Source organism: Diplotaxodon limnothrissa, linkage group LG22, assembly GCF_057381915.1.
Source record: "Diplotaxodon limnothrissa isolate DT_005_m linkage group LG22, D_limnothrissa_male_GT1.1, whole genome shotgun sequence".
Lineage (NCBI taxonomy): Eukaryota > Metazoa > Chordata > Actinopteri > Cichliformes > Cichlidae > Diplotaxodon > Diplotaxodon limnothrissa.
The window spans coordinates 29481192-29553280 of record NC_140616.1 but is presented as its reverse complement, the minus strand read 5'-3'; the positions used below and the strand labels follow the sequence as shown (position 1 = coordinate 29553280).

General features: G+C 42.9%; 1 protein-coding gene across 1 annotated transcript; it reads left to right on the top strand.

The window, feature by feature from the left end:
* The first annotated feature begins 33159 nt into the window (after positions 1-33159).
* LOC146610122 (CMP-N-acetylneuraminate-beta-galactosamide-alpha-2,3-sialyltransferase 1-like) lies at positions 33160-54558 on the top strand. The gene is made up of 6 exons (XM_085346234.1): positions 33160-33411; positions 34558-34757; positions 40057-40224; positions 40571-40616; positions 41062-41181; positions 54391-54558. Exons 1-6 carry the CDS (start codon positions 33160-33162, stop codon positions 54556-54558), a joined length of 954 nt encoding a protein of 317 aa, XP_085202360.1.
* Positions 54559-72089: the final 17531 nt, after the last annotated feature.

Below are 72089 nucleotides of genomic sequence, written 5' to 3'. Positions count from 1 at the left end.
TCTCACTACCAAACTGTACCACCTTCAGATCTCCCCTGCCACCTGCTCCTGGATCAAAGACTTCCTCACCAATTTGGACTGTCAATAAATACTATGTTACTGCATGTGAGAAGCTGTCACGGTTCGGGGCAGCGGCCGTGTGAAGAGTGGAAGGAGGACTCAAATGCAGCACTTATTCAGACGTGAAGGGTGATTTATTAACAATACCAGACATAAAGTGGAGATGGCAAACAGAACTAAGGACGAACTAAACTGGGATAAACTACACAAAGGAGTGGCAAACCTGAACATGAAGGGTGAACAGCAGGGAGAGCACGCAGGGGATTTCACAAGGTATGAATACAGACGACGCGACGAGGAGCAGAGGAAAACACACACTATAAGTACACAAAGAGACACTGGGAAATCACACACAGGTGGGAGACACAGCTGGACCTGATTAACCTGACGAGACAGGGGAACACTAACACCAGGGACCAATAGAGGGAGCACAAACCCAAAACCCAGTATCTAAAATCCCAAAACACAAACCATCCCAAAACAGCCCAAGAATAATAAAGAGAATAATAACAATAAGGAACACAAACACAAAGTCACTGAGTCATGGCCGCAGGACCATGACAGTACCCCCCCCTCAAGGGCTGGCCCCTGACAGCCACAGAAACACACCACCAGACCCGGGCGGGCGGCAGGGGGCCCAGGACGGAGGGACCGGGCCATGACCAAAACGAAGACCCCAGAGTCCCAAACAAACGTTCACAAAACTCACAGGGGAGCAGAGTCCAAAGCACAGTTCAGGCGGCCGGCCACGAAGAAGGCCGTGGCGGCGCGTAAAGAGTTCGGGAGGCCGTCCACGAAGAAGGCCGTGACGGCGCGCAAAAAGTTCAGGGGGCCGACCGTGCGGAAGGCAACGGCGGCCGCTCAGGCGAAGAGGGTCCGGGGGCCGGCCGTGCGGAAGGCAACGGCGGCCGCTCAGGCGATGGCGGTCCGGGGGCCGGCCGTGCGGAAGGCAACGGCGGCCGCTCAGGCGATGGCGGTCCGGGGGCCGGCCGTGCGGAAGGCAACGGCGGCCAGTCAGGCGACGGCGCCCGGCCAGTAGCCTAGCCAGCGGTCTAGAAAACGGCCGTTTAGCTCCAGACCCAAACGAGGCTGGGCCAGGTGAGGCTGAAGGCATGGAAGCCGGGGCCGCAGCGGGCGAAGATGCTGAAGACGCTGCTGCAGGCGATGATGCGGATGCTGAAGACGCTGCTGCAGGCGATGGTGCGGATGCTGCAGACACGAAGGCTGGACCAGACGAAGATGCAGACACGAAGGCTGGACCAGACGAAGATGCAGACACGAAGGCTGGACCAGGCGATGCTGAAGCAGAAGCTGAAGCCGGACCAGGTGAGGCTGAAGCTGGAGATGAAACCGGGCCAGGCGTGGATGAAACCGGGCCAGGCGTGGATGAAACCGGGCCAGGCGTGGATGAAACCGGGCCAGGCGAGGATGAAGCCGGACCAGGCGATGAAGAAGCTGTAGCTGAAGCCGGGCCGGGCGAGGACGAAGCTGTAGCTGAAGCTGGGCCAGGTGAAGCTGACGCTGTAGCTGAAGCTGGGCCAGGTGAGGATGAAGCTGGACCAGAATCAGGCGAGGATGAAGCCGGGCCAGGCGATGATGAAGCTGTAGCTGAAGCTGGGCCAGGTGAGGATGAAGCTGGACCAGAATCAGGCGAGGCTGAAGCCGAGGATGAAGCCGGACCAGGCGTGGATGAAACCGGGCCAGGCGTGGATGAAACCGGACCAGACGAGGCTGAAGCTGAAGCTCAAGCTGAAGCTGGGCCAGGTGAGGATGAAGCTGGACCAGAACCAGGCGAGGCTGAAGCTTCAGGCTGAGGCGTGGCAGTAGCAGGTGGTAGCGCTGCAGGTGATGGTACTGCAGGAGGCGGCGCTGCAGCCACAGGTGGAGAAGCAGCCACAGGTGGAGAAGCAGCCACAGGTGGCGAAGCAGCCACAGGTGGAGAAGCAGCCACAGGTGGCCGGACGGGATCCTTGGGCCCCCCAGCTAGCGAAGCAGGAGGCTGGACGGGCTCCTCGGGCCCCCCAGCAGGCGAAGCAGGAGGCTGGACGGGCTCCTCGGGCCCCCCAGCTAGCGAAGCAGGAGGCTGGACGGGCCCCTCGGGCCCCCCAGCAGGCGAAACAGGAGGCTGGACGGGCTCCTCGGGCCCCCCAGCGAAAACAGCCGCAGAACCAGTGGGCACTGGGGCCCCCGGCACACATGAAACAAAACCAGTAGGCACGTGGGCCTCTGGCACACATGAAACAAAACCAGTAGGCACGTGGGCCTCCGGCACATATAAGGAGGGCTGCAGCTGCGCAGAGCACTGACCCTGCTCAGGCAGTGACAGCCCGGTGCAGTTCACAGCTGGCATCTTGGCCTCCAGGGGTCCAGAGTAAGCCGAGGGCAGTAACCCAGCCTCTGGGGAAGCCCCGGAGTGAGCAATAGTCTCTATTGTTGCCAGCTTTTGAGGAACAGGTCCGTTGTAAAACAGTTCATCTCCCTGCTTAGAAACAGCGGTGGAAAAATAGTGTGAATGTTGTGACTCAGCCATTAACTGAACTATGGGTTGTAGCGATGCTAGCGGTGGTGGTGGCTGAGTGGCTAACTGGAGCGCCGGCAGAACAGGTAATTGTGTCCGTAGGGAGGCTAACGGTTGAGCTGCAGACCTGAAAGCTTGTGGCTGGACACAGAACTGAGCTGGAGAATGGCGATACAGTCCTGGCTCGGAGGGAGCGGCAGAGACAAAGTCTGTCGGTTTTCCAGAGGGTTTGTACACGCCCACTTGCGAAGGATCTGTTACCACGAAGGTAGGTAAGCAACCCGTACAGTCTCCCATCCCGCTCTGAATAGCCCCAGAAAACAAAGTCCCGGAAACTGGGGAAGCCCATGCATCCCGCTCACTCACCGCCTCGGGCTGCTCGGAAGTAAATGCAGACGGGGGGTGAAGTCCAAGGTCCAAAAGGAGAAACTCCCGCTCCCACGAACAGAGCAAGTCCAGAAGCCATGGGAGACCGGTCACCAGACGCTGTAGCCGCCTCTCTATAGCGCGCTGGGACGTGCCACCCGGGCTTTCCAGCCACAGGTCGATCAGCTCCTGTGTGGCATCGATGAGCGTCTCCCGTAGCTCCCTGGACGGATTAAGCGCTGCTGGGTCCATCTTGTGGTCGCGTCGTACTGTCACGGTTCGGGGCAGCGGCCGTGTGAAGAGTGGAAGGAGGACTCAAATGCAGCACTTATTCAGACGTGAAGGGTGATTTATTAACAATACCAGACATAAAGTGGAGATGGCAAACAGAACTAAGGACGAACTAAACTGGGATAAACTACACAAAGGAGTGGCAAACCTGAACATGAAGGGTGAACAGCAGGGAGAGCACGCAGGGGATTTCACAAGGTATGAATACAGACGACGCGACGAGGAGCAGAGGAAAACACACACTATAAGTACACAAAGAGACACTGGGAAATCACACACAGGTGGGAGACACAGCTGGACCTGATTAACCTGACGAGACAGGGGAACACTAACACCAGGGACCAATAGAGGGAGCACAAACCCAAAACCCAGTATCTAAAATCCCAAAACACAAACCATCCCAAAACAGCCCAAGAATAATAAAGAGAATAATAACAATAAGGAACACAAACACAAAGTCACTGAGTCATGGCCGCAGGACCATGACAGAAGCAGTAAGTTGGAACAGTGTCCTGACCCTGGTTCATATGTACAATCTGTACTAATATTTATCAACATGATGATATAGTTTTGTTGTGATTGACAAACACTCACTCTTCTAGAGAAACCTTACAGTAAATGAAAGCATGGCAGTGCCTGCCTGCCTGACAGATGAATTGTTTCAGGAGAAAGACAAGACAAAGCTCAGAAAGGTAAAATTACTTTTAATAGAGAAGCAAGATAATCAAAAATAAGATAATCAAAGCAAACAAAAATACAAAAAAAACGATTTACTATTCCGATTGTAAAAAATATTATAAACTTAAGTGAAACCAGCAACACTAGGAAGTAAAACAGGGTATAGCACAGTATGACAAGACAAATAACTGAGGGGAGAATGAGGCGTTAAATACACAAACAGTAACAGGAGAGAAAACTAAACAGCTGAGACAATGACGCACAATATCAGGCTCAGGGAATATGGCACCCAAGACTCAAGTTCAGGCTTTAGCTGCTTGGCACCTAAATGCTCCTTTTGTGCCTCTCTGGTTGCGCTTGTTGCTGGAACTGAACAGAATTAGCTAGCCAGTTTAGGTTAGTTGGAATGGCCCAGGATAGTTGAAAGCAGGAGCAGAAAACACAGGAACAGAAAACTCACCGGGATAGCCAGCTCTGATTGTTCTGGTGAGAAACCAGTCAGAGCAATAGTGTCGTAGTGGGCTGTCACAGGAGACACAATGAGTTCAGGCAAAGCAGTGGAGGGTCTGGAGGGTTCTGGTCCTGGGTGCAGGGACACGGTGGAGTCTAGCGCCCTTTCTCCTTGGGATTGGGGCAGGCTGGGACCTAGCTACCTTTACCCTTCCTCTTGTGTTAGTTTTCTGTTATCATCGCTCATGTTAACGGGTTGGTTTTGACCTGTTTATTAAATCAGCTATAAAATACACTAAAAACAACAAGCTATCATCCAATTTGTTTCTCATCTCTTGGTTACCTTCTTAGGTTTCCTTATCCATGAAAATGTTGGTTTCAATACTTTTGGTGTGGTGGGGCCTTTTTTTCTCAGAATACCCCTCATTTTCAATTACAAAAAAAAATGGTAAAATGAACCTCAAGAGAATCATATTAGTACATAAAAGGTTGTCACCTGTTACCTGATTAATACTGAGGGGTATAGAAAAGATCTCTTAAATAAAGGTTTTGTATTTATTTATTTTAATATTAACAACTAAAGTGACATCTATGGTTTTATGGGTCAATTTTGGACCCATAGATATTTACATGAAGAAAGGGCAAAAAAGTCTTTTTTTCCAGCAATAGAACTTTAATATAAACTGAAAAAAAGAAAAGAAAAGCAGAACAGGTGACAAGTGATACTTTTTGTGTGTTCTTTGCAGAGATATTTTTTGTAGTTGAAACACAATAAATTTGTCTTTCTGTCCTTACTGCTTGGGCAGACCTGACACCTCTTTCTTTTTGAATCAGGTGGCCTGACTGGGGTTGGGGCTGTTTCGGTCGGTGTTGAGGCAGGGCTGGCTGAGGAGGATGCTGATGCAGATTCTCTCTGTGTTGCTGATGGTGTGGATGGAGTGCTGGGTGAGCTCTGCAGCTGTCTGACAAAGAATGCAGTGTCTGGGTCATCCAGTAATCCACAAGATACATGTTGGGAAAAATTAACTACTTAATCTGACAGACTTCTTTCTATTTGGTGAAATCAGGGTACCATTGTCCTCAGAGCCTGATTACTCACAGCAAAAACTCCTTAAAAGGCAGGGGAAGTTAAACTAGTCACAAGACACATGAAACAACTTGCCAATAAAACAAAACAGGAAATGAATTACAACCAAACCTGATGTACTAAACATGCTGGTAATTTCAGCAAATACAAACTGCTTAGATTTGATCAAATGTTGGATGGCTGCAAATGCCCTCCAACTCAATGAGGGGAAAACTGAAGTCCTTATATGTGCTCCTGACAGATCTTTATCCCATAGTGAAAGCCCTTGGTCCTCTCTCAGTATATGTTAAATCCTCTGTCAGGAATTTAAGTGTCACTTTTGACTCGACTCTCACACTGGACCATCCATCTTCATCCGCTTTGTCCGGGGCCGGGTCGCGGGGGCAGCAGCCTAAGCAAAGAGGCCCAGACCTCCCTCTCCCCAGCCACCTCCTCCAGCTTGTCCGGGGGAATACCAAGGCGTTCCCAGGCCAGCCGAGAGATATAATCTCTCCAGCGTGTCCTGGGTCTGCCCCGGGGCCTCCTCCCGGTGGGACAGGCCTGGAACACCTCACCCAGGAGGCGCACAGGGGGCATCCTTGTCAGATGCCCGAACCACCTCAGCTGGCTCCTTTCGATGTGGAGCAGCAGCTGCTCTACTCTGAGCCCCTCCCGGATGGCCGAACTTCTCACCCTATCTCTAAGGGAGAGGCCAGCCACCCTTCGGAGGAAGCTCATTTCTGCCGCTTGTATCCGCGATCTCGTTCTTTCGGTCACTACCCACAGCTCGTGGCCATAGGTGAGGGTAGGGACTGGACACTGGACGGTCATGCTAAATCTCTGGTTCAGTCTTGTTTTTATCACTTAAGAAATGTAGCTAAGTTAAGCCCTATTTTATCTCGCTCTGAACTGGAAACTGGATTGCTATACATGCATTTATTTCCTCACACTTGGACTATTGTAACTCACTGTTTATGTGTCTAAGCAAAGGTGATCTGCATCGTCTGCAGGTTGTGCAAAACGCTGCAGCTAGGCTTTTGACAAAGTCCATTTTAAGATCCTGGTCTTGACTTTTAAAGCTTTGCACAGATTGCACCAGCCTACATCTCTGATCTGCTACAGCCTTAAGTCCCTAGCAGGTCCCTGAGGTCATCTGATCAGGGCTTACTTGCTATAAAAAACTAAGATGAGAACTAAGGGTGATAGTAGTGATGTGACATTCTGTATCGAGGCTTCGAAGCTTGTGTCGAGTAACGCAATGCGCGTATCGAGGCTTGCTTCATTTATGGGAGGAGCTGAAAATGATGACATCCGAAGCCTCGCTGCCCGGCTGTACCACGTGACTGGTTCACGAAGTGGTTCGAACTTTGCCGCGAGCTATGACAGATATAAACCCCTCAGACTTATTCAAAATGTGGGTGTTTGATGGAGAGCTGCGGTTAGTGAGAGTTTGTAGACAGTTTGGAGGTTTATGAGAGTGAGGAGAGAAAGTCAGGAGAGAATGGAGCCAGCTAAGAAGAGGAGGCTGTCCTCCCCTGTGTGGGAACATTTTGGTTTTATTCCTCCCAACAAGGTATGTAAATTTCAACAGAAAATGTATTTTCATAATACTGATGGTGCAATACAATTTATGTTAAGCTGTCTTTACTTTTGTACAAGGTGAAGTGTTTGCTATGTGCCAGGGAGCTGGGATATAACAACAACACCTCATCCATGCTTAGGCACTACAGAGCTTTGCATGAGAATAGGGGGAACACCGATTGTGGAGCAAGATCAGGTGAGCCATCAAATGCCATGATAATATAGCATGCATTAATGTTACTAAATGATATAACAATATTATACAGCTGTTATAAGTTAAGTGTGTGATATTTATATTTGTGCTTTGTCTTTATTGTCTTTCCTCAGGAGAACAATCTCAAATAGATGAAGACCTGGTTAGCATGGTGATCGAGGACTCCCAGCCATTTAGCATTGTGGAGGACAAAGGATTTAAAAGATTTGTTAAATCGTTAAATCCTAGCTATGTTCTCCCCACTAAAAAGGCCATAAAAGCAGTGGAAATTTAGTTTTTACAGAATAAAATGTGGGCAGGACTGAGGCTCAAAGCCTCAGTGTGTAGCTGTCTATACCTCAACGTTACAAAAGCACATCCACTGTCCACACCCCAACCACACCTCACCTCACAGTAAATGATCATTTCCATTTTAAGCATTTCCAAATGATCATTTTCCATACTGCCAGTATAAATATACACAGTATACAGCCATATATACTACAATATACATGTTTTACACACTCCTTTTGTTGTTGACATTTACAGGCTGTGTGCAAAAGGCCACACTCTTCAAATTCATGCCAACTAATATTTTTACGTCCAGTAGGTGTCCTACTAGAGCAAATGAAGCTTCAAGAAGCTTTGCGCTGGGGTGAACCAATTGGATGAAAAGCTTCAGTGCTTCATGAAGCTTCATCTGCCCATCACTAGGTGATAAAGCTTTTGCCATTGTGGCCCCTAGACTGTGGAACTCTCTCCCTCAAACTCTGGACTCTTTTGCTTTTGCTTAATTCTAGCCTTTTTTATATTGTCTGTTTTTGTCAGGGCTCTGCGTGCGGGCAGGTGGAAATGTGGATCCAAATGCAGGACTCCGAGATGAAATGTAACTGAAAACCACAGCTTTTATTGCTGGCATGAAACCAAAACAGAAACCAACCCATTAAACCAAGCAGGAACACACAGGCAGGATCTGAGGGTACGACGCAACACTGGGTTGAGGAAAACACGGGGCCAATATACACAGGGTGGTAATCAGGGAATGGGTAACAGGAGGGAGACACAGCTGGGAGAAATTGGGGCTAACGAGACAGGAGGAGCAAAGCTGGACACACTGATACTGGGTCAAATACTGGGTCAAAACTGACCCAGAACCATGACAGTTTTATCTTTTTATAACTTGTTATCTTATGTGCAGCACTTTGTGATTCTGTCGAGAAAGGTGCTATATAAGTAAAATTTTAATTAATAATTTTTCCAGCTATATTCTCCCTAAAAATAAATGCATACCATTAGACCATTACAGCCCAACAGAAGAATTTTGCCCAGGAACCCCATATCCAGTTAATTGGGCTATAGTTAACAGTAATGATAATTACTCACTACTGATAATTATACTGCTAATTGGGGATAACATCGATAAACATAACATCAATTAACATAATCTTGATCATGTGACATTTATAAGGAAAAGAGTCATAATCGGGGAAAATCATAATCGGGGTGTGTCCACATTAATAAGTGACAGAGAGCGGAACTAATATGCCAAGATCTTTATCGGACAGAAAGATGAATATATGTGGATTGTGGACGTGTTTTTATAGTTAACAGTATTTGTTCGTTTGTCGCGAGGTGCAACCCTCTTGTTGTTCAATAAAAAAAATTATTGAAATATAGCTCGTCCGGTGGTTACTCACACTTTATGGGGACAAAAGCAGCCACAGAGAAAAGGGATTTTCTTCATTTGTGTAATCTGTAATCTGTGATGCAATAAACAAGATACAGCTTTGTCCTGGTGTGACTAACTATCTAACTATCCTTTATAAAATGGGTGAAGCGGTTTCCAAACCTGAACAAAGGTACATAAGGAAATCCTCACAAACCACACCTCTCCACATTTTTGTCAGAGATGAAGGTATCATGTTCTCGGTTAGCAAATGAGTATAGATATGACGCTTGTTACCTGAGTCTTTCTGTAATGTATTCCATGAAGACATCACAGCACAGAATTTACATCAAATGCAAAAATAGAATGCCAGTGCATGAATTCAACATGTACACAGTTTAAAAGGATTTGGATAATGGATGTAGTTTCAGGTGAAATAAGATGAATTTCTGTATCAAACCATTACTCTGATCCTTCTCCATGTTCAAGACGGACCATGCCTTTTTTAGCTTTGTTTTTGTTAAACACCTACTTCATATTTTTCAAAGTCATGCTGTTTCCAACAGGTCATATATGCCAGTGAAATCAAAGATCAAAACTAACAAGGATTTGGTGAGTAGCGTCAATGGCAAAGCTTCCTGGTGGCAATGGTAATATTTAAAAATAAAAGCTGTTTAAAGGTTCATTCTAATTTCTAACAGGTCATGGTGGTAAATCCAGCTTTTATGAAATATGTACATGAGGTTTGGCTTGGAAATAAGGGACGTTATCCATCCACTGGCTTTATGGCTTTGATTCTTGCACTTCACATTTGTGATGAGGTAAGTACAAAGTTTTCAGTCTCCGAAGTGCCAGAAGTACGAAGTAAAATATGATTTTTATAGTGCTGTCATCGTTAATCTCACACCCCGTGCGTGGGGCTGAATCGCGCTAACATGTCGACACCATGCAGCCCCATGCACTGGGCGATCCGCGCTAAGTCGCTAACGGAGATTTGCCGTGTTAATGTGGTTATGGCATTAACGTCATTTTAACGAGATTAACACTGACAGCACTAGTTTTTTATTGTCATACAAGCTGGTCGATTTGAGTCTTTGTTAATTTGTTCATCATTTTTTTTGTATTGCCCTTTTAAATAGATATGCATTTCAAAAGTTATTCAAAAGTTCAAAACGTCTTTGGTGAAGATCAGAACGGGTTTAAACACCAGTATCACTTGATTAAAGAATTCTGGTTAAATCTGTGAATCGTTAAATTTCAATTCACATGCCCTATGAAAGTGAAAGCTTCTGCAAGTCTTTCTGATGCTTCCTGTTCTTGATGTGACTAGACTACAATGTAGAGGACAGTCCTTCATGGAAAGCTTTTTAGCTAAACCTCTCAATAAGAGGTTTTGTCATTGTACAATCATGGTGCTTCCATTTAGTGCTTGCTCAGGTCGCTGTCCAACTGTTCATTTCATTTTTCAGCAGCCATTGTCTGGAGTTTGGTTAAAAAAAGGGACATTTTGTTCATGCATTTGTTTCCCATTCATTCATATGTTCATTTTTTGTCTTCCTAGGTTGATGTGTTTGGTTATGGTGCTGACCGTGATGGAAACTGGAGTCACTACTGGGAAATACTCACACAATACTAACATAAGGTTAAGAACTGGAGTACATCCTGGAAATTATAAGTATAACATCATCCAGCAACTAGCTCAGCAACAAAAAATTTAGTTCTATGAAGGCCTAATGAAAAAAATGTGATTGAATGCCATACACTCAGTGGGGAAAGTACTGAAAGCCAAATGGATGTGTATCTATAACTATAGTAATTTCCTAACCCTCCTAACTGAAACTGATATTGAGATTTATTAGGAAGGATGACAATTAATCTCTAAAGGGATTTTCTTTCCTAATCCATTGCTTAATTTAAATATGTAAATAAATGCACCCAGGAGTTATACTATATGGTAGTTTCTAACATGAGGTTTTTAAGAAATGAAGTATTTTCTTAAGAGTTGGTGGAATTACAAGAAGACAAACGACAGCAGGCAAGCTGTCGGATGTCTAAACATGTACATAGTATATTGTGTTTAACTGAAATACTATGCTGTATTATTCTTAGTTAAAATAAGCTGTTTACGTGAAAAGAAACATTTTACAGTTATGGTGAAGTAACTTATTAAGAGAGGGGGCGTTTATGTTCATGTACCGAATATTGTCTGCATTTTCTTTCATTTTTTGTTTCCTATCCTGTTCAGTACTTCAGCAATCAGAATTGTTGTGTGAATACAATACAATTTTATTTATATAGCACGTTTAAAACCAGGGGGTACACCAAAGTGCTTCACAGTAAGGAATAACGGTAAATCATTAAATCATTAAAACAAGGTAAAATAGACAAAATAGAGAAAACAAACAAAAAGCATTAGTAAGTAGAGATGGGGAGAAATCATGATTATCCAGACAAATGAGTAGCGATACAGCAATTACCGAGCGGTGAGAATTAGCGAGTCGGAAAAGCCAGGTTGAATAGGTAAGTTTCAACCGTGCTTTAAAGGATTGAATGGAGTCAGAGGCACGAATGGTAACAGGAAGACTATTCCAGAGGTTTGGTGCTACAGAGGCAAAAGCACGATCACCCCTAGTCTTCAGACAGTAACGGGGCTGGGCCAGAAGTAACTGACCAGAAGATCGTAAAGAACGGCTTGGAGTATAGAGACTGAGGAGGTCGGTGAGAGAGTCAGGGGCAAGGTTGTTTAGGCATTTGAAAACAAGCAGCAGAACTTTAAAATCAACCCAAAATTTAATAGGCAGCCAATGTAAGTCAGACAGCACTGGAGTAATAGAAGCAAACTTTCTCGTTCCGGTTAGGGGATGAGCTGCAGCATTCTGAACGAGCTGTAATCGTTGGAGGTAACCAAGTTGGAGTCCAGAGTAGAGCGAGTTACAATAATCTGATCTGGAGGTCACAAAGGCATGTATCAGTTTTTCAAGATCTTTGTACGGTATTAAGTGTTTGACCTTTGAAATTTGGCACAATTGGAAGAAGCCACATTTAACCACTGAGGAAACCTGTTTATCCAGCTTAAATGAACTATCCAGGCAAACAACTAGATTACTTACAGTATCTGTAAGAAAGCAAGCAAAGGGACCAAATCGGGCAACTAGCTGGTCTCATGAAGTGTGACTATCAAACACCATAATCTCAGTTTTTTTCTCATTTAAAATGAGAGAATAGGCTGACAGCCACTCAGTCTGTAACCTCAGACAAACAATTCAATGAAGCTGACAGGTCATCAGACAATTGGAAATAGATTTGAATGTCGTCAGCATAACAGTGGTAGGAGATCTGATATATGTCAAAGATAAAACCCAGGGGTAGCATGTACAAGGCAAACAGTAGAGGGCCCAGCATAGACCCCTGTGGTACTCCACAACAAAGAGGGACAGCGGTGGACGAGTAGCAGTCCATCATGACAGAGAAAGTCCTACCCGAGAGGTAGGATTTAAACCAATTAATAACATGTTCCAGTCTCTCTAAAATAATTTTATGGTCTACCATATCGAAAGCAGTGGACAGATCCAATAAAATTAAAATGGCAGGGCAACCTGAGTCGGTAATTAAAAGAAGATCATTGAAAAATCTCAGCAATCCTGTTTCAGTGCTGTGGTGAGGTTTAAAACCAGACTGAAATTTGTCACTAATTTGCATTTTTGCATTTAAGTAGGCCTGTAGTTGTAAGAGGACACGGCCCGTGAGTAATGATAAGTTAATCAATGATAAGAAATGAGGCCCAATTACATCGAACCCATCCTTTAACATCCGGGATGGGAGGAAATGATGAGCCGAGATCGAATTTCTCAATTGATCAATTATACTTTTTAAAAGTAAAAAGTGAAATTGGCTCAAACTGGTAGAAGTTGGACAGAGATTCACCAGGAGGAAGAGGATTCACTACAGGAAGATGTGGGAGTGAGGTTTTTAGAAGTGAAATCTTCCGTGTAAAATAATTTAAAAATTGCTCACAGAGAGCTGGGGGGCCAAAGTCTAGTTTATCAGGGCAAGGATTGATGGCAGAATTGAAATTTTAGACAGGGCCCGGGGGTTATTAGTCCCGATGATGTTGGACAAAAAAGCAGCTTTAGAAGTCTTAACACCATCCTGATATATAGTGCAGCTGCTACGTAAAATGTCGTAAAATGTCTGAAGGCGAGGAAAGAGCCCAGCTGATTTATTTTTTCAAGTGGAGAAAAAATGCCAAAGCCATATTGTCTAATACAGTCACCAAATATTTAGATATTTAGAATTTTACAAGGTTGATCTCCTGAAATTTGTGTTATTGTTAATATCGGTGGAGAGTGGAGAGTTGTCATACCCTGAGAGCAGGCAAAACTCTAACACGCACAAACAGTCAGAGACAGGGAGGCAATAGAGCTAAGGTGGAGAGCAAGGAAAACTGTCAGCAGTATGCACACACACACACACACACACACACACACACACACACACACACACACACACACACACACACACACACACACACACACACAGACGATAAAGGTTGATGTGGATCACCCAGCTTTGACAATGTATGGTATGCTGCTTTTCAAGAGGTGGACCCTTGGACTGCCGACCAAATTATGGTCCACAGTACTTTCCAAATTAAATATATACCCAGCAATATAGGCAATAGAGGATTAATGATTTAATGACCTCCAGAAAATCATTACCACCAATCAGAGTGAAAAGAAACTTGTTCAAAATTACTCAAATGAAATGAAAGGGACATGAAAGAAAACAAAGGGGCTTATTAAACATCTATCCATTTCTACATGCACATTTTGAATAAAGAGGCTCACATGGAAGTGCTGAAGTGTTTTGCAATTACAAAATTTAAATTAGAATCCCCAAAATTGGACTTTTAGACTCATGAATCACAAAAGGTTAAAGTTAGATGTCATTATATATGATGATACATAGAGGGCGCTCTTTTACTACTTAAAAGAGCAGAGGAAACTTGACACCCTAACCCTGTTAAACATAACAGGTAGGGTTATGTTAGACATAACACGTAGGGTTATGTTACCTGTAGAGTTATGTTACCTGTAACTCTAAACCTACACAAAAAAGGGACTTATACTCCCAGGAGGCAGTATTTTTCCAAAGTCATGGCTTAATTTTAGTTCTGTAAATTATTTATTATTATTAATATTTAAAATATTGTAAATGAGAACAAGAAAAAAAGAAATCATTTTATATACAGTAAATCCTACTACTTATTCCTGCGTCTTTCAGGATCTTACAAAGCTTGAAACAAGCGTTGACTATTAAATTAGTCGCCAACGATTTTGATAGTCAACGTAATCATGACTAGTTGACTAATCGTGGCAGCCCTACTATCACCATAAACAGTAGCATAAAAAAGAAAAAAACCAAAACACACCATGACCAGTTTGTGTCTCTGTAACTAACCAGAGAACTTCAAGCATTACAGCACATGACTAATTTGTGTTACTTTTCTGCAATGACCCAACGAAACACAGAAAGGCAATAATAATGATAAAAATAATAAAAATAATAATAACTTTATTTGTATTGCAAATAAAAATCAAATACAGACACATAATCAACATACAATCTATGTAATCGGAGAAAGCTTAAGGAACTTAAGTTACCTTACTGCGCAAAAGTCCACTAAACACACGCAACCAAGCTACCAACTCTCCCGACTTCATATAACCAGGGAAACAATGCCTGGCTAGCTAGCTAAGGTTGCAAAAAAACACCACAAAAATGCATAGCATAGCAAATGAGCTAAAACAAAGGGTTACCGTGCCAGTTTCCTCTGTTGTTTTTCACTGGTAGCCGATAGCCGCTGTAACTTCTCATAATGGCATGAGAGCCAGTTCCGTAAGCAATGCCATTTTCAGCATTGCTTTCAGCCCATTACTGGAATATGTCAGTGTCATAAATTTTGGGCCACATGAGGTTTTTGCCTTACAACTTCTGATTGGTGGAACTGACACGCAGTCGCTACCTTGATTCTGTTGGCTCAAACGATTAAAAATAGATGCCAATCATGCAAAGTGTCCATTTAAACCGTCTATTGCTAAGGGGGAATGTTCCCCACTGCCTGTGAACGTGTGGATAATTCTTTAAAAATATATATATATAAAAAAAACACAAGCATTTTTAGGTATGTAAATAAAATTAAATATTTTCTGCTGTTTAATACCTAAAAACTTAATTCAGATATAGTTAAGCCCTTTGGGGAAGAGCATGGCTTGATTCAAGCTGTTTCATTCAGTGTCCTTAACAAAGTGCAGGCACAAAACACAGACTTGAAAAAATGATAGGATACACAATGTTTTAAAACATGTTAATTCAGGTCAGTTCCGCTTAGTTCCCTTTCTTCTGGTTATTCACACCCCCCTGCATTTGTTCTTTGCCAAACCAGTGACAGCACCAGTTGAGAGTCACTGCACGTGTTCCATACAGACTTTAAATTTCACCTCGAATTGTTTTATGACAGTATTAGCCCTTTTCTGACTTATTTTAACTGGCAGTTTAAACAATTTCACAATTCACACAGCTTAAATAAATATTGTGTGCTAACCTTTATGTGTGTGTGTATTTTTCAGATGATGCATTTCAGGAATACTTTGAAAATACTTGTCCTAGCCTCAAAATAATCAGTTGTTTTGAATTTAATAAATCCTCTTAACCTTGTTTTTTCTTCCTAGCCAAATGAAAAGTTCCACAGAAAACAACAATATGGAAGGTCATCTTGCAGGACTCAATAAATAGTTATAGGTAGGTTTTTCAAATGTCATACTTGGTGTAACCTTAGCTGTGTTGACATTGTTACGCAACTGATATAGTATATGGTTTGATGACATTGCCAGTGTTTACAGAGCAGCAGGTGTATTTTATCATTTGAGAGAATGGGTAACTGGAATGTCACACCTTTAATATTTTCCTGTTTGCACACTATCAGCTTTTGACGTGAGCTGACAGCAGATTAACCAACATTACAGGCTCCTTTATTAAATCTATAGATCATTACTGTATGGAACCACAGATGGAAAATGTGTTTTATAGTCATGGATCCTTCTTCAGTTTTACACTGGATATAAAATGCAGAATGCAGTGGGTTTGTATGTGATTAGGGCTAGTGGTGTGCAATACTGCAGTGTTTAGTATTCATCTGATATCAAGTAAATACAGCAGGGGCAGTATTGCCAATAATACCGATACCAATGCTTTTTAAGGCAGCTTATGTAGGAGAGACTAGCATATAATGGTTTATGAAATTAATCGTCACTTGTTTGACAAATCTGAACACATTTTAATGACCACCACAAATCACTATGATTTTTACTCCAGAATAATTAGTTAACATAATAAAACACATACATGAAATATATTTGACTGTCAACACAAAAAGGTTATTATATTCAAACATTTTTCATACTTCATGTTTTAGGTATATTTTTTCAGCTCCAGTACAATAATTTATTTAACACAAGTCAGTGGCCTGAATATATTATCTAAATGTCTTAGTATATTTTACAGGCAACCAATCTGCTTACCTAACAACTAAGATGACCAATAACACTTTACTATTAAGTAATGCTGAAGAACCGAATAAAAAAATATTTTAACCACTACATGAAGTACCTTGTTGTTCTTTGCCTGTTAGAAAGGACAGTAAGACTGGGCTCTGTCTGTAGGCTCTCTGCTGGAGGTCTTAGTCTGTCGAAGGGATTTCCTTCCTCCCGTCTTCATCTTTTGCTGCTTGTTCCAGCATTTACAACTGTAAATTACTTCTTACATGATGCGCTGCTTTCTCACTCACTGCAGCCTGCATTTCACTGCTCAGTCCCATGGGCTCAAGTGATAGCTAAACACAGCAGAACATGGAGGAGGGGATGGAGCAGCATGTACCTGCATGAGAGGAGCAGTGTTTACACAGAGATGCCTATGATCTGATAAACACACAAATGTAGCTTGCCATCACCAGTGTGTGAATGTGTGTGTGAATGGGTGGATGACTGGATATGTAAAGCCCTTTCGGGTCCTTAGGGACTAGTAAAGCGCTATATAAATACAGGCCATTTACCATTTACCATAAACACGAACAATGCCGTGAGCTTGGTAATTATATTAAAATATTACACCAATACCAGTGTTGGTCTCTACATTATCGTTATTTGGCTTGGTCTAGCCACCTCTAGTTAAAACAGTTCAAAGAGCCTAAAGTTTCCCTGGGCCAGTTCAACCATACACTATTGTACCAAACATTAGAAAAAGTGTTTGAAGTGAAACATTTGTGATGTTCTAAATTGCATTTAGATCATTAAATTGTCACATATGACTAACAGCTTTAAAATTTTGCTTTTTGCTTTTAGCAGGCAGGTTGTTTGTACTTATTTTCTAATAGAAAAGGAAATGAATAGCAGAAATTAAGTTGCGAGAATTTTGGTGAACTACACTAAAACACCAACTGTGGTAGAAGGGGGAATGAGAGATCAGAAAACTTGACATCTGGAATTAAAAAAAAGAAAGAAAGACAATTCATCAGGACCCTGATGACAAAAAATTCAAGTAACAAGGATCTGACAGAGAGTAGAAGTAGGAACCCATCCTTGTTTGATGAAAAACAGGTGCTGGTGCTAAACTCTTGAAACAGCTAGTACAGCCACGTCTCCAGAAGGGGGTGATTGGAGAGGTGTGCCAGCAACCGTACATACATCAACCTGCGGGTAAGGAAATGGGAAAGAGAGAAAGTGCAGAAGAGAACAGGCACAGAGGAAGAAAGAGTATGAAAGACATGCTTGACTATGACATTCTAATATAATTTTGGTTGTACTATAGATGTAAATCAAAATTAACAATTAATTAATTTCTTTCAATATTTTAACATCTGCGTTTGGATTGGAATGTTTGCAGAGTTTACAATCGCTGTGTCTTTAGCTTTGTTAAGCTCTGTCCTCCAGTCCAAGCTGGCTACTGAAATACCGATCACACAATCAATCACCAGTGGCTCTGCCAACCTTCTGGCACTGCCCCTGGAATCCACTGCACCACCTCTCCTCTGCAGTGGAGCCGCAGACCACACTCCACCACATTCTCAAAAGTAAATTTGTGTGTAGCATTGTGTTATATGGGATCAGTACAAACTATTTTAAAAGTTGTAAATTTTAAAAATTTTAATCCATAATAAAGTGCTGTCAAGTAGTATTTAGATTGCCTTTTCTATTGATGAGATTTGTGTTTCTGTAATTATTCCTTTTTCTACTGAGCTACTGAGCACTAAACTACTGAGCATTAAACTACTGAGTTATTCATTGTTCTTGCCGGTTGGCTTTGCTAAAATCAAGCAATAATCTAAAATGTAACCTGCAATCTGTTTATGACTACATCTGGCTAATATTGGCAGTTCATGTGCTAGCACATCCACACCTTCTCTGTCTACATTCATTTCAGTGTCAATAGAAATGTTCCATCACAGCACAGCTGTTATGATTAGCCTGACGGTGACTGTCAAATGATGACTTGCACCAAAAAAAACCCCAAACAAATAAAACAAAACTATGCAACATACCAGCTGAACACTATGTGTATTGTGCTCATGAAGCATAATAATAGTGGAAGATGATTAAGGTTTAGAAGAAATGTTTAAGGATCAGAAGAAAATTAGGCAAAGGGCTCCAAGACATTGATATTCATTTATAGACAAAGCTGTGATGTGTATTTTGTGTGATGTGTGTTATACAGACTGTAATCGTGCTAATTTGAACATGTTTTAAATGGCTAATTGAAAGTTAACATAATTTCATCCCAGCTGATTTTGATTGACATGCACTCTTACTGTACACTGAAGCACTGAATCCAACACATACCAACTCGCAACTGATTACAAAAACTCGGGTGTGGGAGGAGTATGGAGAGGCCATGGAAAAAGACTTTCGGACTGCCTCGAAGAGATTCTGTCAAACTGTCAGGGGGCTCAGGAGGGGAAAGCGGTTTCCTACCTGCACTCTGTATTGTACGGGTGGAGCATTGCTGACTTCGACTGAGAAAATTGTCGGGAAATGGAGGACCTCCTTAATTGCAATGGCACGTCTTCTGTGGAGGAAGCAGTCTGGGGACGAAGGGGATGACCCACCAATCTCCGGAGGCAAGGTCACTGAGGCATTTAAACATCTCCTTGGTGGCAGGGCAAGCTGATACCAACTGAAAATGTAGACATTATTGCTTACAAAAAGCTCAATGGTCAGTCTCTTCTTTAGTCAAGAGGATGTGGTTTTCTCAGTTCCCAAAAAGATTTTCACTTTTTTTTTTATCTGACCACAGAACAGTTTTCCACCTTGCCTCCGTCCATTTTCTCTACCAAGAATTAAACATTCCCCACAACGTTGAGCTGTGTGGAAAATGTTGAACACATAATTAGATCTAGATAACGCATCTGCAGTTACAGTGTTTAACATTAATCTGTGGCTTACAATCCTGCAGACCAGACCAGTGCCCAATTCTCTTGTTTGTGTTTTGCATCACAAGAAAAAAAACAAACAAACACTGGTCACAGTTATTGTTTTTGGATTATGGTCAGTGAAAACTTGAATAGGTTTCAAAGTAGATTCTATTTACACTTGAAAGCTCTTCAAAGCAAGCAACAAGGCAAGGACATCTTTGTTAATTGTGCTGTAGTTTAGCTGATGTTGTACTTTTAGAGCAACAGCAGGTGGGGTGATCTAGCCCAGCGGTCCCCAACCTTTTTTGCGCCACGGACCGGTTTAATTGCAGACAATACTTTCACAGGCCAGCCTTTACGGTGACCCAGATAAATACAACAAAATAAAATGATACGACCAAGACAAAAACTGTGGTGTTTTGTATATATAATAAACGCAAATTTACTGCGTAATTGTGTAACTTTATTGGCACCATTCCCCAGAAAAGGCCAACAACACTGAGAGTAACAGCCTCCTCTTTGCCACTTAATGCTCTCTGGTTGCTATGGTAATATGTAAACATTTCTTTCAAATTAAGACACACAACTACAACACGTGAAAAGACCCAGGGAAACCAAGTTAATGATAAAAACCCTGAAAACCATAAATTTCACACCTGAGCCTCAACTCTCGCGGCCAGGTGTCAAGCGACTCATGGACCGGTACCGGTCCATGGCCTGGGTTTTGGGGACCACTGATCTGACTGACAATGAGGTGGAGTTGTTGCTGCGACTAACACAAAAGTACAAAGTTGCAAAAGGAAGTGAGAATAAAAGAATTTGAAGAAAAGCTAAACGTATTAGTGTGGACATGACCTATCTGTTAACGCAGAGAAGTGTGAATTTCACGCCTCCACAGTCTCTTTCCTGGGCTTTTGTTATTTAAGGACGGCAGGTGAAGACGGACCCAGCCAAGGTTCAGACAATCGCTCAGTGGCTGGTCTAAGCCTCATTAGAAACAGCTCCAATGCTTCTTGGGATTTGCCAACTTTACTGATTCTTCATCAGAGGTTACACTAGGGTAGCAGTGCCACTTTCTAGACGTACGTCTCTCAAAGTTCTGTTTGTTTGGTTCACAGAGGCGGATCCAGCATTCTCAAGATTAACGACTCTGTTCACCTCAGCACCATTGTTGGTACATTCCGACACTAGATTACATTTTGTGGCAGAGGTGGATGCTTGGGTAGCTGGGGTTGAAGCTCTCCTTTCCCAGCGCTTTGGACTCCCATGCAGATTGTTATTGTAAATAAACTGATTGTAAACTCGATCACTTCTGTGCATTGTGTCTGCTTTTGGGTCAATTTCTGTGCCGTCTGTGACAAAGTTATCATCTTCCAGGATATAATAAATAGATAGATAAGTACCTTAAAAAAATGTAATTCATAGTGTAATTGGAGTTGTATATACATTGCTACACAACTAATAAATGGCTTAATATCAGTATTATTCATTTTTAATTCAAAAATTCAGTATCTAGGAAGTATAAAAATGTATGCTAGTATCCTTTTTTGGAAGTGTTTCTTTTACTCCAATATTGTGATTGATTTGAACATTTGTCAGTGTCGTAAATAGCATACAAATCATCATCAGTTTTAATAATAGAATACTGTTACTTATTTAGAGACCTCTTTATAGTGATGATATGTGTATATCACAGTCACTGCTGACTTCTTTGTCTACTAAACCACTGAATCACTCACACACCATGAAATATGCATATTGTATTCGTTAGTCAGTAGCAGTGTTGGTCAAGTTACTTGAAAAAAGTAATCAGTAACTAATAACTGATTACTTCCCCAAAAAAGTAATCCCGTTACTTTACTGATTACTTATTTTCAAAAGTAATTAATTACTTAGTTACTTAGTTACTTTTTAAAAACACGATTTACAACCTGAAGAGGTGATAAAGCGATATATCTTTCAGCCCAATTCTACTTTTTCTACATAATCCATCATACAAAATGTAATCAAATGGAAAAGTCTCTTTTTTTTAACTTGTTTTATCAGTTTTAATCTTTTAACTATATGCATCAAGCAAAAATGTAATTATATGCAACATTCTCTGAGTTGAATAAATGAGTTTAACATTTAAACCTATTTTCTGCACATTCCAGCACATAAAATAAAATATTTTTTTTTGTTTACACTCACTCTTTCAAATAGATGCAAGTAAAACACAGCAGAACATAAATAAAGTCAAAGTCTCAGCGGTGCTGTTGCTCTATCTTCACCTGTAAAGCACGACTGCGGTAGGCGGAGGTTTACCCTGGTGCAGGTGTGCAGCGGTCAGTGGAAGGATACGGCAGTGTCTCTGTGAGTTTCCCATTACATCGTTGCGCTCTCGGTGCTTGCTTGGAAGTTTAGGGGTTTTTTTCGCTGTAAAAAGAAGTTTTCTTCCCACGCACGATGGACGCTAATGTTTTCTTCACTTTTTATGGAATCAAACTCAAAGTAAGGTCAGTACTTCCATGCTTTAAACGCTGCACGCTCATACTCTCTCCCACACTCGATATATGATCCACTGTTGATCTGCACACAGCTGTTGTCACTAACGGCGCACTCGCTTACTTCACTGTCGTGAGACATTCTCGCAAAAAATCACGGTTTTAGTAATGCAGTAACGCAGCGTTCCTATGGGAAAGTAATGGTAATCTAATTACCATTTTTGCAATAGTAATCCCTTACTTTACTCGTTACTTGAAAAAAGTAATCAGATTACAGTAACGCATTACAAGTAACGCGTTACTGCCCATCTCTGGTCAGTAGTTAACAGCTATTGTTATTGTCATGGTCCTGGGCCATGTTGGCCCAGTGTTCTTAGTTTTCTTGTATGTTTGTATTTTGTTCCTTGCTTAGGCCATGTTTTCTGAGTTGCCCTGTTGTGTTGTTCCCTAAGTGTTTTCCCTTCATGGCTTTTACCCCCTGTGTGCCCCTCTGTGTATCTGTGAGCCCTCGTCTCTCCTTATGTTTTATTCCATGTTTCCCCTGCCCATTATGTCTAAGTTCTCCCCGTGCTCTCTCTTCCCCCTGTGTGCCCTCTATGTATTTATGAGCCCTCGTCTCCCTTTGTGGTTGTTTCATGTTTCCCCAGTCCGTTATGTCTGTGTTTTCCCGTGCTCTCTCTCCTCCTGTCTGAACCTCTGTGCACTTCCTGTTTACTTTGTGACTCTCACGCCCGTACATGTCATGTTCAGTTCACCCCGCCCTGTCTCGTTATGATTATCAGTGTCACCTGTGTTCCCCGTGTGTTCCCACTTTCCTCGTTAACCCTCTGTGTATTTCTGTCTGCGTCTCCCTCTGTTCAGCGTGACGTCGTCCCTCATGTTGTGTGGATCTTCCTGTGCCTTCCTGCGAATGTTAGTTTACTTTTTCCCCAGTTAGTTCTGTATTTCCTGTATTCTGCCATGCCAGCATTAAAGCTGTGTTCTTTAAGTTTATCCCCGTGTCTGTGAGTCTGCATCCTGGGTCCTTCTCCTGCCTGCCGCACAGCGATTCATGACAGTTATTGCAAGCAGCTGACAAACCTTTTAACATGTCAGCAGTCATACTGGTCACAAAATAAAGTAAAAGTTTAGAACTTTAGAACTTTAGAAAGCAAATTTAACGCATTATTACTAGAGATGGACCGATCCGATATTACGTATCGGTATCAGTCCGATACTGACCTAAATTACTGGATCGGATATCAGCGAGAAATAAAAAATGTAATCCGATCCATTAAATATCAAAAAAGCACCTCACAAAACTTGCTACATGGCGTAACTTGGCTCATAACTGTAGCACGTGATAGAGCGTATGGGCAGAAATCTGTGCCATCAGAAACTGAATTTGAATAAGTTAAATTTGAATTTGAATTGCTCTGATTGAATCTGAATTGTAACTTGAATAAATGCTTTTGAAAACTGAATTTGAATTAGTCTAATTTGAAATTGAATTTATGGTTTGAAAATGATCATCACTAAAATGAAAATGAATTTTATATTTTGAAAATGAATTGATTTGCTTTGAAACTGCATTTTATCCTTTAAAAATTCAGCTCTCGAATTATTTCAGTTTCACTTCTCAGAAAGAAGAATCAGAATCAGAAAGGGTTTTATTGCCAAATGTTGAGCGGGTTTACAACATTAGGAAATTGCTGCGGTGCTTCAGTGCAAACATACTGTTATAAATTAAGCTTAAATAGACATGAAAATAAAAATGAGAATACGAATTAAAAGTGCTCACCATTCAGTTTCAGTTCTACAATTCAATTTCAGTTCCAAAATTCAGTTTTTTAGAACTTACATCCGGTTCCGGTTCAGGCGCAGATTAATAGAACTACGTTTTACTAGCGGACCGAAAGTGTTACTGACGGGAATCTACAGCGTCTTGAGCTGAATTAAGACTTCAGAAGTCATTCGTCATGTCGAATGACCAGCGGATAAACTCTCAGGTTGGTAATAAATCTATTACATGTATAAGAACAAGCGTCATGTTAACAAATGATAGCCGTAAGGTAACTTTTATGCTTATTGTAGCTGCTAGCTAAAAACGCTAATTTAGCGTAGTTTGCCCTGAATTCAGCTTTGACAACAAATATGATCGACTGTTTCTAATAGAATTCCAAAGTTGTCATCTTGGACCCTCTCAGAGTACCCCATCTGTATGCTTGCAGAGACCCCTACAGTAGGGAAACATGCAAAACGGTGTCCAAACCTTTGTACTTTAGCTTTATTTATGTCTTACACAGCATCCTAACTCTTTAGCTAACTTAATAACTTTAGCTAAAGTGAATAGTTAGTCTAATTCATTAGTGCAGCATTACTGGGTCACCTCTGTTTGAAGTGATATAATGTGATATTCAAAGGAGCTTGCAAAGAAAAGCGTCTGGACTTCTTTAAGTTGCTTGAAGACGTTTCACCTCTCATCCGAGAAGCTTCTTCAGTTCTAAGGTCAAATGGTGGAGAGTCCCAGATATAAACCTAGTGGGAGTAACCCCCCACAGAGGGACAAAAGGACCCCCTGATGATCCTCTAATCGCCTGAGCCAAGGTGTGAAACTGGGCGTGGGTCCCAATCAGCCAGAGTTTCGGGTGAGCTCATTGTGCTTTTCTTTGCAAGCTCCTTTGACTACGATGACCTGGATGACTGAGAACCTTCACAGATATAATGTGATATACAACTATCACTGAAACAGCAAACTTTGTAAATAAGTAAACAACACTTCTCATTCTCTAAACGTTTGGCCAAAGCTGTAGATTACACTATCAGTGCTTGTTCACTCTTGACAATAATTACATTTCAAAATTTACTTTGTGCATTTACAGGTAAACAATATCTAATATTTTATCTAAATGACTGCTTTGTCTTTGAAAAGGGTGAAGAGCCTGAGGCCGGTGACAGTCCAGTTCTACTCTAAGTATATCCTTACAGTGGCTCACAGGACAAGGACACATTCCTGTCCTGCCAGAAGAGAAGAGAAACTTCAGAGTCTTCATGCAGTTCAACCACACCTGTCATATTCCATATGACAGGGGTCTCAAACTCCAGTCCTCAAGGGTCAAAGTGTCATGCAACTTTTCCATGCCCTCGAGGATTGAAGTTTGAGACCCCTGCCGTATGGTGTTCATGCTGTTTTCTACCCCACAGTTACAGCATGTCTGACTGCCTGTTCAGCATATGCAAAAAATATGAGTTTAAGCATGTGATGACTAAGGCCTTCCATTATGGTGTTTCTCATCACATGTCACAGACATCTGGATGATCATTTGGAATAAACAAAAAAACTAAAAACTTGTTACTTCATCTTTTATCTTTATTATTATTATTATTATTGTTCTTATTTTACATTTTTCATTGTTAGGCATTGGGTTTATTTTAGTAGTCCTTTTACTACTTCTTTCCCTCTTCCATGTCACTGTGTCAGCTTGTCAGCATCTATGATGTGGGGCGTTCGGGGCTCAAGAGTTGGGAGTTCGCCTTGTAATCGGAAGGTTGCCGGTTCGAGCCCCGGCATGGACAGTCTCGGTCGTTGTGTCCTTGGGCAAGACACTTCACCCGTTGCCTACTGGTGGTGGCCAGAGGGCCCGGTGGCGCCAGTGTCCGGCAGCCTCGCCTCTGTCAGTGCGCCCAAGGGTGGCTGTGGCTACAATGTAGCTTGCCATTGTAGCCATTGTGTGTGAATGGGTTGATGACTGGATATGTAAAGTGCTTTGGGGTCCCTAGGGACTAGCAAAGCGCTATATAAATACAGGCCATTTACTAGGGGTGGGGGAAAAAATCGATACTGTGTAGTATCGTGATATTTTGTTTGCTAATAATGTATCGATACAGGGACAGCAGAAATCGATATTTTGTTACAAACAATTTTTTCTCTGAAGTCAACATGCTCTGAAGTCAACATGCTCTGACTCCAGAGCATGTTGACTTCAGAGCATGTTGACTTCAGAGAAAAAATTCAGAGCATGTTGATCCTTTTTCTGAGCAAGAATCCTGACATTCCTTCACTGTCCAAATGTGTTTAACTTTTTTTTTTGGCAGCAATAAACATGACAGTTTACTTATTTTAATTTAAGACATGTTTAATTTTAATTAAGTTTAAAACTTTTTTATTTAATGTAAAATTATATATTTTTTAAATCTACTTTCAAATTCTTCAGTTGCTGAAGGGGCTGCATAGTTTTCATAAATTTCATAGTTCAGAATAGCTATAATTGTACCAGATGGTTGCATTCAGTTAAGTTGGACTAGACTGTAATACAAACCGTTCAGTTTGTCAACAATAGAACTGACTGAAATGAGAGACTGAGTGTGAGACTTTGATATTAGATAAAATGAATATTGATAAAGTTTACCTTTATGTGCAGAATTTAAATATCGCAAAATATTTTAAAAAAAATCGCAATAATATCGTATCGTGCGTTAAGTATTGTGATAATATCGTATCGCGAGTTGTATGGTGATTCCCACCTCTACCATTTACCATTTATTTGGGCTTGGAAGTGGAACAGAAAGTAAGCAAATCCAAAGTGCCATTAAAACCAGGAGAGGTTCTTATATTTCAGAATAAGGGATTAATTCAAAAGAAATTACCTCAATGCCATATTTTATTTAGGAACCCTAGAGAGCACTTTGCAAAATAACACATTCTTATAATTTCATCCTCAGATGAGCCAAGCTACAACTGTCAGGGAAGGTGATGTAGGTACAGAGCATATGAGAGTGATTAAGTTAATGTCTCTTGTCTAGATGAAGGCACAAGAGGGATAAATGGCAAGGCGTAGAGATTCAGTATCTTCAGTCTTCAGTGGACACTCCATTTCTGGCACAAAACACCTGTAACAGATGGTCGATTTAGGAGGTGACCCGACAACTTCAGCCTGTCAAACATAGTAATGGAGCAGTATGTTTAAAAAAAAAAATCTAATTAAGCATGCACTCAGTACCCTAAGAATTATTATGGTAGTTAAACACAGTGATAGTTGTATATCATATTATATCACTTCAAACAGAGATGATCCAGTAATGCTGCACTAATGAATTAGACTAACTATTCACTTTAGCTAAAGTTATTAAGTTAGCTAAAGAGTTGGGATGCTGTGTAAGACATAAATAAAGCTAAAATACAAAGGTTTGGACACCGTTTTGCATGTTTCCCTACTGTAGGGGTCTCTGCAAGCATACAGAGGGGCTACTCTGAGAGGGTACAAGATGGCAACTTTGGAATTCTACTAGAAACAGTCGATCATATTTGTTGTCAAAGCTGAATTCAGGGCAAACTACGCTAAATTAGCGTTTTTAGCTAGCAGCTACAATAAGCATAAAAGTTACCTTACGGCTATCATTTGTTAACATGACGCTTGTTCTTATACATGTAATAGATTTATTACCAACCTGAGAGTTTATCCGCTGGTCATTCGACATGACGAATGACTTCTGAAGTCTTAATTCAGCTCAAGACGCTGTAGATTCCCGTCAGTAACACTTTCGGTCCGCTAGTAAAACGTAGTTCTATTAATCTGCGCTTGAACCGGAACCGGATGTAAGTTCCAAAAAACTGAATTTTGGAACTGAAATTGAATTGTAGAACTGAAACTGAATGGTGAGAAGTGAAACTGAAATTATTCGAGAGCTGAATTTTTAAAGGATAAAATGTAGTTTCAAAGCAAATCAATTCATTTTCAAAATATAAAATTCAATTTCAATTTAGTGATGATCATTTTCAAACCATAAATTCAATTTCAAATTAGACTAATTCAAATTCAGTTTTCAAAAGCATTTATTCAAGTTACAATTCAGATTCAATCAGAGCAATTCAAATTCAAATTTAACTTATTCAAATTCAGTTTCTGATGGCACAGATTTCTGCCCATAAGAGCGGCTGTGTGTATTTGTAGCCTCTCTACCAAACCGGCATTTCATCTCCGAGAAAGTTATCCCAGAGAGAAGTAAAGCAAGTGTGTAAGTTCATCTCTGAATGTTTGTAAAGCATTCCCATGTTAAGCTTAACAACCGATATATGGAGCGACTGCCTCTCTCTCTCTCTCCTGCTGGTACTTCAATTGTGAAACTGCTTAATGATCAGCTGATCGGCTTTTCTGTCGTGAGTCAGTCTCTCTTCTTTGTTTTTTGCCCACTTTGCACCAGAAAGAGGAAACCAGCGGCTGAACAACAGCAGCACGTTTAACCTTGATAAGCTGTTGTTAGAATTGATTTAATATTACTTTCTACACCAGGATCTACGTAGCTGTGCAGGGGCAGATCTAGCAAAGTTTAGCCAGGGGGGCCGATAGGGCATTAACAGGGAAAAGGGGGCACAAAGACATACTTTTTTTTCTTATTCTCATTTAAAATATCTAGCTTTTAATTATTTAATAATTATCTGAATCTTACACCCAAAGTTTTAATCTGATGTAAAATGTATAGAAGTCCATTACTGTATATAGTAACTGTTAAGTCTAATATACCCTAGTAAGCTGTAGTACTTTTTCCTTTGGGAAAGTACCATCTGTGAATTCTGCAATTCTGTTGAAGAAAGATGTTGAATCTATTTAATTATTCTTGAAAAATAATTTATTTCTGTGCATTTTTTTTCACCCTGCATCAAATTAAAGTTGATTACATAGATTAAGCATCATGAGGAAGAGGGTGGTTCCCTATTTTCTTTTGCTGGGAGTTTGCAACCCTATTAGTTAGGTTGCTTAATATTTCTGCTAAGTACTCTTTAAAAAAACCAGATTAGGGAGGATGGAGTAGGTTTAACTTTATTAGATTGATCAGTGTTGCTGAACTATGAAATATTTTGGGTGCAGTGTGTTTTTTTACATACAGGTATAACAGAATAGCTTTAGTGTTGTTGTTTATTTGAACTTATACAAAATGCAGCAAGATATTAAAAAAACTGTTTTATTGATTTAAAAACACACTATATCGGATTCATATCGGTATCGGCAGATATCCAAATTTATTATATCGGTATCAGTATCGGACATAAAAAAGTGGTATCGTGCCATATCTAATCATTATCAGTCCTTTCTTCTGTACTATTGACACTTCATGTGTTGACAACCTTAGGTTGTGTCCACGCCTTCTCTGTCAACATTATTTTCAGTATCAACAAACCTGATGCCTCAGGGCACAGCTGGTGATTGTAAAAACAGTGACTTGTCTAAGAAGTTTACATCCAATGGTTTCCACATAGTGGAAATGGCAGAGATAAACCCCTAAAATTCCCTACACCTTCCTTTCACCTAAATTTAAAAAATGAAAATCTAAATTTTGCAAGAGAGAAAAATATTGCCATTAGTCCCATTTAAGAATAAACTTAAATGGGATAGGCAAGCAAGCATTTCTAAGTGATGTTATTTGTAATGTTTCAGTTGAGAGAAAAAAAAAAAAATATTAAGCATCATGTGTCTTTTGCAAGCCAGCTGCACTCACATGATCCTCTACTGATCCAAATCAGCTAACACATTATAAGCAAAGATAATAATCTGTATCTTAATTCAAAAATATCATATAACACTACTGTTTTGTAAATATTAAATAAATTGCTTTCCAGTGTTTAAGTCAAATTAGTTAGTATGACAAATAGTTCTTTTAAAATTTACTTGAAAAAAAAAAACCCCCAAACAACTATTTTATTTTTGAATAATTTTATTAAATCTATTTTTCTGGATGATAGAAGCCACTTATGAAGCATATCAATGAAAAAAAAAAAAGATTAGGTTTTGGAAGAAGTATTTTGCAAACTAAAACACAAAATGTGACACACTCTGGGCAGAGAGACATCCATAAAGAATGGCTTAATGCTGGATGAGGACAAAAACACACAATTGGTTGAAATAAATACCCAAAGTTTCACCTGAAGACATCAATGTGAAAAAAAAACAAAACAAAAAAAACATCACAGTAAGAACAGTGGCAAAGGTCAGAAATAACTGCATCAAAGGGAAGTGGAGGAAGCAAGAACAATGAGTTGAGTAAAATTTGACTTATCTGACCGTTTTGTTTAGCTTAATTCGCCTTATTATCCGGTGCACCTTATGTATGAAAACAGATCCGATCATCAAGCCCACTCAAGAATGATGCTATTTATTTTAGGGATTGGAACATTTAGTCCTATCAAGTAATCATAATAATAATAACAATAACAATTACAACAACAATAAGAACTCTTATTATTATTATTATTATTATTATTATTATTATTATTATTATTATTATTGAAACACTTTTTCACATTATACACTGGATATTACACAACGATAAAGGTTCTCCATTTATTTTTTATTACAGTTAGCATGTCCTTTGCATGGTAATACTAGCAGCAAAGGACACAAAAAATGACATCAGACAATGACATGTGAAGGGGTCCTGCCCAAATATCAATGACACTATCCTCTTGAGGCTGTTTTGGCAGCCTAATTTAGACAACTTATGTTGGGTTTTCTATTACTTTGTTACTTGTTCATTTGTGTTCTTAGTAGCCTCATTGAATGGTGAGTGTTAGTATTTGTAGCTACCATGTTGCATAGTGTTTTAGAGTTAGAGGTTTTAAAGATAGGCGATTGTGGGCGAGACACTTCACCTGTTGCCTTCTGGTGGTGGTCAGAGGGCCCGGTGGCGCCAGTGTCTGGCAGCCTCGCCTCTGTAAGTGTGCCACAGGGTGGCTGTGGCTACAATGTAGCTTGCCATCACCAGTGTGTGAATGTATGTGTAAATGGGTGAATGGGTGGATGACTGGTTGTGTAAAGCGCTTTGGGGTCCTTAGGGACTAGTAAAAGCGCTATACAAATACAGGCCATTTACCATTTACCATATGACCATATATGAGGGTGGAATCTTAAGTTTTCAGCTAATAATAAAGAACCTCTAGTAAGAGTTATGCGTTAAATGTTATGGTGTAAAACATGGACTCAAATATCAGCTGTATTGTGCTGATAAGAGGCTAATCCGATTGTTCAGTCTGACGTCACTAGCCGTGTCTGGGTCTAAACTCCGCTGCAGGTCCATATATCAAACGATCACTGTGGCATTACTGAGAGTTGAAAAACTGTCTAAAGTCTTTCATCTTTAATAAAATGATCAGCGTTCAAAACTGTCTAAAGTCTTTCATCTTTAATAAAATGATCAGCGTTCTGCTACCAGGTATAACAATTGAGTTTAACATCCAGGCATCCATGAAAACGGAATTTAAGACATTTAACGGAGTTAGAAGTTAGCAGGGAGTTAGCTCGCTAGCTTCTTTCTAAATACAATATAGCATGTCCTGACTGCAGGGTTTTGGAAACAAATTAAAACGTACAGCTTTGTTATCACTTCCAGCATGAATGAAGACAGAAAACTAAACAGCAGTGACGTTTGTAAGGTTACTGAAGTTTGGCTAGCTGGTATATAATGATGTGCTACGTGACCGCTAGTGACACAGCTATGTTAGCATAATATAAACAAGCTAACTTTTTTTCCACTCGATAAAAGTTAACGTGAGTGTTCTCGGTGGTCAGGAACAAATGTAATCGCATGGCAGGATGCTGTAAAAGGACCAAACTTCAGCCAGGAGAACAACTGAGATAATCCATCCACAATACGAGGTTAGTCATTCATATACTGCTGCATGGGCTGGGCTGTAGTTACATCCTAAGGTTTTAAAAACTGAGCTTAAATAAATGATTAGTGGTAATAAAAGCCGAGGGAGGTCAACAGGGATCACTCACTGTTTTAGGAGCTTTTTGAGATCAAATAGAAGAAAATACATAACATTAAACATGTTAACAACACAACTGCTCTCTGCCCAGCCTGGAGGTCACTGCAAACTCTCGGTACCTCAGCAGAGCTGGCAATATCATCAAGGACCACTCTCACCCCAGCAACCAACTGTTTGAACTATTACCGTCAGGCCGACGGTACAGGTCACATAAAACCAGGACAAACAGATTCAGGGATAGCTTCTTTCCCAGAGCTATCACCGTAGTAAATAAGCACAAAAACAATTGAACCTATTCCATACCGTCACTGTCATTATATTAATGCTGCTATCCTGTATATATTGTACATACTATTGTTTGAGTACTTACGATTGTTTTTTTTTGTACTTTTTATATTTTACATTTATATTTATTATTGAAACTTGCACCAAGGGAGTCGCACTCCAATTTCGTTGTACTCTGTACAATGACAATAAAGGCTATTCTCTATTCTATTCTAAAAGCCATATTAAACGCACACTACTTTAGACCCGGAAGTAGGATTTGTCGCGTCATCACTGAACAACCGGATAGAATATATATTTAAAGGTATTTATGTATATCTATGTGTTTGCATGTGTGTCGGTTTTGTGGGTTGTCATAATAAAATACAATTTAGTGCCACAACTTCTCTGTGTGGCAATGCACAAGTCAGACACAACCTCTATAGTTATTTGCACATAGTCAACAACCACTCCCTCCCTCCCTCCCTCCCTCTCCCACTGAGCAGTTGCTCATTACTTGATAGCTACATGGATAGCTTAATAGATATATCCTACAAGTTCTTCTTGACTCATATTCCTGGTTTTTTGATGTGTTTTTGGTAAGATGCATTAAATTTACACTCTGTCTTATCTCACACTAATCTGTAGCGAACCTCTGAAGTGTGTTTGCATTTATTTAGTATGCATTTCCCAGATTTCTTTTTTTCCTATTTTTTCAAACAGTTTAGCAATTTATCTTGTTCTGCCTCAAATAGAGTGGCCTCATATTGTGTAGTCAAATTCTTCAGAAGCAAATGGGATAATTTTAATGAGTGCCATTTTGAGTTGTTTTGCTTTTTAATCATTGTGTTGTTTTTGTTGCTATGTTACTTCATTTTAGGTTAATCAGCACCAGAACCACAATGAAAGTTTAACTGAACAGGAGTTTTTCAACAGCAACAGAGGTAAGCAGAGAAAACAATGAGATAAACAGTTCATGCAAATGCAGAATCTGACCAAGATCTAGAAATATTTTGTACTGTGTTTTCCATTCTGTTGGGTGTCATACTGTTTTATTCAACTTCAAACAACAGATCTTGTTACTTACATGAACTAATAATGTGGGAGGTGATTTATGCTGGTAAATGCTATCTGTTCAAATGCCATGAATATAAGAGGACACAAACCAACTTTTTATGCTTATCCGATTTTGTGCATTCCAGTGCAATGCTCTTAATATGCTGCAAACTATAAATATTTATAAGTAAAGAGTTATTGTTTCTATTACTGTATTCTAAAGGCTTAGTCCTATTTTTCACATTCATACATGTATTTGTTCTCAGATTGGAACTCTGCCAATATGTATTTCAAATGGGGAAGATCCAGAGTTAGCATTTTCCCGCTACTGAGTATCACAGCAATTGTTTTGGTCTCCAATCTTTTATGGAGTTTTTCTGGATATACCTTCTGTCATCGCGAGCCGAGTCTTTGTGGCTGTCAGAAATGTCTAAGAGACAGTGATCCTTGGTTTAATGACATCATCAGTGAAGCTCCTGAACCCTTTCTGTCACAGAAACATATACCTTCAGAGAAAGACTTCCTCTGGTGGAAGGTAAATAATAAAAAACAACATATCAACATATCACTTTTTTGGCTTCTGTGGTGATGTTAAAGGTATTATTATTATTCAAGTATGTCATGACATTTAACAACATATTGCTGCTGTTAAATGACATGGTCTACCTCCATCCAAAAAAAAAAGCACAAATATTCCTCTATTGTTTAAGTAAACAAACTACACAAATTTAAAGCACCTTGTACTATCTTTTTTTTTTTTTTTTAAATATACTGCACTCTTCATCCTCCTGTATTTCTACCTGAAGAATGGTAAAATCCTTATCATTTACTGGCAATGACAAGTTCTGGAAAACCTTTTTAGTTCCTTTAGTGAAAGTCGCAATATCACAATATGAAAGCGCCTCCCTACGCATAAAACTGGATTGTTGGCATTTTCTTTAAAGGGCCAGATTTACTAAATGGGGCAAAATAGCATGTGAGTGAATTCCCACTCATCAGTAAGACAATCAGTAAGGTAATTGTTTTGGTCTGCAACCTTTTATGGAGTGTTTCTGGATATAACTTCTGTCAAAAGAAATGGCTTAATATAGCAATGAGTATTTTTTTGTTTCTCTCAAGAAAGGGGTAGCGTTCAGGCCCAGGGGTTGAGGTTCTCACTAATGATAACTTAGAGCTCTGAGGTAAAACTGTGACTCTATCTGAATTGAAAGACAAAAAAATATGTTTGTGTAAGTACTGTTCATAATCTATCATTGCATAAATGTGCATAACTCATATGCTTGAATAAACTTACAGATTAATCCTGATGTTGTATCTTGCAGATCAGTCTTAAACTTTTCAGAACAATTCTAAATACCAAATGAAAGTACTGAAATAAACTTCAGGCCTAAAAAGATTTTTGCCTAAATTAGTATACATTTTTTACTCTTGAGCTTCAGTGATCTTTCACAGTTGTTGTAAATGGTGCATCATAATATTGATGCTGATATGGAAAAAGTCACAGGGGTGGGCATTTAGACAAGATCTAACTGTGAGCTTAATCAAGAGGAGTGTATGTTTGAAAGGATCTTTGCCAGACTTACTGGTGACTCATGAACTTGTAATCATTGGGAAATCCTATAGTATTTTTGTTCTGTGGGGAAGTTTGATTTTTTTTCAATAACTTTCTCCTCTTTGTCAGAACTTACAGGGGGCAAGACTTCAAAACTTGACTTTGTACAATAAAACTCTAGAGAGGCTATTTCAGACAATAACACCAATTGCAGATATTGGAGAACCTCGTCCTGATCACTGCAGGAGTTGTGCCGTGGTGGGGAATTCTGGAAATTTGAGAGGATCGCATTATGGACCTCTGATTGATTTCCATGATACCGTAATAAGGTAATAATCATTTAACACAAACACAAAATCTAATGTAAACAATGTTCTTGCGAGACGAAAAATATAATATAATATAATATAATATAATATAGTATAATATTGTAGCGGGTCAGGGCTGTTCGGGGTTCTGTTTGTACAGTTATGTTTTGTTTATGTTGCCATAGTGACAGGTGACGCCCTCTCACTGCGACGGTGTGTCCTTCGGGGGTCAGAGGGCGCCCTGTGTTGTTGTTGTTGCCGCGCTGAGCAGTTAGCTAGCGGCAGTGTTCTTCTGAAAATGTGAATAAACGGCTGTGCTCCCTGGATAGCTCACGGGAAGCAAGACCAAACGATACCTCCGTCTCCTCCTTGTCTGAGCTCGCCACATTGGTGTCAGAAGTGGGATGGCTCACCCTCGCCGTAATGGAGAGAGACATTCAGAGGCTGGAGCAAGCCGTCGAGGACAACATTCCCTGCTTGGTAAACTGGCGATGGAAGAGAGAGGATGTGAGCGGCCATCTAAGTCCTCCGACGGGTTCCGATGGTGCGAGCACACCGCGGTGGCGGCCCATCGCGACAGATGCTAGTGCAATGCTTCATGGGCTACCTCTGTCGACCCACACGCCGAGCCCCCAACCGCGAGCAGTTATGCCTACCACCCCAGTTAAGGTACCGAAATACAACGGGCTAACCCCGTTAGAGCCCTACCTCTCACAAGTGCGGCTAGCCGCCAGACATAGTGGCTGGAGCGAAGAGGAGACTGCTACACACCTAGCACTAGCATTAGAGGGAGAAGCACTGCAGATACTCCTTGACCTAGCCCCGGCAGAGCAGCATGAGCTCTGGGCCCTCACCGCGGCACTCGAGAGGCGATTCGGGCAGCGGCACTCCACTGATCAGAGCAGAGAGCAGCTAACCAACCGGAGAGAGCCTGGGCACCTTTGCAGCAGATGTGTTGCTGTATGCTCGTCGTGGCTACCCGGAGTTTCCAGCAGCGGCCCGTGAGCTTAGCCTGCATGCTTTTTTGCGAGGACTTTTCCCAGAGCGACTACGCCAACACGTCCGCCTGGCCATGCCTCAGACCCTCCGTGAGGCGCTTCGTGAGGCTGAAAGGGCCGAGCCGGTGCTCACCTCGCGACCTAACCAGCAGGCGCCCTCCCCAAACTACCCCCAAATCAGAGCCGCAGACTGCGACGGGGAGGGGGAGGTCGCCGAGATGTCCCAGCTGCAACCCTCGGTGCCCCGGAGGCGTCCTCGTCGACCAACCGACCGCTGCTACCGGTGCGATGAGCCTGGCTACGTGGCGCGTGACTGCCCAGCACCAGCCCCGAAGACCGGAACTATGCAGCCTCAGGAAAACGAGGAGGGAGCGGTGTAGCGAGGGGACCACTGCTCCATCTTCCTGCCCCCCTCCAAGGACGATGCACAGTGGTGGGCCGAGTTGGGCACCTCAACGGACTCTACCTGAGCTGCTGTGTTGAGGACCAGCCATGCCAGGCCCTGGTGGACACGGGGTCTACCATTTCCCTGATACGACCTGGCGTGCTCCCTGAAACATCCGGGCCACTGGTGAAGGGTTGGTTGCCCACAGACACCCAGCTGATGACAGTGACGGGGGAGAAAACTGTTATGCGGGGGAAGAAACCGTTGCGGATCCGAGTGAAGGGTCTAGAGCTGGTGCACGACTTCTGGCTCGCCGACATTCAAGACCAGCGCATCATTGGCCTGGATTTGCTGAGCCACTGGGGGGCCTGCGTCGACACCGCAAAGCTGGCTATTACTCTTGGCGCAGAGACTTTTGCTCTCCAGCGCAGTCAAAAGCAGGGAGCGGGGACCAGACGAGACAGGCGTCTCGCAGCTGCCGCTCAGCAGATTTCGGATCCGTCTGCGCCCACACCGGCTGCCCCTCTCGAAACAGCAGGTAGCGCAAGAGAAGATCCGTGAGATGGCTGCGACTGGGGTAATCGAGCCGTCCAATAGCCCATGGGCGGCACCCGTGGTTCTGGTGGGGAAGAAGGATGGCAGCCCGAGGTTCTGCGTGGACTTTCGCCGTCTCAATGCAGTCACCAAGAAGGACTCGTACCCGCTGCCACGGATCGACGAGGCCCTAGATTACGTTACCGGCTCCAGTTGGTTCAGCTCCCTCGACCTACGCAGCGGTTACTGGCAGGTGGAGCTAGCCCCCGACGCAAGGCCTAAGACGGCATTCACCATTGGACAGGGGCTGTGGCAGTTCAGGGTCATGCCATTTGGGCTCTGCAATGCGCCAGCGACGTTTGAGAGGCTGATGGAGAGGGTGCTCGTGGATATCCCTCGTAGCCGCTGCGTTGTGTACCTGGATGACCTGTTGGTGCACGGTGGTGACTTCGACAGTGCACTGTCTCACCTGAGCGAGGTCTTGAGTGCCATCTGACGATCTGGGCTGCGGCTCAACCCCGCAAAATGCCGCCTGTTGGCGAGAGAGAACACGTTCTTGGGCCATGTGATCAGCGCTCGAGGTGTCGCCACTGACCCCGCAAAAGTGGCTGCGGTCAGGGACTGGCCGACTCCCTCGAACGTCCAAGAACTGCGGAGCTTCCTGGGCCTAGCCTCCTACTACCGTCGGTTCATCAAAGGGTTCGCGACAATGGCCAACCCCCTCCACCGCCTGACTGACAAGGGACAGCTGTTTGGCTGGGGGGATGCCTGTGCTGCGGCTTTTGCACAGCTGAAGGAGGCCCTCACCAGAGCCCCAGTCCTGGCCTACCCCGACGCCCAGCAACCTTTCATTGTGGACACTGATGCTAGCAATGCAGGGGTCGGGGGTCCTTTCCTAGCAGGACGAGGCTGGAGAACGGGTGGTGGCGTACTTCAGTCGGGCCTTGGGGCGAGCCGAGAGGAACTACTGCGTGACCCGGCGGGAGCTGCTGGCCGTAGTGCTAGCGGTGCGGCACTTCCAGCCATATCTGCATGGCTGCCGGTTCCTCCTGCGCACTGACCATGCATCTCTGACTTGGCTCCTGAATTTCAAACACCCAGAACGGCAGGTGGCCCGCTGGCTGGAGTTCCTTCAGGGCTATGACTTCGAGATCCAGCATCGGCCAGGTCGACAGCATGGCAAAGCTGATGCCCTCTCCAGACGGCCCTGCGTAGCCGTCGAGTGCCGCTACTGCCTGCGACAGGAAGAGCGGGCCCAGGAGGTGCTGGGGGTGGCTACTGCTCAGGCCACAGCCGGATGAGGGGGGTGGCTCCCATTGACAACGCAGCAGCTGAAGCGGGAGCAGGAGGCCGACGCGACGTTGGTTCAGGTGGGGGCCTGGCTGGAGGCGGCGCAACGCCCCGCCTGGACGGGGGTGTCGGGACCGGAGCCCGAGGTGAAAGCCTACTACTCTCAGCACAACAATCTGGAGACCCACGACGGCCTCCTGTACCGGAGATGGCGGGCCCCCGGTCAGGGCAGAGATCTCCTGCAGCTGTTGGTGCCTCGGTCGCTGCGGTCACAGGTGCTTGAGCTGGTCCACGGCTCGGTGGGGGCAGGACACTATGGGAACGCCAAAACTCTCCGCCGCCTCAGGGGACGGTTCTACTGGCCTGGCTGTCGACGGGATGTGGAACTTCATGTGCACTGCTGTGACACCTGCACGGCACAGAAGGGCCCAACTCAACGCTCCACTGCCCCCCTTCAGCAGTACCTGGTGGGGGCCTGTTACGAGTTCAAACATTGGGGATGGAGACAAGAGAAAAAACCACAATAACCACTGGTCCGGCCGGGTTAAGTCAAACGATGATTTTAATAGTCACACACGTGGGAGATGGACACTGTATGCAGACAGCCTCAGATCTCAAAATGGTGGAGCATTAATCAAACTCTTATAGCCTCTGGTGCAAATCAGTTTAACTAATGCAATAGTTATCCGCTTCTTCTAATTCAGGAGAATACTGCAAACTAAAACTACATAATAATTCACAATCTTTAATTAGGGGTATAACATGGCATAAAATAATATTATAATTTAACAGGCCCCAATGGAAAGAGTGGGAGTGGACGTCCTAGGGCCTTTCCCCGTCACAGAGTCAGGGAACCGGTATGTGTTGGTGGCTATGGACTATTTCACGAAGTGGCCAGAGGCCTACGCGGTGCCGGACCAGAGCGCAACGACGATGGCCGAGAAGCTGGTGGAGGAGATGTTCACCCGTTTTGGGGTCCCGGCTGAGCTCCACAGTGACCAGGGGCATAACTTTGAATCGAAGGTCTTCGGGGAGATCTGCCGGCGACTGGGGGTGGAGAAAACGAGAACCACACCGCTCCACCCACAAAGCGATGGCTTGGTTGAGCGCTTCAACCGCACACTGGCCACCCAGCTCGCCATTCTCACCAGCCGCCACCAGCGAGATTGGGACCGACATCTGCCCCTGGTCCTTTGGTCGTATCGGACTGCGGTGCAGGAGTCCAGCTAGTGTACACCTGCCGCTCTGATATTTGGACGGGAGCTCCGGACGCCTGTGGATCTGGTGTTCGGGTCCCCCCCCGAGCCGGAGATTGATGGTGGGCCAGAGATGGACTACTACAGGAGGCTCAGGGAGCGGCTGCAGGTGGTTCATGACTACACCCGCCAGGCCTAGGCCAGCGCCGGAGTACGACAGAAAAGAGCCTACGACACCAAGTGCCGAGGGGGGGTTTCATGCCTGGCGACAAGGTTTGGGTGTACTGCCCGGTTCGCAAGAGAGGAGTGTCCCCCAAACTCTGCAGTCACTGGCAAGGGCCGGCAGAGGTTGTGGAGCGGCTAACAGACGTGGTGTACCGTATCCGCATGCCGGGCCCGGGGCGCATGGTGGTGTTGCACCGGGACAGGCTCTCACCGTACCGACCGCTCACTCCAGCAGGAGATGATGGTGGCACCGCATGGCCAAAAGAAGGCACCTGGACATTTGCAGGACTTTGTGTGGGGTGATGGGGTCGTCGGGGACGACTGACCCCTTAGGTGGGGGCTATGTAGCGGGTCAGGGCTGTTCGGGGTTCTGTTTGTACAGTTATGTTTTGTTTATGTTGCCATAGTGACAGGTGACGCCCTCTCGCTGCGACGGTGTGTCCTTCGGGGGTCAGAGGGCGCCCTGTGTTGTTGTTGTTGTTGCCGCGCTGAGCAGTTAGCTAGCGGCAGTGTTCTTCTGAAAATGTGAATAAACGGCTGTGCTCCCTGGCTAGCTCACGGGAAGCAAGACCAAACGATACCTCCGTCTCCTCCTTGTCTGAGCTCGCCACAATATAATATAAGTCTATGTATATTCATGTATCTAAAATGCAAAAATGTGTGCTAAATATGTATCCTTCTGTATTATTTAGAATCAATCGGGGGCGTACCAAAGGCTATGAAACAGATGTTGGAACCAAAACAACTCATCATGTCATGTATCCAGAGAGTTCTACTAGACTGGACAATACCACTCATCTCTTGTTTTTTCCTTTCAAAACACATGACTTTTTGTGGCTCATGAAGGACTTAAATCGAGGGTAGGCTAAAAGGGCTACTGTCTTAAAACCTATGTTGCCAGAAATTGTATTGCAACTGTTTTGCTCTGAATATCAGATTTTAACTGGTTTGCAACATAGTTTTAGCTAATTGTACGGAAAAATGCAGTATAGTTTTTTTTTGTTTTGTTGTTAGAACAACCAAATTAAACAAAACAGTTTTTGAGACAACCCATCAGAGGTCAGCCTTTCTTTTTTTAAACAGCAAAAAGTGCAGAAAGTTATATGAATTGTTATATGAACAACTTAATCTTTTGTTGTGATGTGCTAGTCTTAGGTAATTATTAGCATTTATTTATGTAATCAGTTCATTTCATCTTTTTAACAGGGAAAATGGTGCTCCAAACTTAAAGAAGATAGCTAACAAAGATTTGGTGAGTATTTTAGGTTTACATGAACAAAACTGGCATATAAGCTACCATTAATTCAGGCAGGAAACAAAGTCAGCTGATTTTACACACTGAACTGGATAATCTCATATACAGTAGGTTTTACTATTAACCTGATTTAGCATATCCAGTATTGCTACAGATGTGCAAGCCATTTCACAAGTCACCTGCACCTCAGCTTTTTCTTTGTTGCAGTATTTACTGTTTACTCTGCTCTGTATTAGGTATTGTTATGGTTTTCCCAATCTCTCATACTTGGCATTTATGTGCCTGGAAGGTCATGCAGGTCAATAGTCAAAGCCATACCACCAAAAACAAATACTGGCTTCTTTTAGCTACAGTCGTGCTAATGTAAAGTATTTTGTGAATTCATTGCAGAAAGTAATAGTTCATAAAACTCAGATTTAAGGCTATGTCTGATTCATAATAGATCTGGATCCTCCATCCGGCTTTCATGAAATATGTTCATCAAGTATGGCTGGGAAAGAAGGGTGCTTATCCATCCACTGGCTTTCTTGCTGTGGTTCTCAGCCTAGTGATGTGTGATGAGGTATGTTCACTTTAAACAATTTGTACATTATGCATCTGACTGACAGTGGTGGTAGTTAAACACTGAGAAACACTGATTTACCAGCAAAGTTGAGAAAAGTCTGCCTTAGATGACTACATGACTAAAACAGAAATCTATGGTTATTTCAAGAAGAGTCAAGAAGAGTGGACATCTGATGGTTGACACATTTACCTGCAAACCAAAGGCAGCAACTACTCTAGCTAAAGACACATGGGTTGTGTTTAAAGGTGGTACCATGAAGGATATCAAGTGTTAAAAGTATTGCCAAATCGAACATGTAGAGCCTACCCGCTTGTGTCAACAGAACAGCTGAAAGTAGTTTTACATAACTCTTGGATAGCAATGTGTAAAAATGCCATACCTGATGTAAGAGCCAATTAAAGGTTAATTTTATTAGTACTGGTAAAATGATTAGAGGAGAAATATACATGTTTGATGTTAAGAATATAATTTCTAGTTAAGGCTTTCACAATAAAACAGGAAACATGAATCACAACTCAGAGACACGGACTCAACACAGAGAGACAGAAAATGACACATGGAACTGAACTATACATGAAACCACAATTCCTAAAACATGGATAACAGAAACATGAAACTGTAATAATAATAATCACAACCACAACAAGAGAACAAGAAAACAATCCATGATGCAAAATTAAACCAAAACATAATAAACTCAAAATACCGGGTCCAACGGACCCAAAACCGTGACAGATACAGTCAATGTGGAGTTTTTGGCATGTTATGAAGCTGGTTTACACTATGTCTATTAAAAATTCTAAGCAGAAGACAAATAGTGCATGCAACTTGAGCCAATAAACCCCTGCAACTTATAAGATGGCAGATGAAAGAGAGGTGGGAAGAACATGTAAGTTAACAGAGAAGGCTTTGGAAGAAAAATTACAAAGATGTATTGCTTTAAGAAGACGAACATTAGGAACAATCACAGGCAAAATAAAGGAGATAAAGATAATGATGAGTGATGCTCAGAACCTTCAAAATTTGAAAGAAAGGGTGGAAAGTAACTTTGCATAGGCTCTGAATGAGTTTCAAAGTCACAATAACCAGGTTATGAGCCTTTTGTCTGAAGAAGAAAAAATATTTGACCAGGACAATTGGTTTGAGCCCAAAATGGCATCAATAAGAGAGTTTATGAAAACAACAAAGAAATGGATAGCAGAGGATCATAAGCATATGATTCCAAATGAAGCTGAGCAGCAGGAGCACGTTACAGTTGGCTTGGAGGAAGCTGTTAACCCAGATGACAGCGCATCACAGGTTGGAGCTAGAAAGGATGCAGTTCATAGCTCGCGTGGGTCTCAAGTCAGCCAAGCATCTACAACATCTAGAGTTTCCTCCACTCGTGCTAAACAGGAGGCAGAACACGCAGCCTTGCTGGAAAGAGCCGCAGCATTGAAGAAAAAGCAAGAACCTGAGTTAGAGTTGGCCAGGATTAGGTAACATCTTGAGTTTGAAACAGCAAGAGTCAAAGCGGAAAAAGAAGAGTTAGAGTTGGAGACTGCATTAGCAGAAAGTCAAGCAAAATTAAAGGTGCTCAAAGAATGTGAAAGATCTGAAGATGGTCTGAGCAGTTATGTGTCAATACAAAGATCCCAAGGTCGAGGAGTTAAAAAGGAAAGAGTTGGCATAATGCTCCCACAACAAGATGATGTGAGTAGTCACGCTAATTCACAAGTGCAAAACTCACAGGTACCACATCCAGTCTCCACTCATGGGCTTAATGGTCACGTTAACAGAAGTGATGATGTATTGTCAGTCATGCAGAAACAGAATGTAATCACTGAGTTACTTGTGAAACAGCAGCAGCTGGCTCAGTTGCCATCAAAGGACATTCCTGTTTTTAAAGGTGATGCACTACAGTATAAGGCCTTCATAAGAGCCTTCGAACAAGCAGTAGAGCAAAAGACTGATAACGATCAAGATAAGCTGTATTTTTTGGAACGGTATACCGTACACTCTCTGATGGTGTGCAGCATTCCCACGTCTAACAGGCAAAGGAAGCTTTGGAGCACACATGTAATTTCACGCTGTTGGAAGATAAACAAATAGAGAATGGTAAATTTACATGAACCTCACTCTAAATGGGTTTATATAAATATCATATGTAATATGGCAATGACAAACCTTAGCAGACTCTGTGGGTCCAGCTTGCGCAGTGAAGCACGAGCGATTTGCTCCTGTACTGGGCATTCCATTGTCCTCCTCTACCCACGCAGTGCCTTCTTTTGCCGTCTGGCTCAGACAGGGCTTCCCAGTACCAGGGGGGCCTCTTCCGAGGAGGCATGTTGGGTTCTTCCGTCTCCTTTTCAGATTCTTCTGAGGAGGTATCAGTGGCCTGCTGGACAAATGAAACCTCTCCTCCATCAGAATCTGCTTCGTCCATTTCCTGAAGCAAGGCCCAAGGATGTTGCGCCGATAGGTTATTCCTGCATGGCAGTGATACGGAGGCCATCCTGATGTGCGTTCTCAGAAATGCGAAGAAGAAATGATTCTCCCTCCTGGTCGGTCTGCTTTTATGCACAGTACTGTGCTGTAGTCAAGCAATGCCACTCCTACACATACACAAATCTCTCCTGGTTGGGGGAGGGTGTTTTGCACAACAAAAGCAGGAGAACAATGGAGCTACTACATTTATTTCATGCATACATACATATACATGCATTTCACCCCCATGTCATACTGTGTATGGTTGTGTGTGTGTGACAAATAAAAAATTTGAATTTTTACTAACCCTGCGCAAATTTGCGTAAATTCCCTGAACCTAACACCTCCTAGTACTCTGCTGAGAGGCCTTCAGCTCCATTGTAGGGTTGTAACACAGATTTTTCTCTTACCTTGGATCTGAGCTACTCTGAGTGAACAAATGCAAATCTTCCAGGCCTCAAAGATAATGGGTGGTTTGCACAACAAAAACAGGAGGAGAATCGAGCTGATGACCTGTGAAAATTTCAGCAGGGGTGATAAACACCTCAGGACATCCACCAGAAAATAAAAAAGTCAGTAATTCTAGGAGGTCTTACCGGTAGGTTCAGGGGATTTATGCAAATTTGCGCAGGGCTAATAGATCTAGTAGTAGGGACTTGTACCAGGAAAAAAAAGAGGCTCAGTAATTCTAGTGTTAAAGGTTAATTTTATTGGTACTGGTAAAATGATTAGATGAGAAATATACATTATACGTTTGATATTAGTAATATAATTTCTAGTTAATTTCAAAAAACTGTTTTGTTAAAGGTATAGAATATAAAAGTGCGACATTCTAATGCACTTTTTAGTATTTTGGGCTTCCGGCACACTGTAATTACGTAGTTGGGGAGTCGGATAAGCTGGAAGCAACACAGTTTTTTGACCGAGTCTTGCCATGTAAATTAAAAGTTTCAATAAACATCTTTTTTGCAAGAAAAGTACCTGGACTTGCTCGCGTTTCAAATGCATGTTGCCAGACTGACTCCTAAAGGTGGTACAGAAGAGTGAAATAGAGATGGAGTGCCGCCACTACACTTGGTATTGATTCAATGCTAAATACAGGGCCAGTGTTGGAGTCAACCAGATTCAACAATTAGTTTTAACTTGGCAAGAACAGTGTAACATGATTTTTGAGCTGAATGTGTTTGTTTGCCTGAAAAACAATTTTTGTGTCAGGTTTTGTTTAAATGGGCGATCTTGTGTCATTGGGGAAGACACTTCACCCGTTGCCTACTGGTGGGGGTCAGAGTCCACCAGTGTCCGGCAGCCTCGCCTCTGTAAGTGCGCCCCAGGGTGGCTGTAGCTACAATGTAGCTTGCCATCACCAGTGTGTGAATGTGTGCGTGAATGGGTGGATGACTGAATATGTAAAGCGCTTTGGGGCCCTTAGGGACTAGTAAAGCGCTATACAAATACAGGCCATTTACCATTTAAATGTATTATATAAATAAAATTAAGTTGACATTTAAAAATCAAGGGTTACTACATTCAGAAATTTCCTTAGTTTATGTTTGATGTATATATTTTTTCAGTTCTACTAAAATATTTTATTTAAAATCTAACAGTTGGCTGAATATATTTAAATGTCTGAATATAATCTGTAGGCACTAGGTCTGCTAAAGTAACAAGTATGATGATCACTTAAACATTGAAAATTAACATTAACTCAATCTAAACATTAAAACATTATTTTCATACCAAAATATACAGGCTGTTTGGGAAGTATCACAGCCCTTCATTTGTTATTGTTCCAAACTCATTTTTCAGAATTTCACACACAATATGCACAATATAATGACAAAGTGAAAAAATTTTCTTGAAATTCTGCCAGCTCTATTAAAAAAAAAATCATTAAGTCATGATACCAGCTAAAATCTATCAGTAACTGTAAATCCTGCCACTTAGTGCAAATTAAAATCAGCTGGTTCAGTTCCAACTCGTAAACTATAAAAAAGGTGTCCCATTACCAACGTGTCACACAATCAATCAATCAATCTTTATTTTTTAAAGCACTTTTCATACAAAAAATGTAGCACAAAGTGCTTTACATAATTAAAAGCAGCCCACCCCACCCTCCAACTCACTCCCCACACTCTCATTAACATAAATGATGTGAATACACACATATCAAAGGAGCTTGCAAAGAAAAGCATCTGGACTTCTTTAAGTTACTTGAAGACGTTTCACCTCTCATCCGAGAAGCTTCTTCAGTTCTAAGGTCAAATGGTGGAGAGTCCCAAAACGTGCGGCTATCCTAAATGGGCGTTCTTAAAGTCAGCAAAGAGGCACAGAAAAGAAGACCAGACACCAGCGAGGGAGGATAAGAAGGACAGACGCAACAACATTGTCATCCCCTATGTAGCCGGTGTATCAGAAAAACTCAGGAGAGTTTTCTCCAAGCATGACATCCCAGTGTATTTCAGACCCAGCAACACGCTCAGGCAGAAACTGGTTCACCCGAAAGACAAAATGCCAAAACACAGACTTAACAATGTGGTGTATGCTGTACAGTGCAGCGAGGAATGCCCAGACCTCTACATTGGAGAGACCAAACAGCCACTTCACAAGCGCATGGCACAACACAGAAGAGCTACCTCCACAGGACAAGACTCAGCAGTCCATCTGCATCTTAAGGATAAAGGACACTCTTTCGAGGATGCCAATGTTCACATTTTGGACAGAGAGGACAGATGGTTTGAAAGAGGAGTGAAAGAAGCCATCTATGTCCACTGTGAGCGACCATCTTTGAACAGAGGTGGGGGTTTACGACACCAACTCTCTGCCATCTATAATCCAGTTTTGAGATCCCTTCCCAGACGCCTTAACGCCCACTCACATCCTGGGCCATCTGACCTCAGGAATTCGCATGATAAGGTGGGGCCAGGTTTCACAATGAACACACCCGAAACTCTGGCTGATTGGGACCCACACCCAGTTTCACACCTTGGCTCAGGCGATTAGAGGATCATCAGGGGGTCCTTTTGTCCCTCTGTGGGGGGTCACTCCCACTAGGTTTATATCTGGGACTCTCCACCATTTGACCTTAGAACTGAAGAAGCTTCTCGGAAGAGAGGTGAAACGTCTTCAAGTAACTTAAAGAAGTCCAGACGCTTTTCTTTGCAAGCTCCTTTGACTACGATGACCTGGATGACTGAGAACCTTCACAGACCATACACACATATCCCCCCCCCCCCACACACACACACACGCGCGCACACTTAAAGAGTAAAAATTGGGCAGGGTTCACATGAGCCAAGTGAGGAAACACTATAACAGGGAGCCATCTGCACCGGGACCACAGCCTCCAGGCTGGGCACACAGCAGAAGGGAGGCAAAGGAGCCCCCCAGCCAGGCTGAGAGGACCCCCAGAGACCCAGCAGCCACGGTCGATCACAGCCCCAGTGCAGAGAGCCCCCTCCGAGGAAACACTGGAGATATGCCACAATAGGCTATATACACGGTAAAATGATAAAATAAATAAGAACGGGATACAATATAAATATAAATAGAGTAAGAAGATTAAAAAATGGATAAGAATAAAACTAAACTGGACAAACTAAATACTAGAACACTGGAATTTTAAACATGAAACCTGAACATAGATACCTGGGACATTGCATGAAACAAATGAACAACTTGACAATGAATGAATGACAGCTTACAACATACACAAGAGGATGACTAGGGAAGAGGAAACACATGGGGACCACAGCTGGGGAAAATAAATATAATAATGACAAGACAGGAGGAAACAAAACTGAACACACTAACAAAGGATGCAACACCGTCAAAGTAAAACAGGGAACACTAAGACAGAGACTAAGAATTAATGGCTAAACACAGGCTGGGAAGAAGGAATCCACAGGGGAACGAGACAGACTGGGGAAACAAAGGGAGGAGACAAAAAGGGAAACACAGAAACTATTATGGATGATGAGACAGAGAAGGAGTGAGAGAGAGAGAAGGCGAAGGAGAGAGAGCAGCAGCATACATGAACGCACATGACAGAAAAAGGAAAACGTAACAAAACACGGGAAGAGAAACATGTAAACAGGAAGGGGAGACAAGACACATCGAAAAGACAACATGGAAACCGAAATATAACTAAACATAGCAGCAATACGAAGACTAACTCAATACTAAATAACATAAAACTAAAACATTACAACAAAAAAGAATTTGGAAAAACACCATAAACTCAAAATACTGGATCCAATGATCCAGAACCATGACAAGGGGAATATAGTCTGGTCAGATAAGACCAGAATTAAACTTTTTCGATGCCATAATACACACCATGTTTGGAGGTCAAATGTTACTGCATATCACCCAAAAACATCATATCAACTGTGAAGTTTGGATGTCGGAACATTATGGTGTGGGGTTGTCTTTTAGCATACAGCTAAATTGTGCTTAAAGTGCTTCATTGAGCGGAAATTTAAACTTAAAATATCTCAAGATATATAAAGTAAAAAGGAAGTCAAAATTAGAAGTACCTCAAATGCTTCGAACTGAACATTTCAATATCTGAACATTTTACCTTGGGCATGGACATCTAAGAGGTTCTGCCCTTGACTATCTCTAATTGGTTTAGACGACAACATTGGCGTAATGTGTGTCTGTTGTTGACCACACAGAGACTTTCAGAGTTGCAGAGAATTTTTTATTTTTTTTTTTACTTGAACGGCTGGTCGCACCAATGCGACCTAGGATTTTCATGGCGGAACATTGGCATGTTGAATGTGCAAGCGTCGATGTGCGCTATTGGATTATTGTGGGAATTCCCAACGCCATTTCCCTTTTCTGCACATCTGTGCAGAGACACGTGCGTGACAGATAAATTGATCGAACAGCAGCAGCACGGAGTCGGTGCTGCGGTGCTTTAGTGGCACGTTTAGCTACTCTAAGCAGCGCCTTCATGATTGGTTTAGGCCATGATATATATATATATATATATATATATATATATATATATATATATATATATATATATATATGTATATATATATATATGTATATATATATGTATATGTATATATATGTATATATATATATATGTATATATATATGTATATGTATATATATATATATATATATATATATATATGTGTATGTATGTATGTATGTATGTATGTATGTGTGTGTGTGTGTGTGTGTGTGTGTGTGTACCACCGGCAGATAGAGGAGGTGGCTGATATCCAGAAATCCTACCAGTGGCTGGACAAAGCTGGACTGAAAGACAGCACAGAGGCACTAATCATGGCAGCACAAGAACAAGCTCTGAGCACAAGATCCATAGAGGCTGGGGTCTATCACACTAGGCAAGACCCCAGGTGCAGGCTGTGTAAAGATGCCCCAGAGACAATCCAGCACATAACAGCAGGGTGCAAGATGCTAGCAGGCAAGGCATACATGGAACGCCATAACCAAGTGGCCGGCATAGTGTACAGGAACATCTGTGCTAAGTATAAACTGGAAGTCCCGAGGTCAAAATGGGAGATGCCCCCAAGGGTGGTGGAGAATGACCGAGCTAAGATCCTGTGGGACTTCCAGATACAGACGGACAAAATGGTGGTGGCTAACCAACCGGACATAGTGGTGGTAGACAAACAGAAGAAGACGGCCGTAGTGATCGATGTAGCGGTTCCGAATGACAGCAATATCAGGAAGAAGGAACACGAGAAGCTGGAGAAATACCAAGGGCTCAGAGAAGAGCTCGAGAGGATGTGGAGGGTGAAGGTAACAGTGGTCCCCGTGGTAATCGGGGCACTAGGTGCGGTGACTCCCAAGCTAGGCGAGTGGCTCCAGCAGATCCCGGGAATAACATCGGAGATCTCTGTCCAGAAGAGCGCAGTCCTGGGAACAGCTAAGATACTGCGCAGGACCCTCAAGCTCCCAGGCCTCTGGTAGAGGACCCGAGCTTGAAGGATAAACCGCCCGCAGGGGCGTGCTGGGTGTTTTTTTTATATATATATATATATATATATATATATAAATGTACCACTTGCCAATATGACAACAGCCCCACCAAGGCTGAAGATTTAACAAAAGTGGAAGTGCATATGAGAGAAGGATGCAACCTATAACAACAATGTTCAGTGGCTAGTGGAGCTAAGATCCCAGCAACAGAAATTGTGAAAACTGTACTGAGTGTATTAAATAGAGATGTAGTGAACAACAATACAGGCAAACTTCAAGCCAGTTGCACAAGTTTTATCAAATGTGCCATTTACCAACGAGATGCTCTGTCCCCACTGCTGTTCTGCATAAGCTCGAATCCCCTTAGCCAGTTCATTAACAAGCCTGGCTATGGAAACCAACTACAGAATAGTGCAACTGTTATTCAACAACTCAATCTGGATGACATCAAGCTGTATGTAGCCTTTGCCAAAACAAATTGTTTATTTTGATTACTGAAAAAGCGATCTCAGGTCATTATGTTCTTAAATTTTAAAAAGCATATTAATAGTGTCATGAATCGCTGTGTGGCAGGCAAGCAGGAGTGGTGGACCCAAAATGCAGAACTCAGACACGGAAGTGAAACTTAAAGCGCAGCTTTATTGCTGAGAAAAACCTCGTACAAACTAAACTCACCAAAAGAAAACCAAAAGTCAGAACAGAGGAACCAAGGACTGAAACACTGGAAAGAAACACTAAACTGGAGCAGAAGACCAAACACTAGGAACATAGAAGCAGAACACACAGCTAGTTGAGGGTACGACGCGACACTAACACAGAGAAACACAAGGCTTAAATACACAGAGGGCAGTAATCAAGGGATGAGAGACAGGAGGGGAACACACCTGGGAGAAATCACAGCTGACGAGGCAGGGGAAACGTAAACTGAGCACACTCACATATGACACAGACCTTCACAATAAAACAGGAAACTCAGAAACATGGAACCAGACAAGACATTGAACTAAACAGACAGATTCACAAACAGATGGGGTGACACCATAGACAGACAGAGACACAGACTCAAAGGCAGACCAAAAATAACACAGAACTCAAAAAATAATAATCATCATCATAAGCGTTGGGTCACTGACCCAGGACCATGACAAATAGTTAAAATGTAGAGAGAAACTATTTAAAATTTATATCATTTACCCTTTAAGTGGAAAAGTTTGGAATGCACTTGTTTAACGTATGTGATGTGTATTGTTTAGACTCACTGCCTTCTTATTTACATTTTGAAGTGTCCTTTATTATATTGTTTAATTTTATAGGCATGTAATAAAGCTCGTGTGCCCCCAGCCAATCCATAAGAGTTTTAGGTAAAGGGGTGGGATTTGGCGTGGGCTGTGGGGTCTACTGTGTGTGAGAGAGGGAGGAGAGATAAGCTACTGCTATCGAGTGGACATTTGAGTCTGTAAACTAGCAACATGCTGTTACTTTCATGGTTGAAAGTACCTCATATGTGGAGCTGTTGTAACCTACCAAGAGGAGGAGGAGACAGACGTTTTACCAGTGTGATGGAAGCAAAGCTCATATGGTCTCTTCTGCTGATTTGAGTTTTGAATTTAGTGTGACTGTGGGTTTTGTGTGTCGTGGCTGAACCCTGCTGGTAGCCTTGATGCCCTTTTTTTCCATCTGTCCCTTTGAATTGTCTGAAGCTCTGAATATCGATGTTGGCATGCGCCTTTTATTTTATTGGTTGTTTATAAGTGAAGTGGCCACAGTGCACCCCAGCCATGATTTAGGCCTGCAACAAGGGTTTTATTTTTAAGAACGTCTGGGACTGAGTGTGCGTGGGCTACCCGCGCATTTGCGTACATAAGATTTTCTGGAGGAGGACAGACATTTGTTTAGAACACTTAAAGATGTCGAAGAAGCAAGCTCCTTTAAGCAATTACTTTGGTGTTCCTCCACTTCCAAAGAAATGTCAGAAGGAGTCTGAACCCGCAAAAGAAGCACGTATTCTTGGAAAAGTGGTTGCAGGAGGTGAGCTGGCTTCAAACAAATGATGAACGCACAGAGAAGTGGTGCAGAATATGCCGTGAAAATCCCACTCTAGCAAACAAAAACAGTGCTTTTTATATGTACGCAAGCGCGCGTTGCAACTTCTTATCTGGTGCACGTCTTTTATTTTGACAGCGCATGCGCACCTGCGGACCACTTATGTGCGCCCCTGATCATAGTGAATGAAATGTAGTGAACACCACTTTATCAGTTCTACATATTAATTTACCACTAAACTCAAATGTTTTTACTTTATTTCGTTTTTTTCTTTCTACTGGGAATCACTCACTAAAGTGAAGTGCATTTCAATTGATATGCTTGTCTCGTTGCTTGTTGATTTATATTTTGGGTTATAAGCATGAACAAGAGAATATCAAAAGCAAATTACACCTTTGAGACCCAGGCCCCACTCACAGCTACATGAGACAGGTGTTACATGTATGCCAGGAGCAGAGATGGGCAGTAACGCGTTACTTGTAACGCGTTACTGTAATCTGATTACTTTTTTCAAGTAACGAGTAAAGTAAGGGATTACTATTGCAAAATCGGTAATTAGATTACCGTTACTTTCCCGTAGGAACGCTGCGTTACTGCGTTACTAAAACCGTGATTTTTTTTGCGAGAATGTCTCATGACAGTGACGTAAGCAAGTGCGACGTTGGTGACAGCAGCTGTGTGCAGATCAACAATGGATAATATATCGAGTGCGGGAGAGAGTATGAGCGTGCAGCGTTTAAAGTGTGGAAGTACTGACCTTACTTTGAGTTTGATTCCATAAAAAGTGACAAAAACATTAGCGTCCATCGTGCGTGGGAAGAAAACTTCTTTTTACAGCGAAAAAAAACCCCTAAACTTCCGAGCAAGCACCGAGTAGCTACGACGTGATGGGAAACTCACAGAGACACTCGCGCGGATTCTTCAACTGACCGCAGCACACCTGCACCAGGGTAACCCTCCGCCTACCCTGCTCCTGCTTTACAGGTGAAAATAGAGCAAAAGGACCGCTGAGTCTTTGACTTTATTTATTTTCTGCTGTGTTTTACTTGCATCTGTTTGAAAGAGTGAGTGAAAACACAAAAAATATTTTATTTTATGTGCTGGAATGTGTAGAAAATAGGTTTAAATGTTAAAATAATTTATTCAAGTCAGAGAATGTTGCATATAATTAAATGTTTTGCTTGATGCATAAAGTTAAAAGATTAAAACTGATAAAACAAGTTTTAAAAAGAGACTTTTCCATTTGATTACATTTTGTATGATGGATTATGTAGAAAAAGTAGAATTGGGCTGAAAGATCTATCGCTTTATCACCTCTTCAGGTTGTAAATCGTGTTTTTAAAAAGTAACTAAGTAACTAAGTAACTAAGTAATTAATTACTTTTGAAAATAAGTAATCAGTAAAGTAACGGGATTACTTTTTGGGGGGAGTAATCAGTAATTAGTTACTGATTACTTTTTTCAAGTAACTTGACCAACACTGGCCAGGAGTGACATCAATTCTCTTGGATGTACAACAATGACATTGGAATGTCATTCAGACGGAAGAACTGTTGTCAGATGGTAATAAAGAGAAAGAAACTACTCAGAACCAAGGGAATTGCACTACCAGAACATTGTAGACACTGAGGATAGCCACAAGTACCAGGGACTTCAACAGGCAAATAGGAACCATGAAGAGGCCACTGGAAAAGCTGCAACTCAGCCACCTGAGACATTGTCCTAAGAAGGGAAGGTGACCAAGGTCTATTGAGTGTCACAACCACTGACTAGGATGAAACAAAAGATCCATGAGTACATCGGCAAGATGGACACAACATGTTGGACCTTGAGAAGATCTGGTGGGTGAAGGCAACACAACAAAGTGGGCAAGTGGCCTCAGTGTCATGAACTCGCTGTGTGCAGGCAGGAATAGGACCCAAAAGCAGACTCCCAGAAGCAGGAAGTGAACTCAAAAAACACGGATTTATTGCTGGAAAAAGGAAAAATTGTACAGAACTAAACTGGGGAATTCTAATAATCATTCACACAGGGAAACACAGGGAGAGTCACAAAGCTATGAGGACACGGAACTGAGGGAGATGCGGACATAAATACACAGACGGATCATGAGGGAAGTGAAAACACATGTAAAGCACAGCTGACATGAATAACCATAAAGAGACAGGGGAAGAGCAAACACAACATAACGCACACTGACGGGAGACTATCAAAGTATGGAGGAGAGGCAACCGAGAGGGAGCGAGGGAGAGAGAGAACAAAAATGATGGACTAGGGAAATATGAAGGAATAAAACACATGGAGGGGAAACAAGACACAAGGACTCACACTGTATAAACACAGACATTCAGGTGAGACAGAGGACAAAGACACAAGGGGAGATCTAATAAACCATACTGAACAGAATAAGCTAGGAACCATAGAATACAAGTGAACTCAAAAATAATACAGAATGACCAAAAATGCACAACGCCCCCCCCCTGTCCCTGTCATCACAGCATTTATGCATAAAGTGCTCTATGGGCTGATTTTCATTAACTCCTCAGTCAGCTTTGTGGTATAACTTAAACAAGCTACTAAGAGACAGATTCTTCATGTCCTCAATAGGACATGGAGATAATGATGTCTTTTAAGAATGCTATTAGTTAATATATAAAAGAATGAATGAATAAACAAATAAATAGAATGCTCCTAGTGGAAACAATACATTAAATCTTTACTTCAATTTTTTTTCCCCAGGTCACTATCTTTGGGTTTGGAGCAGACAGCGGGGGAAGCTGGAGCCATTACTTTGAAATCTTCAAAAACAAAAAATTTAAAACAGGAGCACATCCAGGAGAAGAAGAATATAAAATGATAGAGAAATTACACAAAAAGAAGACAATTGTTTTTTTTAAAGGATGGTAATTTCTTTTTCATGTTTTCATTTCTGTCTTTATCAGTTGCAAATCATCTAACCATAGACCTGTGTTATAAAATTGAATAAGTGATGGTAATTGCCCCCCCCCTTCAAAATAAATACCACTATATACTAACTTTATCTATATCTGACTTTATCACTAGTAATCTTATATACATTTTGCCTCCAAAATAATAGAAAATACAATGCAAAATTCAAAGTGCAGTCATAATCCCCTGTAACTTGTTCATGAAAAAAAAAAAAAAAGAAAAGTATAGCTGTTTGTTGCTAAAGGGTTATTGAATACATTTGATAGTCATACTGGATAAAACTGGAAAAAACTCTGAGTGGAGTTTTTTTTCCTCCTCCTCTTACCTCATGTAGTGTATTTTCGTTGTTTTTTCCTATCAGCCTACCTTTCTGACATGTCTCCCCAATGTGATGGTCAGAAGGTTCCTTTGTAAGTGCGCATGCACCATTAGCGTGCTGCCTGCTGTAACCCTAATTTCCCTCGGGATTAATAAAGTATTCTGATTCTGATTCTGATTCTGATACCTTTCAAGTATACCTTTCAAGACAAGTCATACCTTTCCATAATAAAGATTGAACAAGTCTTTAAATAAACAGATGTGCCTGAGAGCAGTGTGTTTGATTTGTGTTCTTTTTGGGAATGCCAATTTTCCGTCGATCCATTCTCGCTTATCCTCATCAGGGTTGTGGGAGAGTTGGAGGTGGCCCGAGTTGGAGGAAAGACTCGAGCAGTGGATCATTGAGCAAAGAACGAGTGGCAGAAGCGTTTCGACGGTCACCATTCGACTAAAAGCAGTAACGCTAGCAGAAGAAATGAAAATTTAACATTTCCAAGGAGGTCCGTCTTGGTGCTTTCGTTTCATGAAACGGTGCCATTTTTCCATCCGGACCAGGACTCCTACTGCAGCAAACACATCGCCGACAAACACATCCAGCCCAGCCACATCACTAACATGGACGAGGTGCCGCTCACTTTCGACATCCCGGTGAGTCACACTGTGGAGAAGAAGGGGACCAGCACGGTAACGGATTGGCCAGATGCTGGGAGATGTGTAAAAATAACTCAATTGTTTGGTGGTGGCTATTGCGGAGCTTCCACAGATTCAGTAACATTAGCAAGTAGTGGAGGCCAGCAGATGCAACACGCTGGCAGGTGGATGATGGAAAGGCAGGAGGAGCAGAGACCCGAGGCGGTGAACTGAACTTCAGGTAAGAAGTTATGACCTGCAGTCTATCTGGGTCAGATATAAACCAAGTTTAGGTGGAGTTTACTTTTTACAGTCAGTTACAAGAACTTTGTTTAGGGCCTTAAGCTCTGTATACATTCCCACCCCCTGACTTACCCATGATTACGGGGTTGAACTGGGTTTTCCTGTCATGTACCCTTTTTGTGGGCGTCGGGCTGCAAGGAAAGCCTCTGCCAGAGAGGCTGCCAGAGATGGCACAACGGTGGGGTTGTGCTCTTTCACCCAGGTCCTAAGGTCCGGGCTAAGAACCCTGAGAAACTGCTACATCACTATAACATCTCCTATTTGGTCCTTTGTCTTCTCCTTTGGAAGCATCCACTTTTCATACAGGTCTTGAAGGCGCGATCATAGCTCTTTTGGGTCCTTCACCGTCATGTCGCGGAATCTCATTCGGTAAGCCTCAGCACTTTCAAGAACAGCTGTTTTTACTTTATCATGTCTGTCTCTTCAGTGTCCATAGCAACATATGCAGCACGTGCTTTACCACTGAGAAGTGGAGCTAGATGAAGTGCCCATTCTTCTTGTGGCCACTGACATCCTGTTGCAATCAACTGCATCAAGTTTCGTTCAAGTGTCCTTTATTTTCTGGCGTCGCCTTTCAACAATTGTCTCGCAAAACATAAGACCTGGCAGTCAAAATCTCACCTGCTTTATACAGAATTCCATTCACATCTAAATCTCATTAACCTTTACCACTGAGACAACAGGGTAGACTAAATGACACAGTCTAAACAAGGAAACCGGAATAAAATCATTCTTCCACTTAAACTCATTCACTCAACTAAACGGTTTGTGAAGTCAATCTCTTCACAAAATCTGACTCTGGAGGTTATATTAACAATTTTACACAATTTTACACAAAAAAAACAGCCCTTCATTTGGTTACAACTAATTGTGGGGATATGATGTCACTAATTGATCAGTGACATCGATCGGCCCGCGATCCATTTTTAATTGGCCCGCAAGTAATTTTATAAGTAGAATAGAATATGGCCCGCACTTCAACTTTTGCTTGAGTGTATTGCACTTCTTAGTTTTAACACCAGGGGGAGCTACTGTTGATCAAGGCAGTTGCTCCACCAAAAAGGACAATCACAGAAGAAATTTACCCCACGATACTAAACATGGCAGAACCAAAGAAGCGAAAGGTAGAAAAGTGAATGCAGAAAATTTCAGACATGGTGGGAGACTGAATATTTCTTCAGTGAAACTATGGCAGTTATGAAAGTGTATAATGTACGACGTCATTATGAAACCAAACATCAGGCCTATGCATCCTACAGTGGTGCTGAGCGAGAGCAGAAATTAAAGCAAAGGGTAGCTCTCCTGCGGGGTCAGCAACAGTATTATTTTCGTGCTCAAAAGGTCCAGGAAAAGGCTACAATAGCCAGCTATGAGGTCGCCCAACTCATTGCAAGACATGGCAAGCCTTTTTCAGATGGAGACCTCATAAAACACTGCCTCGTTAAAATCACCGAAATAATGTGCCCGGAAAAGGTGCAGGACTTCAACAACATCAGCATGTCCAGAAATCCAGTTGTGCGACGCATTGAAGACTTTTCAGCCAACATTAAACTGCAACTGTCTGATAAAGCTGTGCTTTTGATTTTTACTCCATCGCATGCGATGAGAGCACCGATGCCACAGACACCGCACAGCTGCTTTTTTTTTGCGGGGAGTGGACGAGAGCACGAGCACTTTAGGTGAGTAAAAAATATATTCCACAGTACCCGTGTGTTAATGTGCAGGTACACATGCTTCAAATATCAATAATGCGCATCAATTCTGTCACTACCCTGCTTTTGCGCACCACTTTCTTATATGCGTTTTTCTTCTTAACACACAGAGTACACACCGCTGTGCACAGCGCACGCACACGCAAAGTCAGCTTCTCTCATCTGATGCAGACCTGCTCCTTGATCAAGTGACATTTGTCCGGATTTTTGGCACGACTGGCGTATGATCAGCACCGCAGCTGGATGGCCCGATTTACATACCCAGCGCAGCTGATACTCACCAGAATAGTTTACTAAAATTATATGCACTCCTGTTATTAAGTCCAGTTCAGTCTGTTAATGTTGATAACGGTTTCAAATTAACGTTAATAGGTGTGTTGCTAAGCCTAATAACTTAAATAACAAACTTGAAATGTACCCGTCCCATTTTTCTCTTTGTTTTTTTTTTTTTTGTACTGTAAATCTTCTGTCTAAGAAGAAATCTGAGGCTGCTGTTCTGAGAATGAGCTACCAAAGCTTTTTCTGAATAAATCAATAAAGATCCATTTATGGAAAGCTGTGATGAAGGCAGTTCTTTAATTATTTTCAACAATATAACATATTCGACCACTTTTAAGTGATTTTTCTAACTTTAATACACTAAATTTAAGGTTATATACCTAATTTCTAATAAGTGGCCCAGCCCCTCCTATATTTTTATATATGTGGCCCTCAGTGAAAAAAGTTTGGACACCCCTGGTGTAGACCAAAATACTAAATTTCACTCTACAAGGACCTGATATCCACTTACGAGGACATTACACTGCCACTGTTCTATCGAAATTTAAAGTGAATTTCCTCTTATGTGGTATTATTTTTTCTCTGAAACAAAAATCAGGTAAAAAAAAAATCTGGTAATTCTTGGTTTTTAAATTCATCAGGTCCCAATCAGCCCAAATGGCAAAGAGAAATTAAAAATGCATGCCATGAAAGACTTCGGGTCTTAGACGTTAGTACAGGGAGTGCAGAATTATTAGGCAAATGAGTATTTTGTCCACATCATCCTCTTCATGCATGTTGTCTTACTCCAAGCTGTATAGGCTCGAAAGCCTACTACCAATTAAGCACATTAGGTGATCTGCATCTCTGTAATGAGAAGGGGTGTGGTCTAATGACATCAACACCCTATATCAGGTGTGCATAATTATTAGGCAACTTCCTTTCCTTTGGCAAAATGGGTCAAAAGAAGGACTTGACATGCTCAGAAAAGTCAAAAATAGTGAGATATCTTGCAGAGGGATGCAGCAGTCTCAAAATTGCAAAGCTTCTGAAGCGTGATCATCGAACAATCAAGTGTTTCATTCAAAATAGTCAACAGGGTGTGGAAAAACCAAGGCGCAAAATAACTGCCCATGAACTGAGAAAAGTCAAGCGTGCAGCTGCCAAGATGCCACTTGCCACCAGTTTGGCCATATTTCAGAGCTGCAACATCACTGGAGTGCCCAAAAGCACAAGGTGTGCAATACTCAGAGACATGGCCAAGGTAAGAAAGGCTGAAAGACGACCACCACTGAACAAGACACACAAGCTGAAACGTCAAGATTGGGCCAAGAAATATCTCAAGACTGATTTTTCCAAGGTTTTATGGACTGATGAAATGAGAGTGAGTCTTGATGGGCCAGATGAATGGGCCCGTGGCTGGATTGGTAATGGGCAGAGAGCTCCAGTCCGACTCAGACGCTAGCAAGGTGGAGGTGGAGTACTGGTTTGGGCTGGTATCATCAAAGATGAGCTTGTGGGGCCTTTTCGGGTTGAGGATGGAGTCAAGCTCAACTCCCAGTCCTACTGCCAGTTTCTGGAAGACACCTTCTTCAAGCAGTGGTACAGGAAGAAGTCTGCATCCTTCAAGAAAAACATGATTTTCATGCAGGACAATGCTCCATCACACGCGTCCAAGTACTCCACAGCGTGGCTGGCAAGAAAGGGTATAAAAGAAGAAAAACTAAAGACATGGCCACCTTGTTCACCTGATCTGAACCCCATTGAGAACCTGTGGTCCATCATCAAATGTGAGATTTACAAGGAGGGAAAACAGTACACCTCTCTGAACAGTGTCTGGGAGGCTGTGGTTGCTGCTGCACGCAATGTTGATGGTGAACAGATCAAAACACTGACAGAATCCATGGATGGCAGGCTTTTGAGTGTCCTTGCAAAGAAAGGTGGCTATATTGGTCACTGATTTGTTTTTGGTTTGTTTTTGAATGTCAGAAATGTATATTTGTGAATGTGGAGATGTTATATTGGTTTCACTGGTAAAAATAAATAATTGAAATGGGTATATATTTGTTTTTTGTTAAGTTGCCTAATAATTATGCACAGTAATAGTCACCTTCACACACAGATCAGAATCAGAATCAGAATCAGAATACTTTATTGATCCCTGGGGGAAATTATTTTTTGTTACAGTGCTCCATTTTAAACCAACATTAAGACAAGACAGACAATACACTAACTAAGAATAGTACAATATATACATATATATATACATACATAAGTCACTCATAAATAAATAGTTGGAAAATAAACATGTGTAGTTGTAGCAGCAAACAGTGTGTTAAGTGGATGCGTTGTACAGGGAGATGGCCACAGGCAGGAATGATTTCCTGTGTCGTTCAGTGGTGCTTTTCGGTAATCTCAGTCTCTCACTGAACGTGCTCCTGTGACTGACCAGCATGTCATGGAGTGGGTGGGACGTGTTATCCAACATTGTCTTTATCTTGGACAGCATCCGCCTCTCCGACACCACCTTGAGGGAGTCCAGCTCCATCCCCACAACATTGCTGGCCTTACGGATTAGTTTATTAAGTCTGTTGGCATCTGCGACCCTCAGCCTGCTCCCCCAGCATGCAACAGCATAGAGGATCGCACTGGCCACAACAGACTCATAGAAAATCCTCAGCATTTTCTGGCAGATGTTGAAGGACCTCAGTCGCCTCAAAAAATAGAGACGACTCTGGCCCTTCCTGTAAAGTGCTGTGGTGTTTTTAGCCCAGTCCAGTTTATTGTCAATGTGTACTCCAAGGTATTTATAGTCCTCCACAATGTCAACACTGACCCCCTGAATTGAAACAGGGGTCAAGTGTTTCCTGGTCTTCCTGAAGTCCACGATCAGTTCCTTGGTCTTTGCCACGTTGAGCTGCAGATGATTCTGCTCACACCACGTGACAAAGGAGTCGACCACAGCCCGGTACTCTGTCTCATCATCCCTGCTGATGCATCCAACCACCGCAGAGTCATCAGAAAACTTCTGAAGATGGCATGTCTCTGTGCAGTGGCTGAAGTCTGTGGTGTAGAGGGTGAAGAGGAAGGGGGAGAGGACAGTCCCCTGTGGTGCCCCTGTGTTGCTGATCACCTTGTCAGACACACACTGTGGGAGACGTACATATTGTGGTCTTCCTGTCAGGTAATCAACAATCCAGGACACCAGAGAAGCATCCACCTGCATCGCTGCTAACTTATCACCCAGGAGGGTCGGCCTGATGGTGTTGAAAGCACTGGAAAAGTCAAAAAACATGACCCTCACAGTGCTCGCAGGCTGGTCCAGATGGGTGTAGACACGATTGAGCAGGTAGATGATGGCGTCCTCAGTTCCGAGACGAGGCTGATAAGCGAACTGAAGGGGATCCAGGTGTGGTCTTACTATGGGTCGCAGCTGGTCCAGGATGAGCCTTTCCAGGGTCTTCATGATGTGGGAGGTCAATGCCACGGGCCTGTAATCCTGGGGGCCACTGGGACGTGGCGTCTTTGGTACAGGGACGAGGCATGATGTCTTCCACATCACCGGGACCCTCTGCAGACTCAGACTCAGCATAAACAGTTTATGAAAGACTCCACACAGCTGGGGGGCACAGGTCTTGAGGACAAGGGGACTCACTCCGTCTGGTCCAGCAGACTTGCCTGAGTGAAGTCTCCTCATTTGCATCTCAACCTGGTATTGAGTGAAGGTGATGGGTGGGGGAGGGGTGTCAGGAATCTCACAGGAGGCAACAGCGCCATGTGAAGAGAGAGGCTGGCACAGTGGTGTGGCTCTGGATTCCAGGCTGACTACAGGTGAGGTTGTGGGGGTAGGAGCAGACACTGTGGTGTCGAATCTATTGAAAAACAGATTCAACTCATTGGCTCTATTCTCACCTCCCTCAGTTCCCCTGCTGTTGGTTGGCCTGAATCCAGTGATGGTCTTCATGCCCCTCCACACCTCTCTCATGCTGTTCTGCTGGAGTTTCCACTCCAGCTTCCTCCTGTAATTGTCCTTAGCCTCTCTGATCTTGTCCTTTAGTAACACCTGGATCTTCCTCACCTCCTCTTTGTTGCCCCCTCTGAAAGCCCTCTTCTTGTTGTTGAGGAGGGCTTTGATGTCCTTAGTCACCCACGGCTTGTTATTTGGGTAACAATGAACAGTCTGAGCTGGAACAATGGAGTCGGTGCAGAAAGTTATGTAGTCTGTGATACACTCAGTAAGCCCATTGATGTCCTCGGCGTGAGGCTCACAGAGTGTTTCCCAGTCAGTCACCTCGAAACAGCCCTGTAGTTCCGCTATTGCCTCCTCTGACCACCTCCTAACAGTCCTGGTGGTCACAGGTTCCCTCCTCACAATTGGCACATAGCGGGGGGTGAGGTGAATCAGGTTATGATCTGACCTACCAAGTGGGGGGAGGGAGGAGGAGCTGTATGCATCCTTGACGTTAGCATACAGTAAGTCTAAAGTTTTCTCTCCCCTGGTGGGACAGTCCACATATTGTTTGAATGTTGGTAGTGTATTGTCCAGTGATACATGGTTGAAGTCACCCGAGATCACAATAAAGGCACTCGGGTGCTGAGTCTGTAGCCGAGCTATGGCAGAGTGGATAGTGTCACATGCAGCTGTGGGGTTAGCAGAGGGGGGTACATAAACAGCCACCAAGATGACGTGAGAGAATTCCCTGGGTAAATAATACGGCCTGAGTCCAACAGCACACAGTTCAGTGTCCGGGCAACAAATCCTTTCTTTGATTGTTATGTTGGCAGGGTTACACCACCGGTTGTTAACTAAAACAGCAAGCCCACCTCCTTTCCGCTTACCGCTAGCGATGCTGTCCCTGTCCGCCCGAACAGTGTGGAAGCCTTCCACGGAAGCATTCTCATCGGGAATGTCCTGGTGCAGCCATGATTCGGTGAAACACATCAGGCTACACTCTCGGTATTCCCTCTGACTCCGTACCAGTGCTGAGAGCTCGTCGATTTTAATTGCCAACGATCGCACATTACCCATCACGATAGACGGCAGACACGGTTTAAACCTCCTCCTCGCTTCGAGCCTCTGCTGTCTCACCGTCACCTTTTTTCTTCTCTTCTGTCCTTGACCTCTGCATCCCCGATGTGTTTTCCTCCAAATTTCAGCTATCAAATTTCAGCAAATTTCAGATATCCCCCTAAAATAGCTAAAACTAAAAACAAACTAAAAACTACTTCCAAAAACATTCAGCTTTGATATTAATGAGTTTTTTGGGTTCATTGAGAACATGGTTATTGTTCAATAATAACATTATTCCTCAAAAATACAACTTGCCTTATAATTCTGCACTCCCTGTAGGGTGTCATGTACTTTTATTTTGGGAGATGGCTCAATGTGTTTTTGTTTATTTATTTCTGTTATTTCTTTTTACATATAATAAGATTAAACAGATGGTTTTAAAAAGATTACAAATTAGGTAATCCCAGTATTAGCGTTGCTGCACAGATATATTGGTTAAGCTGGACCAGTGCAGAGTTCAGCTGCAAGTTTCAGATGCGACAGATACTTTGAAATCAGACAGATAACATTAACCTCCTAGGACCTGGCGTCCACATATGTGGACATCACATTTTGGGTTGTCTAGACCAGTGCTTCCCAAACTTTTTCCAGCCACGTACCCCTTGAGACATGTCACCCTCAGCCGCATACCCCTTGCTACGAACGACTCTTAATTAGCATCTAGAAATACATTGCAATACCGCATGCATAAAAATAAATACTGCAGTCTATTATTTCTCACCACCAAATGAATTTATTAATATATTTTAGTTATGACAGAATTTTAATAAGGAACTTTACTACTTAATACTAGCAGTGTATCAAAAGATTTATTAGAATTCACTGTTTTGTTGAGAGCACAAACTAGAACACAAAAGCAAAGCCACACCTCTTGCCACGTAACACCCCCACCCTTTAAGAACCAAACTAAAGGTTTGGTGACATCTCTAAAGAGCACGGGAGAATGCATCTGCTACAATGTTTTCTGAACCTTTTTTGTGATGGATATTGAGGGGATAATTCTGAATAATCAGTGACCAACGCATAAGTTGCTGGTTGTGATTATACATTCTAGAGAGGAAAACTAAAGGGTTGTGATCTGTGAATACTTGAACTGAACTCTGACCTGACTCTGTATAGACTTCAAAATGTTGCAAGGCCCACAACAAAGCAAGGGTCTCCTTTTCAATGGTAGAATACCTGAGCTGATGTTTATCAAACTTCCGAGAGAAGTAACTTACAGGATGGTCAATGCCCTGGGTATCCTCCTGGAGAAGCACCGCTCCTGCCCCAACTGCGTTGGCATCTATTTCCAAGGTTCAAGGTTCAAGGTTCTTTATTTGTCACATGCATAGTTATACAAGTATAACACACAGTGAAATGTAGCCTGACACGCTCCTCGACATGTGCAAAAAAAAAAAAAAAAAATTGGGGGGGGGGAGAGGAAAAACATTATATATATATAATGTTTTTCCTCTACATTATATATATATATATACACTCAACAAAAATATAAACGCAACACCTTTGTCACTGCTCCCATTCCCCATGGGATGGACGTAGAGACCTAAAATTCATTCCAGATACACAATATAACCATCCCTCCCAAACAGTGGTCACAAATCAGTCCAAATGTGTGGTAGTAGGCACATCTGCTATATTGAGATAATCCATCCCACCTCACAGGTGTGCCACATCAGGATGCTGATCTGACATCATGAGTAGTGCACAGGTGTACCTCAGACTGCCCACAACAAAAGGCCACCCTGGAATGTGCAGTTTTGTCTCACAGCAAAATGCCACAGATGCCACAAGCAATGAGGGAGCGTGCAATTGGCATGCTGACAGCAGGAATGTCAACCAGATCTGTCGCCCGTGCATTGAATGTTCATTTCTCAACCATAAGCCATCTCCACAGGCGTTTCAGAGAATATGGCAGCACATCCAACCGGCCTCACAACCGCAGACCTCGTGTAACCACACCAGCCCAGGACCTCCACATCCAGCAGGTTCACTTCCAAGATCGTCTGAGACCAGCCACCCAGACAGCTGCTGGAACAATTGGTTTGCACAACCAAACAATTTCTGCACAAACTGTCAGAAACCGTCTCAGGGACGCTCAACTGCATGCCCGTCGTCCTCATCGGGGTCTTGACCTGACTCCAGCTCGTCGCCGTAACAGACTTGTGTGGGCAAATGCTCACATTCGATGGCGTCTGGCACGTTGGAAAGGTGTGCGCTTCACGGATGAATCATGGTTCACATTGTTCAGGGCAGATGGCAGCTGAGAATGTCCCAGTTCTTGCATGGCCAGCATACTCACCGGACATGTCACCCATTGAGCATGTTCGGGATGTGCTTGACCGGCGTATACGACAGCGTGTACCAGTTCCCACGAATATCCAACAACCTCGCACAGCCATTGAAGTGGAGTGGACCAACATTCCACACGCCACAATTGACAATCTGATAGACTCCATGCGACGATGTGTTGCACTGCATGAGGCAAATGGTGGTCACACCAGATACTGACCGGTTCTGGGTCCCCAGACCCCCAATAGCGCAAAAAACTGCACATTCCAGGGTGGCCTTTTGTTGTGGGCAGTCTGAGGTACACCTGTGCACTACTCATGATGTCAGATCAGCATCCTGATGTGGCACACCTGTGAGGTGGAATGGATTATCTCAATATAGCAGATGTGCCCACTACCACACATTTGGACTGATTTGTGACCTCTGTTCGGGAGGGATGGTTATATTGTGTATCTGGAATGAATTTTAGGTCTCTACGTCCATCCCATGGGGAATGGGAGCAGTAACAAAGGTGTTGCGTTTATATTTTTGTTGAGTGTATATATATATATATATATATATGTATGTATATATATATATATGTATGTAGTATATACATTGGGTGAATGTGCAGTAGTAGCAGCAAGCAGGTGAATTCTGTACATTAATATGAATAGACATCTGACTATTTTACAGGATAGACAATATAAACATATTTAAAATTAAAGGAATTGAAATGTACATTGTGCCTTGGTTTAGTGTCTGGAAGAGTCCTGACTCAGTCAATTATAGATGATGTGAGAGGGCGGGTGTGTGTGTTTAGGGCACGGATGGCTTGGGGATAGAAGCTCCTCTTGAGTCTCTCTGTCCTTGCCCGGAAGATGCAGAACCTTCTACCAGATTGCAGAAGTTGGAACAGTTTGTTGCCAGGATGGGACGGGTCCTTCAGTATCTGCGCTGCTCTAGTCCGGCATCTCCTGGTGTAGGTGTCCTGAAGCGGGGGGAGAGCAATCCTGCAGCAGCGTTCTGCTGTACGGATCAGTCTCTGGAGAGCTTTTTGGTCCTTCACACAGCTGTTCCCAAACCACGATGTCATGTTCTGTGTGAGGATGCTCTCCACAGCGCCTGTATAGAAAATCCTGAGGATCTTTGGAGAGACCCTGAACTTCCTCAGTTGTCGTAGGTGATACAGGCGCTGCCTAGCCTTTTTGGTCTGGACCTGAATGTGGGCAGCCCATGTCAGGTCTGAGGAGATGTGGACACCAAGATACTTGAAGGACTGCACCCTCTCCACTGGAGCTCCATTGATGATAATGGGCTTGTAGTCTCTATGCTGACCCCTTCTGAAGTCCACCACCAGCTCCTTGGTCTTGCTGACGTTCAGCTGGAGGTGGTTGTCCTGGCACCACGATGCCAGATTCTTCACTTCATCCATGTAGGCCGTCTCATCGTTGTTGGAGATGGCACCCAACACCACTGTGTCGTCAGCAAACTTCACAATGGTGTTGGAGCCATGGGTGGCCACACAGTCTGAAGTGTAGAGGGAGTAGAGCAGTGGCGAGAGGACACATCCCTGAGGTGCTCCTGTGTTGATGGTGATGCTGTTGGAGAAGCACCTGCCCACCCTCACCACCTGAGTTCTGCCAGTGAGGAAGTCCAACACCCATGCACACAGACGGCTGTTAAGTCCCAGATCCCTCAGCTTTGTGAACAGTCTGCAGGGCACTATTGTGTTAAACGCTGAACTGTAATCAACAAACAGCATTCGCACATAGTTACCCTGTTTCTTGTCCACATGGCTGAGAGTGGTGTGTAGGACGTGGGCGATGGCATCCTCTGTGGATCTGTTGGATCTGTAGGCGAACTGCAGCGGATCTGTGGTGTCTGGGATGGAGGAGGAGATGATGTTCTTCAGCAGCCTCTCAAACACCTTCATTACTACCGAGGTCAGTGCAACTGGCCGGTAATCGTTCAGGGATGAGGGTTTGCTGTTCTTGGGCACAGGGATGATGGTGGATCTTTTGAAGCATGTGGGGACCACAGACTTCGCCAGGGACTCGTTGAAGATGTAAGTGAACACACCTGCTAGCTGGTCAGCACAGCAGACGGCCGGTGATGCCGTCTGGCCCCGCCGCTTTCCTTGTGTTCACTCTCCTCAGTGCCGCTCGGACGCCATGCTCCGCGATGCTGGTCACCGGTCTCTCGCTGATGACGTCACTGTCCTCGGTAGTCAGGCGGTAGATAGCATTAGCCGCCTGGCTAACCTCGAAACGGGCGTAGAACTGATTCAGCTCGTTGGTGAATGCAGAGTCAGCATTGATCAGCGCAGTGTCCCTGGCTTTGTAGTCCGTAATGGTGCGTAGTCCGTGCCACATACTCCGTGTGTCGCCCTGGTGGAAGTGGGACTCCACACGTTCCCGGTACCGGCGTTTGGCATCTCTCACCGCGCGCCGCACGCCGTATGAGGCCGCTTTGTAGGCTCTCATATCGCCAGTGGCGAGACCCGCATTGTAGGAGGCGGTCCTGGCGTTTACTGCAGTGCGGATCGATCTGTCCATCCACGGTTTCTGGTTTGGGAATGTGGTGACTCTCGCAGTGGGGATAATCTCCTCCGCTAGCATATTGACGAAGCATACTGCTACTTCCGTAAACTCGTTGATGTCGACTGCGCATGCTCTGAACATGTCCCAGTCGACGTCGTTGAGTGCGTCCTGTAGCGTAGCTTCTGATTGGGCAGTCCACCGTTTTACCTCCCTCGTGGTTACTTCTTCCCTCCGTATGCTTTGTTTATACTGGGGGATGAGGAAGATGGCGTTGTGGTCAGACTTCCCAAAAGCCGGGTGTGAGACAGCTTTGTAGCCCTGCTTGTATGGCGTGTAGCAGTGATCCAAAATTCGATCCCCTCTCGTTGGACACGAGACATGCTGGTAAAAGTTTGGCATGACTTGTCTGAGGTTCGCTTTGTTAAAGTCTCCTGCTACAATGAGGGCTGCGCCCGGGTCCTTGTTTTGAAGCGAGCTCAGCACATCATGTAATTCGGACAAAGCCATACCTGTGTCCGCTTGGGGTGGGATGTAGACCGCCGTGGCGATGACCGAGGTGAACTCACGGGGCAGATAGAAAGGGCGGCACTTAATGCTCAGGAACTCCAGATGTGGCGAGCAGCCGCTGGAGAGAGTAGAAATGCTCCTGGCATCACACCACTTTCTGTTTACCATGAAACACACTCCCCCACCTTTGGTTTTGTTTGACTCTGCCGTTCTGTCCGCGCGGAGCACAAAGAATGAATCCGACGGAGTTACGGCCTGGTCCGGCACGGTGGGGGTCAGCCATGTCTCCGTGAAGCACAGTATGTTGCAGTCCCTCATGTCACGTTGGAAGGTGACCCTTGCTCTTCCAGTTTGAATGGTAAAGAGAAGTTAGGAGCGGACAAAACAGGGTTGCAACAAAGTAAGCCCTTAAGGCTTTCGAAAGCCTGCTGGCAACTCTCAGACCAAATAAACGGCTTTGAGGGACTGGTTAAGTCGGTGAGAGGGGCAGCAACAGAAGAGAAATTCTTACAAAATTGTCGGTAATATCCTGTCATCCCAAGGAAACGCAGCAGTTCTCTCTTGGTGGTTGGTTGGGGGAACTCCCTAATCGCAGTGACTTTGGCATCTGCAGGGTGCACTTTTCCTAGACCAACTTGCTGGCCAAGGTACAGGACACTGCCTCTAGCAAAATCACATTTGGCAAGGTTCAAAGTGAGTGTAACAGGGTGGCCCTTAGCGGCTGGAAACACAGTGAGATGGACTAAGGCAAGTGTAGTGGAACAAAGTATTTATTTGCTATACAGCTCTCCTTACAACAATTACTTTGTCGAGCTTCTTCACAGCACAAAAATCCATCCTCTAATGACAACTGGCAGCCCTAAATATGTTCAGCTGTCACAGACTTAACCATTATTCCACTCTCAGGTAAATTCTTAAATCCCAACCTTCCACCATAGTATACAATATATTAATTAGAATAAATAAATACATAAATACATTTTCACATTTACATATTAATAAATATTTCACATTTTAATGTTACACCAAACCCAATATTATAAAAACCCAGAAACCCAAGCACAACAAGATTCACCACACTCTCTTTACCAGTGGTCTCTCCCGGAACCTTTAAATGGTGTCTGGACCCCCGGGGAAACATTTGCCCAAACACCTTGAAGAGGACACAGGCAAGAAAGGTGAGTAATCATTATCTTACAAACACCTATTTGCACCACTTTTATCCCTAGATTTCACACACAAATTTGCATTAGTTTTCCTTACTGGTAAACCTTGATCACAACCACCATTCTTCTCTCCTGACAGACAACCACCACATTCCTTGATGAGGAGCAGCTGTGCAGGATCTGAAATAAGGCTACCAACTGATTTTAAAATTCCCAATAAATAGTCAATAAATATTTAAACTTCTTGTGTGCAAATCCATGCTTAAAGTGCAATGCTAAATAAAGTGCTTGATAAGGTGCTTTTAATAAAGTGAAAGGTGTGCTCTAAAGTAGTGATGGGCAGATGAAGCTTCATGAAGCACTGAAGCTTTTCATCCAATTGATTCACCCCAGCGCAAAGCTTCTTGAAGCTTCATTTGCTCTAGTAGGACACCTACTGGACGTAGAAATATTAGTTGGCATGAATTTGAAGAGTGTGGCCTTTTGCACACAGCCTGTAAATGTCAACAACAAAAGGAGTGTGTAACACATGTATATTGTAGTGATGGCAGTATACTGTGTATACTTATACTGGAAGTATAGAAAATGATCATTTGGAAATGCTTAAAATGGAAACGATCATTTACTGTGAGGTGAGGTGTGGTTGGGGTGTGGACAGTAGTTGTGCTTTTGTAACGTTGAGGTATAGACAGCTACACACTGAGGCTTTGAGCCTCAGTCCTGCCCACATTTTATACTGTAAAAACTAAATTTCCACTGCTTTTATGGCCTTTTTAGTGGGGAGAACATAGCTAGGATTTAACGATTTAACAAATCTTTTAAATCCTTTGTCCTCCACAATGCTAAATGGCTGGGAGCCCTCAATCACCATGCTAACCAGGTCTTCATCTATTTGAGATTGCTCTGCTGGGGAAAGACAATAAAGACAAAGCACAAATATAAATATCACACACGTAACTTATTACAGTTGTATAATATTGTTATATCATTTAGTAACATTACTGCATGCTATATTGTCATGGCATTTGATGGCTCACCTGGTCTTGCTCCACAATCGGTGTTCCCCTTATTCTCATGCAAAGCTCTGTAGTGCCTAAGCATGGATGAGGTGTTGTTGTTATATCCCAGCTCCCTGGCACATAGCAAACACTTCACCTTGTACAAAAGTCAAGACAGCTTAACATAAATTGTATTGCACCATCAGTATTATGAAAATACATCTTCTGTAGAAATCTACATACCTTGTTGGGAGGAATAAGATCAAAATGTTCCCACACAGGGGAGGACATCCTCCTCTTCTTAGCTGGCTCCATTCTCTCCTGACTTTCTCTCCTCACTCTCCTAAACCTCCAAACTGTCTACAAACTCTCACTAACCGCAGCTCTCCATCAAACACCCACATTTTGAATAAGTCTGAGGGGTTTATATCGCTGTCATAGCTCGCGGCAAAGTTCGAACCACTTCATGAACCAGTCACGTGGTACAGCCGGGCAGCGAGGCTTCGGACGTCATCATTTTCAGCTCCTCCTATCAATGAAGCAAACCTCGATACGCGCATCGCGGAAACGCCCCCTCCATTACTCGACACAAGTTTCGAAGCCTCGATACAGAACGTCACATCACTACTCTAAAGTGCTATACATATAATATAAATAAATATAGTAAGGGAGTCCTCTACCTTACAGTGAGAGATGCATTTTCTAGGCTAATGAAGACTTCTTCCAATGTAGCCATGTGGGTTGACCAGTCACTGCTATACACAACTATGTCATCCAAGTATGCTCTGCAGTTGGGGATGCTTCCCAACACTTTATTGACCAGTCTCTGAAATGTTGCAGGGGCATTGCACATGCCAAAAGGCATAACCGTATACTGCAGGAAGTGGTCAGGAGTGACAAAAGCTGAAATGTCAGATGGTTGCTGTGTCAAAGGCACTTGCCAATACCCTTTTAACATATCAAGTTTAGTGATGTATTTTGCAGGCCCAATTTCATCAATGTAGTCATCGATAAGAGGTAAGGGATGTGCATCTGGTACAGTGACAGAGTTCACCTTTTGGAAGTCAGTACAGAATCTTGGGCTTCCATCTGACTTTGTGTCTAAGAGACATGGTGATCTCCAAGAGCTGGAGCTTGGCATCGCAAATCCATTCTGAAGAAGATACTCAACTTCCTGTTTTATGATTTCTCTCTTTGCTGGACTAACCTGATAAGTGCGCTGTTTAATTGGTGTAGGGTTAGTCAGCACCACATCATGTTTTATGACAGTGGTTTGAGACGGGATGTGATTGAACAGAGATGGGAATCCTGATATGAGTGTTATGATATCATTGCTCTGTTCAGCAGGAAGGTGGGACAGGTATTGTGGAAGTGTTGACAATATCACAGAATTACCTAGTCGAGCACTTTGAGGCTCAGCACCTCGTAACACCAACCCATCTTCATCTGGAGTAATCTCCACCTTGGATACAGAAGCCATCGGAGATGTAACCACTTGCTCTTGGACCACAGATGGCACAGTTGAAGGTTCACGAGAATTGTACAGCTTCATCATGTTGACATGACACACCCGAGTAGGACGTCTGAATAATGTAGTTGGTCTTGCTGAGTTTCTTCTCAACAACATAAGGACCAGAGAATTTAACGGAAAGAGAGGAGCCGGGCACCGGAAGGAGAAGGAGCACTCTGTCACCTGGCTGAAATGAACGGTC

Excerpts from the sequence above, each read along its gene's own strand:
- LOC146610122 (XM_085346234.1), top strand. The coding sequence starts at position 33,160 with ATGTATTTCAAATGGGGAAGATCCAGAGTTAGCATTTTCCCGCTACTG. Across the intron at positions 40,225-40,570 it reads ATGAAGGACTTAAATCGAGG|GGAAAATGGTGCTCCAAACT; the intron begins GTAGGCTAAAAG and ends TCTTTTTAACAG. Across the intron at positions 41,182-54,390 it reads GCCTAGTGATGTGTGATGAG|GTCACTATCTTTGGGTTTGG; the intron begins GTATGTTCACTT and ends TTTTTTCCCCAG.